The sequence below is a fragment of the Nicotiana tomentosiformis genome, chromosome 6 (assembly GCF_000390325.3).
Source record: "Nicotiana tomentosiformis chromosome 6, ASM39032v3, whole genome shotgun sequence".
Classification (NCBI taxonomy): Eukaryota; Viridiplantae; Streptophyta; class Magnoliopsida; order Solanales; family Solanaceae; genus Nicotiana; species Nicotiana tomentosiformis.
In genome coordinates, this window is record NC_090817.1 from 130682521 (window position 1) to 130754245 (window position 71725).

Below are 71725 nucleotides of genomic sequence, written 5' to 3' on the forward strand. Positions count from 1 at the left end.
TTGATACTTACTAGGTACCGACCGTGGTGTACTCATACTATACTTCTACATATTTTTGTGCAGAGCCAGGTATTGAAGATACCGAACTCGGACAGAGTTAGAGTGGGATCGCAAGGATTCAAGGTAGAGCTGCTTGGTCATCGCAGTTCCTTGGAGTCTTTCCATTTTATTATACTGTTAATTATTATTCAAACAGTATGGAGTATTCGATCCTTGATATCATTTCATGTATTCAGTTAGACTTCGTGACTCAGTATTACCAGTCTTGGGAGGTTTTCATATTTAGTTCCGTTGTTGGTTTTGATTACCTATTTAATTAATATTTAAAAAAATGGCTTGAAATGTAATTGTACCTGGCTTACCTAGTCTTAGAGACGAATTGCCATCAGGACGCCCGTGGTGGAATTTTGGGTTGTGACAAGTTGATATCAAAGCTCTAGATTCATAGGTTCTACGAGTCACGAACGAGTCTAGTAGAGTCTTGCAGATCGGTACGGAGACGTCTATACTTATCTTCGAGAGGCTACAGAACTGTTAGGAAATTTCCACTTCTTTCATTCCTACCGTGCGAAATTTGTTGATTTTGGAATTTGAGCCTTTGTATCTCTATTCTCTCATAAATGGTGAGGACACGTGCTACCGAGTCAGCTGAGCAAACACCCGCGCATATTGCTAGAGCCGTAAGAGGCTGGGGCCGAGGTAGAGGCCGAGAAAGGGCACGTGTCGCAGCTAGAGCACCTGTCAGAGTAACAATTGAGGAGCCGCCAGTAGCTCCGGTTGGGGGACAGGTACCGGAAGTACCTGTTATTACCCCCCGGACTTCAGGAGACTTTAGCACAGTTCCTGAACATGTTTGGTATATTAACTCAAGCAGGGTTGATCTCCGTTGCACCAAATATTTCACAGATTGGGGGAGGAGCTCAAACTCCCACCGCCCGTACTTCAGAGCAGCATGTCTACATTGGTCAGGTTCTGGTGTGGTGCCAGTATAACCTGTTATTCCGGTCATGTCTGAGGTCAGGCCAGAAGCATTAGAAGAAGAACAAAAGGGGCTTGAGAGGTTTAAGAGATATAGTCAACCTACTTTAGTGGCACAGCTGCCGGGGATGCCCAGGGATTTCTAAAAAAGTGCCACCGTATTCTCCATACCATGGGTATTGTAGAAGTGAGCGGAGTTTCCTTTACTACATTTCAGCTATCAGGAGCAGCGTATCAATGGTGGCAAGTTTATGAAAAGGATAGACCAGTCGATGCAACACTACCAACTTGGACTCAATTTTCGAAAATGTTTTTGAAAGATTTTGTTCCCCAAACCCTCCGGGATACGTGGTGCACAGAGTTTGAACGCTTTCATCAGGGCACCATGACGGTGTCAGAATATGGTATCAGGTTCAGTAAGTTAGCCCGTCATGCACCTGTCTTGGTTCTTACAGTTAGATAGCGAGTTCGCATATTCATTGAATGGCTCGATTATGATTTTAAAGTATGTATGGATCGAGAGTTGCAGACTGACACTCCATTTCAGCAAGTAGTAGAGATCGCTAGGATGTTAGAACGTGTTCCAAGAGAGGAGAAGGAGGCTAAGGAGGCCAAAAGGTCTCGGAACTCTGGAGGATTTAGTGGGTTCTACTTTGCAGCTATGACTCATCATGGCGGAGGCTCGGGCAATCGGTCAGCCTAGTCCACAATTCAAAGTATTCGTAGTACTCCAGTTAATACTTTTAGTGCACCACCGGCACAAGATTCTGAAAGTAGGTTATTTCAGCTATTCCGGCACAGACTCAGCACGAGCAGTCGCGACCTCATATAGGTTGTTATAAGTGTGGTGATACTAGGCACATCATGAGAGATTGTCCCGTACTTGGGAGAGGCGAATATCATCAAAACACTCAGGCTACAAGCTTTATTCCAGTTAATATTCCACGTGCATAGCCAGATGGAGGACAGGCGGGTAGAGGGCATCTAAGAGGTGGAGGCCCGACCCGTTGATATAATTGCTATGAATTGACTGAGGTCGATACACCAGATGGTGTAGTTACAAGTATGATTTAATTTATAATAAAAGGAGCACCATTCTTATTTTGATTCGATTCTGATTATCGAGGTGAGAACTCCTTTCATGCTCCTTATATATTGTGGTTTAGTGAATTTGTACTCCACTCCCGTGTTTATCCCTGTTGGGAGATTTTATGGTGTTAGCACGTGTGTATCATTTTTATTTTGTACTTTATTGTGGGCTATGAGTCCAAAGGTGACTTTCTATTACTCTCTACAGTGAGTTTCGATGTGATTTTAGAATAATTGAATTCAATTTTATGAATTATATACCCTACCGGTATGAGGATTCATTATGTGTTGAAAAAAAATTATTTACGAAATTTATTTAAAAGAAGAAAGAAAGGAAATTGAAAATTTCAGTTGGCACAATGTGCAAAATACTTGTGATTCAGAGTTGAGGACGACATCCTCGCATTTTTATATGATGTGAAATATTTAAATTGGGCTACAAGCTGCGGTGGAAGTTATATAAGGACAAGATCCTTGTGATGAAAGTTTATGTGTTTAAATTCTCCCTTTATGAAATTAAAAATTTGTACTATTGTATTGATAGGGAGTCATACCTGTTAAGCTTATTTGATAATTCTTTTATGTGTTTCTGTGCATATTTATCCATAATTGTGAGGGAAATATTGAGTTTTAGCATACGAGGTGAGTGCCCAGTCGGCGTTAAATGTGACTCGTTAAGTCGGGTAATAGTTATGAGGTCTTCATGCCTCACATTTTGTTGTCAGTATTGTGAAAATTTGAAACGAGGTTTTGGTCAATATGAGGTTAATTAATGTTGCTGAAATTGATTATGAATAACTATTATGATCAGTTGATTATGAATAACTATTATGATCATAGATGTGGTTATGTACATACGTATAATGTGTGTGTGGGCACGAAATTGCTGCAGCCAGTTGAGACTAGCACATTGTGTTAAAATGAAAAAATCAGGCATTTGAAATTGATTGGAGAGTAAGGAATTGGCTTTAAAGCTTATAAGTATGGATAAAAGAAATAATTTCAACTGAGATGGTGTTGTCGGATCCATGTTAAATTGCGGAACGTAGAATCACCCACAAGTATCTATGTAAGAATACAATAAGTAATTTAATGTCCTCAGAAAGATTATTGGTACGTTCGAGGACGAACGTATATTTAAGAGGTGGAGAATGTAACGACCCGTCTTGTTATTTTAAGAATTAACGCCTCGTTCAGCGACTTAAGGTCCCGAGCAACTTCGTAATATGTATTATGACTCGCGTGTGCGATCGAGATGGCTATTTGTAAGGTTCAGAATTAAATTGAAAGAGAAATTCTCATTTTTGAAGCTTAAATGGAAAGAGTTGACATGAGAGTTGACTTTTGAGCAAACGACCCCGGAATAGAAGTTTGATGATGTCAATAGCTTTGTATGGTGATTTCGGACTTAGGCGTATGTTCGGATTTGGATTTAGAAGTCCGTAGGACAATTCGACGCATTTTGGCGAAAGTGGAAAATAGAAGATTTTTGGAAAGTTCGACCGAAGGTTGAATTTTTGATAACGAGGTCAGATTTCGTTTTCGGAAATTGGAACAGCTCCATTACGTCATGTATGACTCGTGTGCAAAATTTGAAGTCATTCCGAATTGATTTGATATATTTCGGCGCAAAATATAAAAGTTGAAAGATTTGAAAACTCATAATTTGATTCGATGTGCATTTCGAAATTTCGGCGTTGTTTGACGGGGTTTGAAGCCTCTACTAAGTTCGTATCGTAATTTGGGACATGTTGGTATATTTGGTTAAAGTCCTGAGGGCCTCGGGTGGATTTCGGAAGGTTAACGGAGCTAATTGGACTTCAAGGAAGCTCCTAGAAAATGACAGCAGCTGTTGGAATCGCACCTGCGGAATTATGGGCGCAGGTTCGACCATCATAGAAGCGACTGAAGAGGGGGAGCTGAGAAGGACACAGAAGCGGCAACTGGTGCGCAGAAGCGCAAGCACAGAAGCGCAAAGGCAACCGCAGAAGCGGTCATGCGCGCAGAAGCGGACACTGCCTCGCACCTGCGATTCTCGCCGAAGCGTAAATGCTTCCGCAGATGCGAGGGTCGACTGGGCAGTACACTTTCGCAGAAGCGTGATTTTTCTCGCAAAAGCCAGCACGCAGAAGCGTGGAAGTACTCCGCATGTGCGAAACTAGGCAGAAATATAAGAATTGAACTTGGTCATTTTTGCCATTTCGTTTTGAAATTTTTAGAGCTCGGATTTGGGCGATTCTGGAGGGACTTTTCACAAGCTTGGTTGGGGTAAGTGTTCTATATCTTAAAGTGATTATATTTCATGAATCTATGGTTATATTCATCGTTTAATTCGAGTTTAATGGAGGAAATTGGAGATTTTTGTAAAAACTTTTCAAAAATGGAAATTCAAGATTTGGAGGACGATTTGGTATTGGAATTCGATAAAATTGGTATGGTTGAACTCATATCGGAATGAGTGTTCGTATTTCGTAAAAATTATGTCGAGTTCCGAGACGCGGGCCCCGCATTGACTTTTATTGACTTTTTTAGAATAAATTTTTAAGTCGACGTTTTATTATCCGGAATTATTTTTGATGAATTTTAATAAAGTTATACAATTAATTCGGATAGATTTGAGCGGCCTGGAGGTCAATTCAAGCTAGAAGGCGATTTTGAAATATCGGCATAACTTCAAAAAGGTAAGTATCTTGCCTAACCTTGAGTGGGGGAATTACCCCTTAGGCATTGAGTCTTATGTGGAAATTGTATGTTTGAAAGCCGTGTACGCGAGGTGACAAGTACGCACTCGGGCTTATATGTGCAAATTTTATTGGTTTGAAGTTGTCGGCATTTTTATGTATTAAATTGGATAATTGTTGGCATTTGGTAAAGCCTTGAATTATCACACCTAATTTCTTATTTGTCGAGTTTGTATTTTATATAATAATTTGGTTTTATTCACTTGGATTTTATGTGAATTCCGTGTGTTTGTCGATTTGATATTTTTCTTGGAATTAAATTCATGATGGAATACTTATCTGCAAATATTTATTAAATAAGTTTAAATTGAGGAGTTAATATAATTATCAAGAATTTGGATTAATGAAGGCGTTTCCCTATATTGAGTATTTTTTACCTCTGTTGACTATTTTGAGGTTTTATATACGTTGTGTGGAGCCTTAGGCTATTTGTTGAGAAATTTATTGATTCTGATACATATTTCGAATTTGGTTGTGGTCAGTGGCAAATTGTGATATGAATTATTGTATTGTGTTGTGGTTTAAACACTCTTCTTGATATTATTTATTCTTCCCACCTTACTTGTTAATGATATACATGTGCTTGGTAAGGAAGAGTGTAAAACACGAAGGGTGATGTCGTGCCATTTGAGAGTGTAAAGCACGAAGGGTAATGTCATACCATTTGAATTATATTATCATGTGAGGGAGAGTGTAAAGCACGAAGGGTGATGCCGTGCCATTTGAGAGTGTAAAGCACGAAGGGTGATATCGTGCCATTGAGAGTGTAAAATCACGAAGGATGATGCCGTGCCATTTTATTTATATTATCAGTTGAGGATGAGAGTAAAAGCACGGAGGGTGATGTTGTGCCATTATTTTTATATTATCATATATTCATGGCACGAAGGGTGTTTCGGTGCAGGCGAGGATAAGAGACATACATTATATTGCGATATCTTTTCGTTATGTATGCATTCATGCTTTTATCTTGAGATGATTGTGCACCTATGTTTTCTATGTGACTTGTAGTCGTGGTTGCTTCCTGTGTGCCTCCCACTTTATTTCTTCTATTGTTATTGGCATTTCCCCCACCTAGTTGATACTGTTATATGTAAGAACGATGAGAAAGAGATAAATGCACGAAGGGTGTTGTCATGCCAATTGATTTGATCTACATATATACATTGGGTGAGAATGAGACAAGTGCACGAAGGTATTGCCGTGCTATTTGATGTGATATATTGAATATATTTCTCATACCAGGAAAGTTAAATGAGGTGTCACATGGTGACTTTTACTTGAAAGAATTATATTCGAAAGATATTTATTTGTAAGAGATTTATTTGAAAGAATTATTTTTGAAGATATTTATTTGAAGGAATTATATCTGAAAGAGATTTATTTGAAAGAATTATATTTGAAAGATATTTATTTAAAGGGAGTCTATTCGAAATATATTTATTGAAAAGTATTATATCCTAAAGATTATTATTTGAAAAGCATATAGGCGAAAGATTTATATTTGAAGGACTTGATTAATTGGTTGTACTTGTACTCATTATTTGCTGAGTAATATTAATAGTGTTCTTGTTGCCCTGCTATGTATATCACTTGTTGATTAGTGTTGCCATCATTGTTATTTATTTCATATTATTTTTGTATACTATATTGCACAAGTTATTAGACTAGTGAGTGTCTTGACTGTACCTCGTCACTACTCCACTGAGGTTAGTCTTGATACTTACTAGGTACCGACCGTGGTGTACTCATTACACTTCTACACATTTTTATGCAGAGCCAGGTATTGAAGATACCGGACTCGGACAGAGTTAGAGTGGGATCGCAAGGATTCAAGGTAGAGCTGCTTGGTCATCGCAGTTCCTTGGAGTCTTTCCATTTTATTATACTATTAATTATTATTCAAACAGTATGGAGTATTCGATCCTTGATATCATTTCATGTATTCAGTTAGAGTTCGTGACTCAGTATTACCAGTCTTGGAAGGTTTTCATATTTGTTTCCGTTGTTGGTTTTGATTACCTATTTAATTAATATTTTAAAAAAAATGGCTTGAAATGTAATTGTACTTGGCTTACCTAGTCTTAGAGACTAAGTACCATCATGACGCCTGTGGTGGGATTTTGGGTCGTGACAGTTAAGTGTATGGGGAGGGTTCCTTAAGGGTACTTTTCTTAACGATATTTAAGGGTACGGGTTAAGGGTATTTTTTTGGGTACCTACCAGTACCCCTACCGGTCCTTAAAGGTGCGGTACTTAAGGGTGCGGTATACTTTATGGGTACTTAGGGATAATTTTAAATTAAAAATTAATTTTTTTTAAAATACAAAAAAACTTTAATGGATGATAAATTCAATACTTTTATTTCAATACTTATAAAAATAAAATTACATATGTTTTTTCAATTTACGTAGATTTTCAATAGTTTCTATTGGTTCTTCGCTTGAAATTGATAGCACTTATTCTTCTGCTTCTATGTTGTCTCCAATAGATAGTACTATTTCACTACATGCATCGTTGTCTTCTTGAATTATTTCTGGAAGGCCAAAATTTCTTCTCTTCAAATATTTCAGCAAGTCTTCATCGCAAACATTATTTCTAACAATTGTTCTAGGAAAACCTAGAAAAGCAGGATTATATATTTCTTGTATGTAACTCTTAAATCCGGACTGGTTAGGATTTATTTCAAAACTAGGACCCCCCTTCCTAGCATTATCCTTAGTATATCTATTACACCTTTTTTTTCTTCAGTTTAGTAGCTATTTTTAATAATAAATTATTAAAATTACAACAAATAACAACACAAGTATAACAAAAATAAATGCAAAAATTAATATGAGTTGGAACGAATGTACCAAACGCTGATGACCTGATCGACATTAATTGCAATTACAGATAAAGAGAGATAGAGAATTAAGGAGATATGAGAGTGTTTGAATGAAAATTGAAAGAATGAAATGGGGTATTTATAGTTTTAAAATAGGGTTAAAGTGTATTTGAATAAACTTAGGGGTTAAAAATATAAATTAGGGGTTAGGGGGATGTTGGGGGGCTAGGGAGGCAAAAATAGTCCCTTTCATATTTTAACGGTACAAAAACGACTATATTATAAAAAATAATTCTGTTGGGTACCGGTACGGGTGCGGTACCGGTACGGTACCTTAAGGGTACTTCTGGTACTAGTACTAAAGGTACTAAATCGGGTATCCTACCATTACCCTAACCTCCACCCCTACCCAATCACCGGAGTGGTATGGTCCGGTACCGGTACAATCTAGTACGGGTACAGCCGTACATGTAATACCGTACCATTAAACAGCCCTAAATGAAACTATGAGGGTGTTTGGATTGGCATTTAAGCTGGTCAAATCAGTTTTTAAATTTTTTTTAGCTTTTTTAGAGTTTGGCAAAGTTAAAAAGTGTTTAAAATAAGCCAAAAGCAATAAGTTAGGCGATGAGAGGCGGATTTATAATTCAATATATGAGTCACGTGAACCCATAATCTCTCCGTCAAACTAGATATTTTATGTGCATATTTTTTAGAATTGGTCTAATATTATCTGTTGTCACCCATGCTCCAAAGAGGCTAAATGATGTTCTTGGTTGAATGCTGAGTTATTTACCTAGAGAAGTAGGGATCAAGTCCTCTTAATACTTTATTTTTCTCTTTTCTTTAGTGGTGCACTCATATTATAAAAATTCTAGATCTGTCTTTGTGGGCAACCCTAATTTATTGTTTTTTGACTTAAAACTTTTTTTTTGCTGAAAAATAACTTTTTTTAAGACAATCCAAACGGGCTCTAAGTATGAGTTAAGGGCTCAAGGCTAGCTGTTCGAGGTTTTGGAAGGATAAGATCGCGAGAGGCAGATATAGTTCACGGGCTACAAGTTCAACCCATAATTTTATACGTGGCTTTTATATATATATATATATATATATATATATATATATATATATATATATCATCAAAATCTTAATAAATATTGTAGTACATTCTAAACCCATAATTTTTAATGTGCAATGAGTTCAGTAGTAAAATATAAAAATTGGATCCATCAAATTAAAATGTTGGATGAGCCTCTAAAGATCGCTACAGTTGCAGTGGTAAAGCACTATTCACAGCAACTCACCCCAAAGTAAAAGAGAAAAAAAAGAAAGAAAAATATAGAAAAAAATATAATTAAAAAAAAAGAACATTTAAGGTTGGAAGGTGAAACCGTGAAAGAGGAGCTGATCCTCAACGGTTCGTCTCCCGCGGTTTGCACTCCCCGTCTATCAAATCCCATGTAAACCCGCCAACTACGTATTTCATTGGGCCTATAGATTTACCATACTACCCTTCCCCTTCGTCCACAACCGGCAACACACACGTGGAATAACAAGGGAATCACAGTAAAACCACTGCATTGTCCGTTATCCGACAAGACCCCATAGAATATAGCTGGACTAATATTTTTCTTCCACTTCTTTTATGGCGATTTAGATTCTAAATTATAGTAACTCCTTAATATATGAGCTTCTCCTAAACTCGAGATTACGTTCTTGTCTCCTTCATATATAAAGGTTTCTTTTTTTCTTGTCCTAACAAAGGAGTTAGTTTTCTTTTCTTTCCTTATGATCGGCTTTCCATGTTGATTCTTGCGCGATTGAGATGCATTTGGATCATAATAATTGTATCCTTGTCATTATAATATTGTAACCTCCTAGGCGCGTACTAAAGAAAATTCAAAATGTTGGACTCGTGGAAGAGAAATAAGTTTTACTCCAAATGGTAAGAATGATCTCTGTTTTGATTATTTTCAAATTAAGAAAGTTACTTTTTGTTTGCCTATTAAATGTTCTCATATTCTTTTGGGAATTCTCTGGTACAGCAAGTCTACAATCAGGCAGATGAAAACTCGAATCGAAATGGTAAGGAAGAAGAGAAATGCAATGCAGAAATACTTGAAGAATGATATAGCCGACCTTCTTAAATCTGGATTGGATGTCAATGCCTACGACAGGGTAATTCCCAAATATTCTACATCATTTATTCAATAAAACTCCTATAAGTCTGAATCTGGAAATTGTTTAAAGACTTGTCAATAATATTCCTTTTGCATGATAATGTGGACAAGGCGAGCGATCAAATGGAAAGCTTTACAGATTTTGTTTTAATGCAACAGACTGAAGGCCTTCTAGTTGAGCTGAATCTCTTGAGCTGTTATGATATCTTGGAGCAATATTGTGACCATGTCTTTAGTCACCTTGAAACCATGATTCAACAGAGGTAAATCTTACATTATTTTATTTGGTGTCTCATAAGAATAGAAAACATAAATGGTTAATTATATTGTGTGTACTGAAGAAGGAGAGCATTAGACCAACGGTAAAGTTGTCTCTGTGTGACCTATAGGTCACGGGTTCGAGCCGCGAAAGCAGCCACTAATTCTTGCATCAGGGTAGGCTGTCTATATCACACCCCTTGGCCCTTCCCCAAACCCCGCATGAACGCGGGATGCCTTGTGCACCGGGCTGCCCTTTTATATTGTGTGTAGTGAAGACAAGTTAATATGTTATCCATCTTTTAGGGAATGCCCTGAGAATTGCAGGGAAGCTGTGGCATCTTTGATGTTTGCAGCAGCAAGACTAGCGGACCTGCCTGAATTACGTCAACTCAGAACGATATTTTCTGAGAGATATGGAAATTCCCTTGAATTTTATGTCAGTAAACAGGTAGTACTCATTTCTTCAGCAGCAGATAATATTCATGCATTAACTTTCTCATGTGATTCCTATTTCCTCCTTTTTCTTGACAGTTTGCTGAAAAATTAAAGCCAGTACCACATAAAAAGGATATGAAGGTACAGTTAATGCAAGATATAGCAACAGAATCTGGTATAGAATGGAATTCAAAAGCTTTACAACAGGAGCTATATGAACAAGAGCACATGTCTGAATCAGGTCAAAATAAAGAATCTGAAGCTGCTACATTCAATCATGAGAATGCAAGGCATCATCATACCAAATCAAGAGTGAACACAACAGAAAGCAGCTCCGATTCTTCTCTTAGTTGTGCTCATGTGGCCAAAGTAGAATACAATGGACACGTCGAAGCAGTTGAAGAGGCTAAGACAAAACCAAAATCGGTTAGAAGGAAACATGTGGAGCCACAGTCTGGTGATAAAAATTCAGGACATGAAAACCATAGCATAACAAATGCAAAAGATGAAGTCCCGAGGCAGAGAACTCGAGATGGTCCTTCAGGCAGAACAGCATCCCTTCCAGTTGAATTGGAACAAATAAGTCCAGCTGAGCTAATGAAAGGGCACACTCGAGCAAATTCTTTTCAACCTGATATGTTTGGTCCAAATGGGCTTCATCCTAAGGTACCAAACTACGATGAGGTAGTTGCTCGCCTGGCGGATCTCAGTGGGAAATCAAAAGAATGACTTTGTAGTTAGGACAAGCTGGATTACTGTTCCATTCCTCGGCCAATCTTCTTAAATTTTTGTTTTATCGTATTCTTTGTATACATGTTAAGAGTTGATACAGTGTATATAACTCCCGACAGTTATTAAATCATTTCATTGTAAATAGCTCATTAGATAAAGCATTTATGTTGAGTAGTTGACTCTCTATTCATGAGTCCTAATCTTAGTCCATCACAAGTTTCTAGCAGTGGCGTCGCATACAGAAGATTTTGTTAACATTTTTCTAATCTTTTCACAGAGAAAAAGTTTCATATAAAATTTTTGTCAGACATTTTCAGTGTAGCAGTTGCCCATTAGAACTGTTACCCTGAGATAGTTAAAACATCAGTTTTATGGCTGATGTTTTTCTTACTGGTTCTTTTGTTGGATATCCTGCAGAAATAAGGAATCTATTACTATAATTCTTTAACTCTTTGGAAGTTTTGTTAGTCCCGCCAATATTATTGTATTTGTAAATAATAATTCTGCAAAATATAAGTTAACGTAATGAAACAGTAATTAATTCGAGCCCACTGAATTCACAGTGTTTCCTTAAGGAATTTAATCCCTCCTAGTACCCAAGGTAATGGATTATTTCCTCCCAGGATAGAACGAATCACACACTGGTGTAGCGGTACTTCAAACCCCAGTGTTTCAGCGAACACAAAGTTCGGTAGCAAATCACACTTACAGTTGCTTTATTTGAAGTTAAAAACAATGCAGAACGAAGGAGTAGAAACTCAGAAAATCGTATGGAAATGCTGAGAGGAAGGAGTGCAATGTATAACCAAATCTATTGAGCGATTTGTGTCTTGTGTATTGTGTGTTGTGTGTGTCTTTCTTCAACAGCTGCTGCACATATATATAGCAGCCAGTGTTGAAGAAGAACAATTGTCCACCCTCCATGGTGGAGCAAGCATTAGCTTGTTTGTGGAGCAAGAGCATTAGGCGGCTGCCTTGTGGTCAATACACGGATTGGAAAATATCCGTTACAAATGCGGATAATCTTACATTAATATTTACTATTAACAAATAAAAGCCGAAGCCGAAGCCGAGCGAGCGACGACGATGACGGCGCGAGGCTTGCTTTCTTCTTAACTCTTTAAGAGCTGCAAGAAGAGCAATTATCTATATACCCACCAAAAATCTCTTCCTCTTCCAATATGGGACAATGTCTCATTGTCAAGAGGGGGAAACTTAAAATTTTACTCAAAATTTCATTTTTCCTCCATTTCCCATTCACCCTAATTTTAAGACTATTTCATCTTAAAAACAAAACCTCAACAATCCCCCACATGAATGGGGAATGGCTATATCACGGAAGTATGCATGGAAAAACTGTGTGATTTACAAGCAAGGATTAATCGCATCTGGATAAGTAGGTTTCCCTTTGAACTTTCCGTAGTAAACTTATGTCGGATATACTCGGTCAATCGGTAGATTTGATATCTTTGAACCGTCGATCTTTGGTGTATACCTAGACAACCATAAGTCACACAATCAACCCTTAACCGTCTTTGGTTCTCATTGTTGTGTTCGTTTCAGCCATGAACACCGCCTGGTTTCATAAGTGCGTAGAGAACTGGCCTTACAAAGTTCTCCTTGAAGCGGCTCACACTTCACACTTAAATAGGTGATTCCTAAACGTGTCATCCTGTAGATACACTATTTGATATACCCCGTATCAAATTTAGAAATCATTAAAAAGCCTTAATGCTTTATCCTTGGTACTGAACATTGTCTCATCACGAGAATGGACTAAAATTTTATTTGACAATGTTGAACCGTCATTAATGACTTTGTTTGATCTCTTTGAACCTAGATCTTGGGATCTCCAGTGGAAAAGTGCATCTATTAAAAAGAAACTTAAATTATAATGATTGACAGTTATAACAGATAGGGACTGGTGACGACTGGGATTGTCTTTTCCTCTTTAGCTATTCTAGTGGCTAGTGAGTGATCGATAGGGTCTTGGTTTTGTGCATATTAGGCGTTGGCCAAGTATGGATGAAGAATTGAAGATAAACAAGGCTGTGGAATCAGTGGCTTTTGAAATTTGACATATCGATCTGCTAATCTGGACCTCTTAAAGTCTTTAAGATTCCAACCACTTGTTCACTCTTCGTTTGGCTGTGTTATAGTTTCAAGGTGTAACACAGACCAAATTTTGACGGAGAGGTGCTATTTAACTTGTTCTTTGCCTTTCAATGTCGTTGGCCCGGCGGAAAATTTATGTGGATTGTACTTGCTGAAAATACTGCCAGAGTGTGTCACTCTAATGGGAAAAACACATCGAAAACTTGATAACAAGTTTTTTCGCCAAACTTTCTTCAAGTCAGACAGTTCATACTATAGCATGAATATTGATGAGATAATTGAATCCCTAGGAAATCTTGTTAACATGATAATACTATGACCACGTTATCTTTGAATCAATCTCAAACTAGTAGGAACTACTTTACAAACCTTCTATATTTATTTAGTTTTATTTGAATTTTTACAAAATGAAAAAACAAAGGGACGAACACTCTAGGGGAGTAATAGTAATAAAAGGCAACGATCCAATTCAATATAATTCTACCTCCATGAATATTGTCTGACCTATGGCGGACCTAATGTTACAGAGATAAGGGTCACGACACTCAAAAAGTTCGACAAAAATTCTATGTATACATGTATATGTCTTTAGTAAATAGTAACATCTTATATACAAAAACAGATTTTAATTGAATGCAAAAGGACACTCATGACTTTCAAATCTTGGGTCCGCCTCAATAAGTACAAACAATCTAGTAAATTTTAATTTCAATGATTATTAGATGTTTTTAATGTAAAAAGAAAAGAAACAAAGACAAAGAAGCAATACAACCCTATTGTAAATGACTAGTTTATCCTTGAACATGTCACGTGCCGGTTCACCTATTGAACCATTTTACACCAGACCGGACACTGGACACTGTGGACAGTAGGAACGTATATTAGTCTATTAGACATCATTCTGCTTTATATATAAGTAGCAGTAGTGCACCACTTTGTTTCATGCTACAAAACTGAGTCACAAAAAGTCAAAACACTTTCAGATCACAAGCACACACTATTTTATCTACCACAATGGACGCCGGAGCATGGTGTGATTCAGACGACGGGTACGTCTGCTCGCGGCGGTGTTACTCCGGTTTAGAGTACGACCGTTTTGTATCCTATAAGTTGCCAGTGAGCAGATCAACAAGCAAAACACCAATCTGGAGACTGCTATGGAGGAAGATAAAGAAACAGAAGAAATGTATATTCGATTGCTCAAACACATCAATGCAGTTTTCATATGATCCTCATTCTTATTCACAGAATTTTGATCAAGGTTCATTCTTGTCCGATGCTGATGACCTCTCAAGATCTTTCTCAGCTCGTTTTGCTGTTCCCTCCAGAATCTTCACTCAGAATGAATTAATGCTCTAATGGAGGAAAACAAAGATTCATATTGGTGTCTTTTCTTTTTTAAAATTGCCAGCCAATGTCCGGTCCCGGCTTTGGTTTCTAACTAATTTGGATTCGCGCCGAGAAAGTCCCATTTTTAGGGATAGAGCGTTTTCTGCGGAAGGCGAATTCACACCAAGAACTCTAGCTCAAGATCTCTGGTGTCACTATTACGTTATCGATCATCATATAATTTTAATTGTAATTCTTCTTTCATATGGATTTAATGATAAAATTCAGATATCCGTTGACTGTTGATGCTCTATTTCTTGTTTTTCTTGTGTTAACTTTTTCATTCACAAGCAAAGGTAGATGCTTTACATATGAATCTTTTTCAAGGCTTTTTTTTTTTTTGCTTTTTCTAAATTAGCTATGATATGATTTACAGTTTACATTATCTTGACTTTTCTTTCAACTGACCTTGAAGTTACTAACCAGTGGCAATGAGAATCTTCTTTTTTACTTTTCAATTGCTTAACTCAAGCCTAACGGAAACAAATTATTTGCAATCCACTGCAAATTAACAAAGAATTCTTGCCTAAATCAAGTAATCAACGAGATCAATTAGGTGACTAAATCATTCATCCAAGAGTCAATGCCGTTAAATTCATCCAAGAGTCAATGCCGTTAAAAATCTTGGGGGGCCGGGGGCGTACTATTATTTCAGAACGTGGAGCCCAAATTAATAAATTTGTAGGAATTAGGTGAGGCAGAATGAACTGTGCAATCATCGTTGACAATGAACTGCTAGTACCATAAAAATTTGTATTTAAGACCACTTGCTTTCAACTATATATAAAGATTCGTCCCGATGAAGTGACTGTAAGCAGATGACTAAAAGCGAATATAACCTAGAACTAATAAAGTCAATGAATTTAAAATGAAGAAGATATACTTTAAAATATATGTGTGTATATATATATATATATATATATATATATATATATATATATATATATATATATATACTTATATTAGTTATATAAGTAAAGAATTTCGTTGATTTTCACCCAAAAGATGCGAATATGTATGAACGTAAATGATGTTTTACATTATCTTGTTATCTATTAGAAGTCTCATTTTACGAAAATAGACTCATTTTGTGGCGTGCTCCTGCCTCCTACAACCACTCCATTAGTTGGTTTCTTAAGTTGATATGTCAAATCCAACTATAGTTTGATGTTAAGAAAATTTTCGAAACTGGCACAATTGGAAAAAAAAAAAAAAAAAGAGCTCGGTGCACAAAGTGTTACGTATTCAAGCATGATCCAGGAAAGAGTTGCACTTTAAGAGCGTATTGTAGTCAGTCTATCTTAATGCAAACATCAGTGGCTGCTTTCACGGCTCTCGAACCCAGGTCGAGGAAATTGGCACAGTTGCCAAAGGAAAAATGCCATAGTGATGCCTAAAGGGCTAAGACATGGTACTGACCCAACAACCAGGTTCAGCGAACTTAGGCTATGATTCATGGGGTATTTACTATTTGGGCATGATTATTGCTGTTTGATGTCGAAAACATTGATTTCTTTAATCATTTGTCTATCTACAAGGTATCGAGTTGACAAGGATAAGATTTGACTTACGAGAATTTCGATGTGCGTGCATTTCATAAATGGGATTTTTGGGAATTTAATTTAATGAACACCAATCTTTGCTTAACCAGAAAGGTCATTAAATGAAATGTACCCTTGGTATTGCAAAAGGATGAAGATGAACAAGAGCTAAATTCATACTGCTATTTGCACAAGTACTATATGTGATCAAATTCTACCATATTAAGTTATTTCAGCCCCTTGGTAGAAGAGGAAGTCAACAATACACATCATGCCATAAATTCAAAGGCGAATATGTGATATGGAGTCGGTAGGTACAGAATGGAAATGATCTTATGATATGTATAGTTTACTTCTTTTTGCATGAGTATTCATAGTTCGGTTAAAGAATAATAAGAATAACACAAGTACAGAAATAAATATTAAATTCCTTAAGATTGTTATTCCCGGTCAATATTGCTGTATTTGTAAATATTAATTCTGCAAAATATAAGTTAACGTAATGAAACAATAATAATAAATTCGAGCCCACTGAATTCACAGTGTTTCCTTAAGGAATTTAATCCCCTCCTAGTACCCAAGGTAATGGATTATTTCCTCCCAGGATAGAACGAATAACACACTGGTGTAGCGGTACTTCAAACCCCAGTGTTTCGGCGAACACAAAGTTCGGTAGCAAATCACACTTACAGTTGCTTTGTTTGAAGTTAAAAAACAATGCAGAACGAAGGAGTATATACTCAGAAAAACGTATGGAAGTTCTGAGAGGAAGGAGTGCAATGTATAGCCAATTTGTTGAGCGAATTGTATGTTGAGTTGAGTATCTTTCTTCAACATTTGCTGCTCATATATATAGCAGCCAAGAAGGAGTGCAAGACCAAACGTCCACCCTTCATGGTGGAGCAAGCATTACATGTTTGTGGAGCAAGCACTTCATGGTGGGAAGACCATTATCCGGCTGCCAAATTATCAATACACGGATTGGATTAATATTTACTATTAACAAATAAATTTGGTCCAGACGACGACGGCGCGAGGCTTGCTTTCTTCTTAACTCTTTAAGAGCTACAAGAAGAGCAATTATATATATACCCACCAAAAATGTCTTCCACTTCCAATATGGGACAATGTCTCATTGTTAAGAGGGGGAAACTTAAAATTTTACTCAAATTTTCATTTTTCCTCCATTTCCCATTCACCCTCATTTTAAGAATATTACATCTTAAAATAAAAAATAATAAATTCAATTGAACACATAGAACACGTTCTAAATCTGTCTCTAAAGTTTGCAAGAAAGTTGTCAATTATGCTACATGATTCGTGTCATAGCTTGTAACATCGCAAAATCTACCCCACTAAAAGCAACACAAAGATTAATTCATATTATAGCAGAAAAGTATAAACCAATAAATGGTAGAAAGCATAATTCTTCATCTCTTCACCTCCTTTGTTGGAATTTTAGTATAGCAAGGATTGCAGTTGATGGCTAAGTGAGAAAGAGGCCAAATAATATAACTACACATAGTAATTATTTCCACAGTTGACAGTAGAATTTTGAGTACTAAAAAGGAAACATATAATGTAAATTTAAAATTCCAACTTATTTATTATCCACCAAACACATGTTTGTATTATATCCCGTATATTTTATTTTTAGTCCAATGAACCAAACATCTTCCAATAAAAATAATCTCTCTCTCTCTCTCTCTCTCTCTCTCTCTCTATATATATATATATATATATATATATATATATATATATAAAGTTGGAACAATAGAAGATGAGTTGGCACCTCTCTTTGGCCGAGGATCCTATTTATGTTTTTTGGGCTTTTCTCCCTTCATTCTTTGATTTATTTTTCCTTTATTCTGCAAGGCCATATATTGAAAGGCCATTTAAGACCAGCAAATGCGGTTTCCGTTTGAGCCGCATCTGTTCGTTACAATTAAGTGCTTTATTTTCTCATTAAATGTAGAGTATTTACTTGGTCATTACTCCCTCAAAAGTAAAGTACTTTCGTCTAAATCCATTCAACAATATAGAAAAATTCAGAAAAACTCTATCCATGGATTTATAAAGAGACAAATCAAGAAAAGTTTCGTGTGAAGATAACTTGTGGCCTTCACAATATTGACCAACCAGAGACAAACGTTTATGAAGACAACACTCTTGCAGAGTCGGGTAAAGCGATTAATCATCAATCTTTATTGGCCTTAGCAATTTAGTAGAGACGAAATAGTATATTGATAAGAAGACACTTTTGAGAATGAAAATTGATCTATGTCATGTAGAAGAATATTAGAAGTAGACTTACGAGTAGATGAAATCCAGTTTCTTTGTAAGAGTTCTTTACAATCTATTTTATTTGTTTTTTCTTTTCCTGTTTCGGTTCTTAATATAAGAAGACAAATTACATTTGTTATTCGATCTCATATACCCTTTGTAAGTTTGTGCAATTTCTCAAAGCATTGTTTTTTGTTGATTTCACAAATCTGACATTAGTATATAGTTATATAAGTTTTTAAAAGTTTATTTTCTGAAACTATTATGTACAATATTTGTATTTGTTATATCCTCCAATCAAAATCATGCAGCATCCTTGGCAACATCCCTTCCGAAAGCTCATGAGTAGTTTATGCACATGCTTTAGCCGAAATGAATGTTGGGTTCTTTCTAATAGTTAAACTAAATTTAATGATTCATATTGTTTGTAAACTTCTTGAATTTCAACTTTGTCAATTGAAAAGGCGGATTTGGCAGTGATGTTTTGGTTATCAGTTATATTTATGTGATGCGCCGCTATATATGAAGTCCCTTTCTTTTTCTCTCTTTTGTATGTATAGATGTTGATTATGAATGTGTATATTGGATTGTTTTATTTATTGTCAGTGGAAATAGATTATTAGTATGAACACAATTTTTCTTTTGTTTGTTGATAGAGTTATAACTTATAGGTGTTCCTCGGACCCAAACGAAGTTTGCATTCGGCGGTAAATCAGGAAAACATAAACAATAATGATGGGTTGCGAAAACTCTTTAGCCGAGACAAAAATTTGAAGCTTTTCATCCCAATGGCCTTCATCTCTACTACATAGGGTGTTGGCAAATATAACCAAAAAGATGTTATGATAATCTTCGTTAGTCTTGACAAATCCTGTAATTACTACTAAAAGGAAAAAAAAAAAAAAAAATGGGACAAACTCGTTGTGAGTGTTAAACTTTTCTAACTTTAGTCTTGATTAGTCACACATCCAATTTATGTGAAAAATAATTTGAAGTCGGGTTTAATAAAGATTAATTGCTCATTTTTGGTAAAATAAAGTTGATAAAATGAAATGTCTTTAAAAATCGCGTGAAGCGCGGACAGAGGCAGATCTATGTCTATGTAGAAGGAAGGGGTGGTACGTCACCCGATCGCTCCGGTAGAATTTCATATTAGTATTAGTATTCCACTGATATTTCATATTAAAAAAAAGGTATATAAATTAAAGCATGGCACCCTGAGTAAAAAAGTTATGGTAGGTGCCATGGTCCAGGTGCTTCTTGCCGGCCAGGATTGAATCTCCTCTCATTCATTTTTAACAAAGCCTATTTTGCTTTTCCTTGTTCCCTCTTTTCCAGATTTTTCTTTTCTTCTCTTTCTCTTAATTTCTTATTTTCATTTTTGTATTCTCTATACAATTCCATTTTTATTAGTTATTTAGATTATAAAAGTATATTATTTTTGTTTTCCTTTTCTAAATCTCGAATTTTGAAATTCAAATATGCTTTCAATCATTTTTCTATTGATCTAGCTAATGTTATTTTTTCTTGAAGGACAAAACATTTTTAGTTTGGTTATCACGTGTGTATTTATGCACCAAAAAATCTTATAAAGTGAACCAAATTAATTAAAAAATAGACCGAACCGAACCGAATTAATTCAAAAATGAGCAAACTAGCCAAATGTACACCCTAATTCGACCTCCTTGACTAGAGGTAAGTTTACATTAAAGACAGTGACACTCATAACCATCAAATCCTGGATCCACATCTGAGCGCGGACATATTCTCTAGTTCACCAAATAATCTCGTTATTATTTATCCCTGCACCCATCATTGTAAAATCCCGGATAACTTGTTTTCTACCAAATGACTCCTTAAAGCTTATCAGCTGAGCCAAACGGGCTCTTATTATAAAGTAAAGACTAACTTGTGTTCAAAATGACTAAATTCCTACATGTGAACAAAAGAAATTGATTTTGGGATCTTTACACAAATAGTCGACCATATTAATTATTTACTTTTTCTAGTCATATAAATAGATTATATATTAATTATATATAATTATATACATATAATATATAAAGTATGCATATATTATAAATTACCTGTTATTTTTAGTTTAAGTGACAGGGTGCTATTTGAGTTAATTCTACATTGATTTTTCTGTTTTAAAAATGTTTAGCAATATTAGGAAATCGATGGGCTGCAAAATTTGAAATCTGAAATGTCCACCTCATTAATTTGAAGCCCATAACGCCTAGGAATTTTTCAAGATCCCGAAGATGTTTCTAGAAGCTTGAGCATCTCAACAGTGTAGACGCATCGCATCCCTCACTCGCCCTACTAATAGAAAGAAAGAAAAAACCCTCTCATTTCAGCATCCTCTGTTTTGCTACAAAAATAGAATACAAGGACAAAACAGAGGAACCTACGTGGAATATTCCGGAAGCCGCCGTTACACCACCGGTCAAGCGATCCTTCAAACACCTCAGCCTCGTCGTCTGTAAGGTACGCTTTGATTACTAAATTTTACTCTTCCCTAACACAATATCGCAGATCTGTGATTTGAGTAAAATTTAGATTTGTCTTTGTCGAAGCTTTACGAGGCGTTAGATTTGAACATCCTATAAGTCAGTACTAACATCCAATCTATTACACATTTCTTCATTAGGAAGATTTTACGATGAGCTTTTTATACTTCTATTTGCGGCACTTTTAGTTTTGCATCTTGAGAGGTTGTTTGGTATATAAGACGAAGTATGAGAACTAAGCAGGATATTATCTGTTTTAAATCAATGCCTTATTTAGCTTAAAGAGGGAGATATGTTGGGTATAGTAATATACACTAGCTCAGTCGTGATTGAAAGTTTTTCTCCTGGCTGGGAATTCAGATTGAAAGTCATCATTGGCAATTGAATTTATCTAATGAAATGTTTTTTAGATCTGCTGAAAGTTTTGGATGGCATATCTTGAGATCTTTTATTCATCTTTTCACACCCAAAGTAACTGCTAGTTTCAGCATGTATTATATTAGTAAAACTAGCATCCGCATTGGAGAAAACCCGGAGTGAGAAGCTTTTCTTGATTTCTATGTATTGCAAAGCTCAGTTTTTTTTTATTTTTTATATTGTGAGTAATTTGGTTTACATGAATTAAGTCCCGAGTTTATTTGGTGTCTTCTTGATGCTGTTCAGGTAATTTATACTTCTGTTTGAAATTGAGCGAGGCAGCAAAGATGAGTGTGGTTGGTTTTGACTTTGGGAATGAGAGTGGTGTTGTTGCAGTGGCAAGGCAGAGAGGAATTGATGTTGTACTTAATGATGAATCAAAGAGGGAAACTCCAGCTATTGTCTGCTTTGGTGAAAAGCAACGTTTTCTTGGGACAGCTGGTGCTGCATCAAGCATGATGAATCCAAAGAACACAATATCTCAGATAAAGAGGTTAATAGGACGAAAATTCGTAGATCCTGAGCTGCAAAGAGATCTTAAGGCATTGCCGTTCTCAGTGACCGAAGGGCCTGATGGATATCCTTTAATTCATGCACGTTATTTGGGGGAAATGAGATCTTTTACGCCCACCCAACTTCTTGGAATGGTGTTTTCAGATCTGAAGATTATAGCGGAGAAAAATCTTAATGCAGCAGTAGTTGATTGTTGTATTGGGATCCCTGTATATTTCACTGATCTTCAGAGAAGAGCGGTTATGGATGCAGCTACCATTGCTGGTTTGCACCCTCTCCGTCTAATCCATGAGACGACAGCAACTGCATTGGCTTATGGTATCTACAAGACAGATCTGCCAGAAAATGACCAACTAAATGTCGCTTTTGTTGACATTGGACATGCAAGCATGCAAGTTTGCATTGCAGGCTTCAAGAAAGGCCAGCTGAAGATATTGGCTCATTCATTTGACAGATCACTTGGAGGAAGGGATTTCGATGAAGCCCTCTTCCAACATTTTGCTGCAAAATTCAAAGAAGAATACAAGATTGATGTTTTCCAGAACGCGAGGGCTTGTATTAGACTTCGAGCTGCTTGTGAAAAGTTGAAAAAGGTTCTTAGCGCAAACCCTGAGGCACCTTTGAGTATAGAGTGTTTAATGGATGAGAAGGATGTCAGAGGTTTCATCAAGAGAGAGGAATTTGAACAGATCTGCATTCCAATATTGGAGAGAGTAAAAAAGCCATTGGAGAAAGCTCTTTTAGAAGCTGGACTTACAACGGAGAATATTCATTCTGTTGAGGTTGTTGGCTCGAGCTCGCGAGTGCCTGCGATGATGAAAATTCTGACTGAGTTCTTTGGGAAAGAACCAAGGAGGACCATGAATGCTAGTGAGTGTGTGGCAAAAGGATGTGCGCTGCAATGTGCTATTCTCAGTCCTACCTTTAAAGTTCGAGAATTTCAGGTAAAGTAGCTTATGGCTGTTGCCTCCTATGGTTTGATACATATTTTCATGCTCATCTTGGTTTTGAGCGCTTTGAATTCCATAATGTCATTGGGTTCAACTATAATTATTTATGAATTTTCTTTAATGACCGAGATATCAGTCTGGGGCCAACCCTTAGGACCAACCGCAACCTTCGAAACTCAGGGATAATGGGCCCTCCCCTCAACTCTTCTCTACTTAAAAACCAGGCTTAGTTCGCATGGCGCATGGCTTATATTGTTTATGAACTGCCCTTAAACAAATTATTTATAGACTGTTGCAGTCGATCATCTAAAGATCGAATTTGAGGCATGTTGGTGCGGTTGCAATGCTGGACTTAAGAAAAAACTGATACAATTGACTTGAAACAAATGTGATAATAATGTTTTCTTTTTATCGATTGTGTGCATTGTTGCATTTACTTTAGGTACTATGTCTTTTAACCCTATTAAAGTATCTTATATCAGTAGGAAATATAGATATTTTCTAGTACTATTTATTTTTATTTTGTAAAATATTGGCATGAGATAATTTTAAACGGAGCATGGTTAGTGAGTCATACAGCCGACCCCAACTTGTTTAGGATTAAGGCGTTGTTGGATCGATGGAGTGGAATTCACTGGTGCACTTGCCTTGAAACAAATATGATATGCAGGTAATGAATGGCAAACTAAATAGTTAACATAAATTGCCTTCTTGACTCAAAAAAAGGGAACATAAGATTTCATAGGATGGCTGAGTTTCTAGTTGAAGCCAAGGTGGATTATATATTGAACTTGCTGACCCTGCATTATCTGTTGTTAGAAGATTATATTTGCACATCTAGCTTCAAACTGATTTATTTGGAGTTGATGCATGGGTTTAAGAGTTAAGAATTTTTGCTGGGTCATTGAAGGTCAATGAGAGCTTCCCTTTCCCAATTGCTTTGTCATGGAAGGGCTCTGCTCCAGATGCACAAAATGGAGCAGCAGAGAATCAACAGAGCACAGTTGTTTTTCCTAAGGGAAATCCGATACCAAGTGTGAAAGCTTTGACATTCTACAGATCTGGCACATTTACAACTGATGTACAATATGCTGATGTGAGCGAACTGCAGGCACCAGCAAAGATCAGTGCTTACACGGTAATTTTAGTTATCACTTATGAGATGCTTTATTTGTAAGTGAGTCCTTTGATTGCCCCATTGATTTTCCTTGATGTTTGTTGATTGACAGATTGGACCATTCCAGTCGAATAAGGGTGAGCGGTCCAAATTAAAGGTTAAAGTACGGCTAAACCTTCATGGTATTGTCTCAGTTGAGTCAGTAACTGTAAGTCCTGGAAATCTTTGACTATTTATTTTGTAGAGTAAGGATGTTCATCAGTCTCATGTTTCCAAGATCTCTGATTCAGCTTTTGGAAGAAGAAGAGGTTGAAGTCCCAATTGTAAAAGAGGAACCTATTAAAATGGATACAGATAACGCTTCAGCTGATGCTGCTGCTCCGACTACTGCTGAAACTGATGAAAATATGCAAGATGCTAAAGGAGCTGCAGATGCTTCAGGGGTTGAGAACGGTGTTCCAGAATCTGGAGACAAACCTGTCGAAATGGCGACAGACACGAAGGTTAATTAATTTTTTCATCTTAAACTGTTGTTGGTTGTTTGAGCTAGTTTGTACTTTTCAATTATCATGCTTGATAGTTATTTGACATGCTATGCATTATTAAGATGCCAAATTTGTTTTCACTTGTCAGATATCAATGGTTTAGTGTTTACCTCTATGTTTAATCCTTGAAATGTGCAGGCTGAATATGACCTTTTTCTGATCTGGAATGAGGAATATTCTTTTCCAATATGGTTGAATATTTTGTGCAAGGGTTATCTGTAAATCTCTGAAGTTTTGGTTATTATTTCTTGCAGGCTGAAGCCCCAAAGAAGAAGGTGAAGAAGACAAATGTACCAGTGACTGAATTAGTTTATGGGGCGTTGGCAGCTGCTGATGTACAGAAGGCTGTGGAGAAAGAATTTGAAATGGCTCTGCAGGACCGTGTCATGGAAGAGACAAAGGACAAGAAGAATGCTGTTGAGGCCTATGTTTATGATATGAGGAATAAGGTATGCGTTGGCTTAAAGTGTTTGTATGAGGACATTAGGTTGGATATTGATTATGTATTGGCCTTGTAGTTTTTATATGAGAACATTGGGTTTGATATTGATTATGTTTCTCCTCCACAATGTTATGTTTCTCCTCCACAATGTCTCTAGCTGCACGATAAATATCAAGAGTTTGTAGTGGATTCAGAAAGAGAACAATTTATCGCTAAACTTCAAGGGGTGGAGGACTGGTTGTATGAAGATGGGGAGGATGAGACCAAGGGTGTTTACATTGCGAAGCTTGAGGAACTTAAGAAGGTCTGTGTTTTTTGTCTGTTTACCCAATTTTGTGCTTCCTCTTTTGCCTTTGAAACTGAATTATAAGATGCAATCTCAGCAAGGTGACCCAATTGAGCAAAGATACAAGGAGTACACAGAGAGGGGATCTGTAATAGATCAACTTGCTTATTGCATTAACAGTTATAGAGAGGCGGCAATGTCAAATGATCAAAAGTTTGATCACATTGATTTAGCAGATAAGCAGAAGGTGTGCCTGTCATCAGTGTTGTTTTTAGCTGTTATTTTCTTTTGCATGATCCTCTTCGTCCTGGCCTGAAGTATGGTCTCAAGCAGTCACTTTCCTGTTTATCTTGCACTTTCTAGGTTCTTAATGAGTGCGTTGAAGCTGAGGCTTGGTTGAGAGAGAAAAAGCAGCAGCAGGATTCTCTTCCAAAGCATGCAAACCCTGTTCTTTTGTCGGCGGATGTTAGGAGGAAAGCAGAATCACTTGACAAGTATTATTCTCCTCCAAGTTCCATCTAATACAATCACTTTTGACTTATATGTGGTCTAATTCTGAAGTTTTTATTGATCACTGTCTTTCTCGCTAGCTATGTGTTAATTTTTCTTAGATTTGTATTACTTAGCTGACTTTCTAATACTTCTGCTATTATCTGTCTGTACAGGGTTTGTCGGCCTATAATGATGAAACCTAAGCCAGCTAAGCCGGCAACTCCTGAAACACCTTCACATGCACCTGCTGAAGGAGGTGAGCAACAGCCTCAGGATGCGGAGAGTCCAAATCCACATTCCAACCATAACACCAATGCCGGTGACACTGATGGTGCTGAGGTACCCCAAACTGCTGCTGAGCCAATGGACGCAGACTAATCTGCGGCCAAATAAAGTGCTTCATGAGTTTGGCGGTTGGTTTGGTTTTCAAATACTTTATACAGCCTAAGATGTGGTTTCATGCTATAACTTTTGGCTTTTGAGGCTTATCTTTGAAGGTTCTTAGCGGCAACACTATATTTCCTCGGTGAGATAGGTTCGGCCATCTTTATAGTTGAATGGTTGCAATTATATTATTCACAGGGTGACTTTTTTATAATCCTGTTTCTTCACGGGGTTTTGAGGGAGGTCGATTGCATTCCCTATTTTCTTGTTACTGAATTATATACACCCGAGTCATGTCTGTCTTTTTTAAGCAAGGATTGATGTGTATCCGGAACCAGGAACCTTACATTCTTTTACACTTTATTGTATTGGTATAATGGAGTTTACGTGTCCATTCAAGATGTCCAGTGTGCAATGTTAAACGTGAATGAATGCATAGTTGAGATTAACTTCTTTTCCCCCGAGCTATGTTACTTTGCATACCCGTATGCAAAAATTTCACAACTCACCATGCTTAGTCGAGTAAACCTTACTATAGTGCTTTCTCGAAAGTAAAAAGTAAGGAAGAGAAAATGAACGAAAATCATTTCATTCTATGTACTTTGGTGTAGAAAATACAAAAGGAACAACAATGTACTGTCTACGCTTTACATGATTTTTTGGAACTCCAGTTCGAACTTTCTTTATTTCTATAACTCGCAATACTCATCACCTCGTATCAGGGATACTGATTACTGCATCTAAAGAAACTTTAATCTGGTCTCTGAGACGAACCGTTCTCCAGAACTAGAAGTGTCAGGCCGCAGTCCCACAGCAGCAATGTCGTTATACATACTTCAATGTACATATTTAAGCGAAATATACCGTATCCACTTTATTATTGAAGTGGATATGCCTAAATATAAAACTAGACATCTCTATACCAAATATAATGCCGCTGAAACTGATTGTTATGCTATATTGACATTTATTGACTTGCAAATTAGTATAAGTAACAAGTTATTACCCTTTTAACGTGGTGCTTATGCTTTTCTAAGCCAAGGGTCTATTGGAAACAACCTCTCTATTCTCACAAGGTAGGGGTAAGGTCTACATACACATTACCCTCCCTAGACCCTACGGTGTAGGATAATACTAGGTATGTTGTTGTTGTTGTTGTTGTTTTAACAAGGTCATTACCCTGAGGATATTATGCCCATGGCCGAACATAGTGCATTAGCTATGAGTTCATTCTGGTCTAATAGTTTTGATTCAAATCTTATGTATATTAAAAATCTATTAAATTAGTATAAAAATTGATTTCGACCAGTAAATCAAATGGTTGTGGTAGAATCTCGGTCTTAAACCTATAAAGTTAAAATACTGAATATGCCTGTACAATACAACAATGACAAACAACCCCCGAACAGTCTTAGCAGACATGCATTCTCTTCAATCCTCGTCATCTCGACGACTTATTTTTGCAACATCTATAGCTTCAGAACTGCCTCTTCTGCAGGTCCAATTCTCTGCGGAAGGCTATCCTCATTTACTCCAATATTATTCTCAATCTTCCCATATATCTCACTAAAATTATTTTTGTAAACAGAAGTAAAATGACAAAAAACAAAAGTAAAATAAAAAAACTTAAATGATTCGACCACAGTGGGAGTCGAACCCACGACCTTTTGATCCGAAGTCAAACGCGCTAATCCACTGCGCTATGCGGTCTTTGATGTTACCCGTGCTCTTTACATATAATTTCTACAATTGTTTTGTGATGCCACTGCCTCTATTATTTGTGTCCTTTCTACTTTTTTTAAGTCGTTGGTGTTGTGCTTTTCTATATGAACACATTTACCATTTTAGTATTTGGTGATTTATTTTGTTAATCCAATTCACCTCTTTTATTCTTGCTAAAAATCATAAAAAAAAAAAAAAAAAAAATTGTTTTTGTTGCTATAAATTGGGTGTGTAAACCAATTGCATATGTCCTTTCATGAAAAAGAAAAAAACTAGCACATGTCCTTGATGAGACAAAAGCTGGTAAAAGAAAATAAAGTTAGTTATACAAATATTTTCACAAATTTGTTGTGTTCCATCAAAAAATTCATAACAAATACTACGAGTTAGTTAAAGTATCAAGTTAGTAACATTAGAAACCGAAGTGAGTTTTGTTCACACAGGCTATTAGCTTGAATATAAAGGTCCATATTCCTCTCTAATAATTTATTTAGATTCAGCTCCTATAAATATCACCAGAGAAAAATAAAATTTGTAAGCACTATATACATATATATATATATATATATATATATATATATATATATATATATATATATATATATATATATATATATATGGAGGAATCCGTCCGAGGAGAGGCTCGCCTCTGATTAGCTAGTTGGTGAGGCAATAGCTTACCAAGGCGATGATCAGTAGCTGGTCCGAGAGGATGATCAGCCACACTGGGTCTGGGACACGGCCCAGACTCCTACGAGAGGCAACAGTGGGGAATTTTCCGCAATGGGCGAAAGCCTAACAGAGCAATGCCACGTGGAGGTAGAACTGTAGAAGGCCCACGGGTCGTGAATTTCTTTTCCCGGAGAAGAAGCAATGACGGTATCTGGGGAATAAGCGTCGCTATCTCTATGCCAGCAGCCGCGGTAATACAGAGGAAGCAAGCGTTATCCGGAATGATTGGACATAAAGCGTCTGTAGGTGGCTTTTTAAGTATTTATATACATAATCCCATATTCTAAGGAAAAAATAAATGACTATATCACATATAGCTCAAACAATGTTTTATACATAGGACATAAATAACAAGGATAAAGAAAATTCAAACAACATTACAAAATAACATTCAAACTCGTTATATTAAAATGTGATTGTTGTATTTTGGTCACTCATATGACCTTTGGACTAGAAAAGTGAGGAAAACAGTTAATCACACTCTTATCTTTACACGAAAATAATATTAGTTAATTATGATTAAGTAATATATTAAGCTATTATAGTTCAATGCTAGATATATACAAAAGCTCATTTATTGATTGAATCAGTATAAACAATAAGTATACATAAGTAAGTTCTTTTAAGAAAACAAGAAGTTTTTACATAACTTTTAAAATATAACTGTACCCATTTACAAAATTCTCTCATTAGAACAATAGTACAATTTTGTATGTGTTATACCTTCGAGTATACAATTCACATAATTATATACCCTTGCTATTCATATTCATTTTGTAACTATTTTTCCTCGAACTAGTCTTAGGTTACGCGCGTTGTGCGTATATCTAACTCAATAAATATAACTTCTTGAAAATTATGCAAATATTATATAAAATATTACATTTGTGTTATACATAAAAGCTTTAAAAAGTGTCAGATAAGTGAAGAATAGTTAAATTAATAGTAATTTAATTAATTTGATTCTTAATATTATATTATAACCAATTTTTCTCTCATTTTTTTGATTTCTTTTGTTGCTGATTCTCTTCTTACAGCTTGTTTGGATGGTTGTCACACATCGTTTCATAGTGTATTGTATTGTATTGTATTATATTGTATTGTACTGTATCGTTTGATGAATATAATATTTGGATAGATTGTATCGTTTGTTGTTATTTCATGATATCATGCTCCGCCAATATGAAGAATAAATTTGCAATATTATATAAAAAAATTACGATACAGGGTAAATTTATTATATAAAAAGGTAGGGTAAATGATAAAATAAAATAATTTAATAATAGTGAAGGGTGAGATGAGAGAAAAAGACAAGATAACGACGCAACCACACCAAATCGGTCGTTGCATAAAGTGGCACATTTCGTCGTTACGTAACGACGAATTTAACGATACGATACAATAAAATTTAAGTAACAACCAATAAAATAAATATCGTATTTAAAGTAACAATACGATACAATACAATAGGTAACGACCATCCAAACAAGTTGTTAAAGGCATAATTTATGTACATATTATGTGATATATGAAAATAATTTTATTTATATGATAAATGTGTAAATGAATTAAATTGAATTATTTCATTAATAGTTAATTCAGACATGTAATTATTTATTCACACATAAGAAAATATTTTATTTTTTTGTTGATTCGAATTGTTAATCCTAGCTCATACCAAATTTCAAATATTTAGTAATTATAATTTTATCTAATAATATTCTATTTTTAAATGGTAATAAAATTATCAATATTTTATTTTTGAATTTTAATGTTTGCGGATCTTAATTTTAGAAGATAAAAATATGAACGATATTTTCGTTAAGACTTCTAGCTTTTAATATAATAAAGAAAAGTTGGGTGTTCTTTCGATGTAACCATAGATGTAACTATAAGTTAAGTCGTCGATATATTTTCATCTTTACATTAAGGATATGGATTCCTCGATCATAATTCTTTATAAATTGCCGTGAAAAATATTTGTATGAGCTGAAGATGAAATTATCATCTTTGCCGAAGACATGTCGAGAACCTAATACACAACATATCAAAATAACAATAGTCGTAACTTCCATTTAATATTTAATAATTTGTGGTAGTATTCCAAAAGGAATCAATCTTTGGAATAAGTTTTAATATCATCACAGTTGATACTTGAAAGTCTTTCAATTACTGTAAATTTAACAGATCCTTGTTAAATTAAAATAATATTGTAGAATATTTTTATTACATTTATTAATCGTTGTGGAATTTAATTTGGGTTACGAACTTAAAGAATTTTGTCGTTGATATTTGAAGTCGTAAGATTCAACATGGAATTACTCTAAGGAGGAATAATTTGTGCTTTTATATACAAAGTGTTGGATATATAAAGAAATAATTCAAGAATGTATATGTATAAAAACGTTCCTAAAATTACTAAGTAAAAAAAAAGGTAAAAATACATTCCTAAGATACCTAACCTAAATAAAAAAGAAACATATTAATTGATTCTGAATCCTAAATATTAGGAAAAATTATTAAATAATATATTAATTGATTCGAAGTCCTAAATATAAGAAAAATAATTAAATATTTATTTTATCTAGTGTGAAATCTATTTATCTTGTAAAAAAAATGAACGACATTTCGCTAAGAGCATTCGTGCTTTTAATATAGTACTAGTCTAAGCGTACGCGCGTGTACCCTATCTCAAGAAGTATAAGATGTTAAAAAATTACATAAATATTTTATTATAAATTATTTGAGTAATGAAATAAAGATGAAAGAGGTGCAGTGTCTTCAAAAATCCAAGCAAGAAAGAATATAAATTATCGATTAAGCTTTCAATTTAAAGAAACACTTATAAATTAATTTTATGAAAATAACTACAATTTGTAAACCTAATAGGAGTAATAGATACTATCTAAAAAATATTGTCGAAACACTTACGGAATCAAATTTCAAGAATAGTCATAAGTAATTATCAATCAAACTTTAAAAAAAACACTTGCAAATTGAGTTTTACTAACAGTGAATAGGTTATACGAAAGAAAAATAGAGGGAAAAAATTGTTCTTATGTGGTTAAAAATTTAAAATATAATGACAAAAGGCCTAAGAATCAATTTTTGTGGGATTTTTCTTGTCAGAAACAACTTTGCCTATTTTTTCAGTCTTTTATTTTTTTGATATTGCATCCTTTTTAGGGAACACTAAAACCTACCAAATTAAGCTTTAAATTTTGAAATAACTACATAAGAGTTATTAAAAAAAATAGATACTTCATCGAGGAACATAGGCGAGAATGCTCTCCCATCTAAATTTTCAAATAATATTATATTTATATTACATAGTTCAAACAAGAAAATAAAATTATAAGGTAAAAATTTTAGATCTTATATAGAAATTCTTACAAAGTAGTTAAAATAAGGAAACAATTACTCCTAAATATTATCAAAGCATTAAATGACTAATTTGTCTAGTGTGAAACTTATTTTTATAGGGTAAAAAAGACGAACGATATTTCGTTAAGGGGCTTCATGCTTTTAATATAGCGCCTGACCCTCGTATTAATAAGAATAAACTTTTAAAAATAATATATATAATATACGTGAATGCAAAATTCAAATTAGTCTGTGAATGAATTCAACTACTAATACAAATACGTGAATTCAAAATTCAACTACTAATACAAAATCTTTTTGCTCAATACTCGAACAACACAAAGTTTTGATAATAAAATATGGAATAATAGTTTCTTTAATAGAAGTAGTCACTTATATAATTCAAATAAGGTTTAATTGTGTATATTTCAAATAGACAAAGAAAATATTATTAAAAAAAATAAAGACTCCTAAATCAAAAAGAAGTTGAAAGTGTTTTGTTTTTTACTAAACCTAAGAGGAGTACAACGTATGAATGAACTTGAAATTTGAATAATATGTCAAATTGAGCTGCTTGTGAATAATATGTCAAAATTTTATTAACTAAAAAAGACCCTTCTAAACCTAAAATTTGATACTCCAACGTATGAATGAACTTGAACATGAACAAAACTTTCACAGTGCAAATTCAATGTACTTGAAATTCTAGAACATAAAGGTATTAAAACATAAAAGTTATAAATATTAGGAAATAATTAAATGACTGCTCCTAAATAATAGAGAACTAATTAAATGACTATTCCTAAATAGTAGGAAACTAATTAAATCTTTATTCCTAAATATAGGAAAATAATTAAATAATATTTATAACTATTAGGAAAATAATTGAAAGACTATTTTGTCAAGTATGAACTTTATTTTAAAAGGGTAAAAAAGTCGAATGACATTTCGCTGAGGGTCTTTATATTTTTAATATAATATAGATAGAAGATAGATATATATGAGTTTTACTAATATTTTAAAATAGATATTTTCGGATTTTCCAAAAATGAATATGCTCCGAGGAAAAGGAGAAACAAAGGGGAAAAGAAAAATGAAAAAATGAAAAAAAGTCCATGTAAAAATTTGTCATTGTATTGTAACTTCAATTCAAAGCATCATCTACACATGATTTTCCCTACCTTCGTCCCATTTTCTTCTTCTTCTTCTTCGTCTTCTTCTTACAGAGGTTGTGCTGTGACATTAGCAAAACCTCTACGCACTTTCTCTCTCTTTCGATCTCCCTTTCGTCTGTTTTCTGGCACTTTCCACTTAGCTGAGTAGCTAGTGGATCTTTAGGATAATTCATACACAATTCTCTGATTTATTCCCTTTTCAGCTAAGTTCCGCATTCATCTGTTAAAATGGTAAGTCCATTAATTTCAGTATTTCCTTAATGCTTTCGCATTACGTTACAACTTAGATCTGATCCAAATCTGATTTGATTTAATGGCGGCAACGGATCACTGTATCGAGAACTACATTTGTGTCCCATTAGTCACGTGACTTGGCTAATTCCTCGACTATAATTTGAATGTCAGGTTGACGAATTATTTGAGATCTGGTACTTTGTTGTTTACTAACTTAATTTCACTCCCTTTCTGTGTTTTTTTTTTTTTCCAATCTCGAATTTGCAATGGCACAGCCTCTAAGGTTGGAGATTAAGGTACTATACTTTATTCAAATTCAATAAATTACCGGTTGTTTATATTTTTGCTTACATTTTTGTATTATGGATACATACTGTGATGACTGTGGTAATTTGATCAGAGGAAACTTGCTCAAAGATCAGAAAGGGTAAAGGCCGTGGATCTACATCCTACGGAGCCATGGTAATTGAACTTTTGTTTACCAAACATTCTAATTTATTTATTTTTTATTTTTTCAGTTTTAATGCCTATGCTTGCTAAGTAGTTTCTAATGTTGTATTGTAGATTGACATATTCTTAGGAAAAAGTAAAATTACAAAGTTTATGTTGTTCTTGGGGAGGAGTTTTTTTTTTTTTTTTTGGGGGGGTGGGGGGTTAGTAGGACGTTGATGTCATTACTTAAAGCAATTTGTTTTGATTCGGAGTGCCATGCCGTTTAGTTTACCTTTTCACTATAAGTCTAGTTCTTGTGGCTCATTCATGCTATGTCTGCTCACAGGATACTGGCAAGTTTATATTCGGGGACTCTTTGCATCTGGAACTACCAGACTCAGGTATAGGAGATTACTTCCAAACTTGCGTTGCTTCCTATTTAATTTGAATTCTTGAATCTTGTGAAAGATGTATGATATCATTACTTGTAAAAGTTTGCTTAATTAGAAGGTACTATACATGAAATGGATGAGAGGGAGCAGCTTTTATGGTCTTGGGCCAATCGTCATAAAAGTTCACTTAACCCCAAACTAGAAAGTGCATTAGATGAAATGGATGTGAGGGAGCAGTTTTTATGGTCGTAGCTGATTTTCATATGTCAAGATTAACATATTGGGGGGGGGGGGGGGAGGATTGGGCTTAGAAGCACTCTTTTCCTGGTGTCTGGCCATGCAAAGATGAATAAGTCCTTGAGCCAGAACATTTGATTATTATGATCTTGTTGGTGTTGATTCGTCAAGGAGTGGTTGATGATGCTTGCGAAGCAGATCAATTTATGCTGGTAGCTTCAGGTCTGATCATGTGAAGATGTCAGTATGCAAATATCCAACAATTTGTACCTAAAGACAAGTTGATAGTTGTAGCTCCCAAATTTGTTGGTTATTTTGAAAAATCCAAGATTACTATTGAGCTCATCATTTGATTTGCCCTGTATGTAGGCATGTCTTTCGTTTTCTTATGGCGTACCATTTCCTCTTATTTGCGCTTGTCCTTTGGGATAATATCTAACATAGCCACATTTTAGGAGCTGTTAATTATACCTGTAAAATTGGTAGCCAGAACTGCCCGTAATAGTAATTTTCCACCACTGATATCCTTATATTACAGTAGCTTCAAGTCAATATCAGTAGTATCTCTACATATTAGCATACCATTTAGTCATATGAGACACAGCTCTTCTTCACTATGTGCAAATCTACTTCTTAGTTTAGTATGAAAAAGCAATTGTATTAGCATTACCCTAAGTCCTAATAGAGCAGAAGTTACATTGTAATAGCTTTATTGATAAAATGCTGATGCGTGATTCGTTATTTACTGCAGACAATGGCACAATCTTTCGAAGTCACTGAATTACCAGGTCCGTTAATAGAATCAAAATGGTACTTTTGGTTGGTTAGGGTGTGCATAAGCAACCTTTTACTGTAACAAAGTTTTGCATTTCTTTTTAACACCTCAATTATTCTTTACAGTTAGATCAGCGAAATTTATAGCACGCAAGCAGTGGATTGTTGCTGGTGCCGATGACATGTTTATTCGTGTATACAATTATAATACCATGGATAAGGTCAAAGTATTTGAGGCGCACACAGATTATATTAGGTGTGTGGCTGTTCACCCTACTCTACCATATGTGCTGTCATCATCTGACGACATGCTTATAAAGCTCTGGGACTGGGAGAAGGGATGGTTATGCACTCAAATTTTTGAGGGTCATTCCCATTATGTGATGCAAGTCACATTTAATCCTAAAGACACCAATACTTTTGCTAGTGCATCTCTTGATCGGACTATAAAGGTAACCTTTTTTCTTCTTCCTCTCGTCCCCTTCCTCCTGGGATAAATATAAATACATCATATATGTTATTCACCTATGTGACATTTGGGCTGGAAATTCTTGGCTTCTAGATTTGGAACCTTGGCTCTCCTGATCCTAACTTCACGCTGGATGCCCATTTGAAAGGGGTTAATTGTGTTGACTATTTCACTGGTGGTGATAAACCATATCTAATTACTGGTTCCGATGATCATACTGCTAAGGTTTGCTTCGATAACCTATTTCTATGTTCTGTTGTTGATAGTACCCATATAAAAACTGAATTATATGCTCTGGATCACGGAACAGGTCTGGGACTATCAGACGAAAAGTTGTGTCCAGACTCTTGAAGGTCACACACACAACGTCTCTGCTGTATGTTTTCATCCAGATCTTCCTATTATAATCACGGGGTCAGAAGATGGTACTGTTCGTATATGGCATGCAACTACTTACAGGTAATACTCAGAATTACTTATTCATTGCAGCTTACGTCTAGTTTTTATTTACCATTAGATAAGATGGTTCATGTTTTGACACACTTCTTACTTTCCAATACATTGTTTCCTTAATTTAATAGACACCAATTATGCGGATAAACGCATATGTTAGCATAGTTTGTAAAGGGTTTCTTTTGTTAGTTGCATAAATCAGTCAATGTGAATTCTTTGATTGATTTACAGTGATGACCTATGTAAAGTTATTGATGGGTAAACAGCACATGCTTTACCTTTTTTTTCCCCATCAAGCTGTGCCATCGCTTTGTCGAGAGATACATTTTTTATAGTGGCACAATGTGTTCCCACTGTTGAAATATTGCCTCTTGTAAAAAAAAAAAGGGGGGGATTCAAGGGTACACACTACTCCCTTAGTTCAAATTGTATGTCCATTTCCATTTTAATTTTATATGCAAATGTGTCCCTTTTTCTCAAAAGAATCTCTTTGCAACAGATAACATGACACAAGTTACAGAATTATGTCTATTTTCTCTTTTTAATTCCTAATAAGAAAACATTGTACTTACTCTCATATTTCCTCTTCAAATCTCATCTTAGGTAAAACATAGGAATGTAATTTGGGGTTTTGACATTGTGGGATGAATATATCCTCATTGAACTTTTTGCATCAAGTTGCATGAATATCATCCATACATGCTGCTGGAGATAATTGATACGAGCACTTAGTTTTTGAAGTCCTCTTTTGCATTAGAGATGAACTATTTTTATTGTTTGTTCATATTAATGGGCTAAACATCTAACATGGTTGAGGCTCTATAGTGCTATTGTAGTGGTTCGTTTTGCTTTTCATTTTTCCTTCTGAGATCAAACTAATCAATTAACCCTTGAAAACTGATGATTTTCTAGAATTCTTTTTCAAAAGATGAACTTATCTGTTGGAAAAACTTTTTACCGCTTAAAAAGCAGTGCATCTCGTCTTTTGGTGACTTTCATTTTCGAAAATGGTTATCACTCACTCTTTGTGTGCACCCTTCTGGTTCTAGTTCTAGTTCTGATTCCTTGTATTCTTTTTTAGGTCTTAGGGTTTTAGTTCTTGATCTTTTTGTTCACCTTCATTTTCTGGCAGACTCTACAGAGTGTTGAATTATTTCTGATAAAAACTGATACATTTCTGTAGTTTTACCTAAGATAAACTGATGAAATATATCCTTCACATGTGTAAACACTCCTCTGGTTCTGACTCATTGTATTCTCTTGTAAATCTTGGGCCTTATTTCTTGATTTTTTCTTTTCATTTGTATTTCATGCAGACTTGAGAACACGTTGAATTATGGACTTGAAAGAGTTTGGGCTATTGGCTACATGAAAGGTTCAAGAAGGTGAGTTTCTATAATTGATTTATAGCTATAATTTTGTTCTGTTTTGACGTCAACCAGTTTAGTCTCCACATTTACTTTGCTTTTCAATTATTTATATTCTTTCTACCTAGCATTTTTTTTTGTTTTTTAAAGGTCAATGTTAGGGACTTGTGAGATTAACAAATACAAAATATGTGAAATTTAGGAAAATATATGAGCTAAGAAGTAGATCAGGATTTCATCTTCTGCTTAGTGCTTTCTATTTGCATTCATTCAGATAACTGCAGTTATGATTCATATGCTAAATATACAGGGTTGTAATTGGCTATGATGAGGGAACCATTATGGTAAAACTTGGTCGAGAGGTACCTGTTGTTAGCATGGATAATAGTGGAAAAGTCATATGGGCTAAGCACAATGAGATTCAAACTGTTAACATCAAGAGTGTGGGGGCAGATTACGAGGTATGACATGAAATTGCCTCTATGTTTGCTTGCCTGACTCAAATTACTGCTGAATATTGTTTTATGGTCACCTGACTCAATTGCTACTGAATTTATTTTATGGACTGTTTGTTTGCTTTACTTCAGGTTACTGAGGGAGAACGATTGCCTTTGGCTGTCAAGGAATTGGGAACCTGTGACCTATACCCACAAGTGAGTCAGATTCGCTGCTGAAACCAAGCATTTTAGTGTAATCTTGTATAACCTGTTTTGCAACAGCGAATTGGATCTCGTTCAATAGTTCAATGGTTATTCATGTGATCATCCTGTTTGGGTCTCATATACTGTAATGCTCGTCCTATTAAAAGACTCTTACTCTTTCCGTCAAAAGAGCAATTCATATACTCTTAGTCTGATTGCTTTCAGTGTCTAGATTTTCATGATGGAATGCCATTTTGTATTAGTTATGCTTATCCAGAAAGATATGGTCTCTGTACCTGGTTCTTTGCTTTCCTTATGTCCTTAAAGATGTGTTGTTTCATTAGTTTTGTAATCATCTTCTCATGGTTTAAAGGGGTATGCTAGAATGTACTAGTTGCAATTTCTATCTGCCCTCTTAAGTTTAGAGGATATAGTCACCAGTGGTCACTTCCTGTTGATCTCATTCTATTTCCCCTTGTTCACAGAGTTTAAAGCATAATCCAAACGGAAGGTTTGTCGTTGTTTGTGGAGACGGAGAGTACATCATATATACTGCTCTGGCCTGGAGAAATAGGTCATTTGGCCAAGCCCTGGAAATTGTTTGGTCTTCTGATGGAGAATATGCTGTGAGAGAAAGTACTTCAAGGATTAAGATTTTCAGCAAAAATTTCCAGGTTCATGATTGTCCTCCTAACGCCTCCCGCCCAAATTAAATTTCTTTTGTGCATCACATTGCCTATTACTGATCTAATGATACATTACTTTAAATAATGTACTCCAATTAGATGCTAACCCCTCTCTCCCTCAATCTCCTTCTCTTTCTCCTATTCCAAACCCTGTTTTTAGTGAACCCCTTGCTTCTTTGAGGGCCTGACAAGTAAATTTAAGTTCATGTGCATGCGATAAGTTGTAGCTCTGTAAAATGCATTTAGCTTCTCTTTGTCCTGAAACTGAAGGGTGCATTGGGACTTGGGTTATAGTTTCTTTTATTCACCATCTGGCCTAAAAGTGATTATGTTGATGTCTCCAGGAGAAGAAGAGCATCCGGCCCACTTTCTCTGCTGAGCACATCTATGGGGGTACTTTATTGGCAATGTGCTCAAATGATTTCATTTGTTTCTACGATTGGACTGAGTGCAGGTTGATACGAAGAATTGATGTTAATGTCAAAGTAAGATATATAAGCTTGACTTCTATATGTACTAGGGTGATCCTTTTACTCTTTTAACGGTTGTTACAATGTCATTTGCATTTTCTGCTTCAACTACTTCAGAACCTCTATTGGGCTGACAGTGGTGATCTGGTGGCTATTGCAAGTGATTCTTCATTTTACATACTTAAATACAATGTGAGAGCTCCTTTCAGCAATTTTTGAATTATTTTCTTTTCTTTTCTTTGTGAACTATTTTTCTGATCGTACCTTTGATATTAAACCTGCAGCGCGATATTGTTTCTGCACATTTAGATAGTGGAAGATCTGTAGATGACCAAGGTGTTGAAGAAGCTTTTGAACTTCTTTATGAGATAAATGAACGGGTCAGGACTGGAATTTGGGTTGGAGATTGTTTCATTTACAATAATTCTTCTTCGAGGCTGAACTACTGTGTAGGCGGTGAGGTAAGAAAGTTCATTCACGCAGTTTTGCTCACCTATTTGTTTGCCGAATGTCTCTTCTCATACAGATGAGTAACAGTGTGTTCTATAATCTGTAGGTTACCACAATGTTTCACTTAGACCGACCTATGTACTTGCTGGGATATCTTGCTAATCAAAGTAGGGTTTTCCTGGTTGACAAAGAGTTCAAGTGAGTATGCTTGTGGCAACTTTTCTATATGGTTCTGGAACTTATTTCAGTTATGATTCTTTGACACATGAGCCCATTGGCTTTCCATTACAGTGTTGTGGGATATACTTTACTGCTCAGCTTGATCGAGTACAAGACACTTGTGATGCGTGATGACTGGGACAGAGCAAATGAGGTCTTGCCATCAATTCCGAAGGAGCATCATAATAGGTACATCTTTACTCTTCTTGAAATAAGCTTGCTTTTCTGGGAACATGACGAATAAACAGCGCTTGATTGCAATTTTTCCTCTCATCTTTCAGCATTGTTGCAGAATGTGATGAACTCGGGGTTCAAAAATACAAACTTCATTTTTGTGTAGTTTATGATGTAAATTATTTCCTTAATAGACAAATTATTTAGTACTGGAAACCAAATGGTGCGCGATGGATATTGAGGATTCATATAGCCGAGTGCATCTAGTTTCTGATAGAGGCGCAATTGTAGTATTGATATAAAATTGTTTATTATCCTTGGGTTGTGACACACTGCTAGGGTTGTATTCTGGCTGCTAAGCTATGTGATTGAATGCCATTCATATCTCTTATTAAGCCCATGATCTGAGAGCACTGGCGTATGCATTAATATGCTGTAGGCGGCAGTCTGTTTGCTGCACAACTTGGGGGTGGGGGATTTACTTCTTTGTCATATATGATGGGATTCATCAAGGTTCCTAAGTTGTGATCAAATGTTCCCTATAGTGTTGCTCGTTTCTTGGAATCACGAGGAATGATTTCGGAAGCATTGGAAGTTGCAACTGACCCTGACTACAGATTTGAACTTGCCATACAGTTGGGTAAATTAGAGATTGCGAAGGTAAGGGCTCCTAACTCGTGAAAGTGTGTGGTTTGGCCTCTTCTCTCTTCCTTTGTACTTACTTATGTGAAAAAAACCATATGTTGTTTAAGTATGGGCTTGTGCCCCTTCTTGTTTGCAGGAAATTGCTGTAATAGCGCAGAGTGAATCCAAATGGAAGCAGTTGGGTGATCTAGCAATGTCTGCTGGAATGGTAACTGATACTTACAGCCACTTGAGCCCCCCTTTTTTGGGAAAACAAATTCTGAGAAAGGAGAATAAAAACCACTTGAATTTCCAAAAACAAGTAAATGTACGAGGTTTTACAAATGGCCAGTGTTTAAGCTCCTTAATTTTTATAGGAACTTCCAAGTCAGTTTTCTGAAAGTTTCTTTTGCTGAAAACTCCTGACCTATACCCATTTTTCTGCTGGGAAAAATCTTCAGTTAAAGTACATCTGTGAAAGTTTTGCCAATATTTCTCTTTCTAATTGAGTGGTAAAGGGTGTTTGTGGTTTGATTTGTGCTGCCTCCTAGTCATTCTTCTTCTGTAAAATGCATGTGTTCTTTTTACTTGGATTCTGTTCTCTTTACATGGATTCTTTGCCTACGTTGCAATTTTTATATCTTGCAGCTGGAGATGGCAGAGGAATGTTTGAAGCATGCAAATGACTTGAGTGGTTTACTGCTGCTTTATTCTTCATTAGGAGATGCTGAAGGAATAACTAAACTAGCATCTTTTGCCAAAGAGCATGGGAAAAACAATGTTGCATTTCTTTGCCTGTTCCTCTTGGGTAAAGTGGATGAGTGCGTTCAGCTGTTGGTTGACAGGTATTTAATTTTCATTTAAGATCCTTTTATATTGGTTAGCGATCACCCCCAAGGTACCCTATTGAAAATTTGCAGCCGTTGGCAAGTAAAGTGTACCAAGAGTTCAACTATCATCCCATGTGGAGCTAGATCATTTATGATTAAGTCCTAGGTTTATTACAATTATTGCTGATTCAAACAACCACTTAAGGTGGTTATGGATTAAACTAATTATTTCTAATTTAAACAATTAAATTTTGCAACTGGAACTGACACATTTTGTTAAAAGTTAATAGGTAAAGCTTTCCTACTTGATTGCCTTGGGTTTCAATTATTAACTTGGAGACATTACTTACTCATGTAAATGTTCCAGTCATATGCAAGTCTACCCTAATTTAAGCTATCAAGCTATATCCCTATGCTAGTAGACTAATTTTGATATATTGGTCTCAAGCTTATTGAATTAGCTATGTGGGGTGAAAGGATATCCTGATTCTCAATCACAAGTTAACTTAATTAAATCAATTAATTAGCTAATCCCACACTATTCAGTCTGCCTTATTGTCGAATTACATTTCCAACCAATTCATACTAATATGGGATTCTATTTGTTGGCCAGACTAGTAGGAGCGGTACAAACCAAGATAAATAAAATCTACCTTAGAATGACCAAGAATCAATTTGTATTTAGCATCGTAAGAGTCATCATAACCTTGGATAGTGATTTAGTTACAACCCATGAAAAGCATCAACGCAAAGTCAAAGATAGGGCGGATACAAGCCATCGAAATGACTGTAAAGAATAAATTTGGAAAAACTCTAAACTTGCGGCGTGGTTATACCAAAACTTAGTGTTGCTTTTAAGAAAGCTCTCCGAAATGTGTTCTCCAGCCAATCATAGGTTAGAAACCCAGAAGACGACTATTTATAGGTTTGGATCCAAAAACACAAAAGACCATGCGGCCCTGGAAGAGATTTGCCACAAAATCTCAAAGGTCTGCTGTTGCTGGGTAGTGACTGCGGTCGAGCTATCGAGCTTTCAAAATTTCATCCAAAACTGTGTAGACCAGGGTCACAGTCTGCCCAAAATCTTCTCGACCCCATCGAGATTTCAATGTTGTTTCTCCCTGCTTTCTTAATCTCCTTGGACCACAATCATGGTGCATATTGCCTGCGGTCGTGGGTCTTGTGAGTTCTTCTTCTCCCTCTTTTTCTTCTTTTGAAGGGGTTTTTACTTTGTTTCCCTTTCATTGCACTGCTATACATCAATGACATCATTAAGTGATTAGCAAGTAATATGATCCAAGAATCACTCATGAACAAGCTTAAATGGCGGGAAGTTGATATAATTAAGTATATGAAGTAGCCACATCAGTTTGTTGTCAAAACTGGAATGATATTCTGTATTGCAATTTCTTTGTAGCAATCGGATACCTGAGGCTGCATTTATGGCAAGATCTTATCTTCCAAGTAAGGTGTCTGAAATAGTTGCTATTTGGAAGAAGGACCTGAATAAGGTCAGTGATATTCTGTTTCGAGCGTGCATTTAGATTTACATGTATTGTTAAATAATTAAAAATCCGCCAGAGCTGCCAATTCTCTAGCTCAGAGCTTCTCTTTGTTTTCTGACGTTACCTCAGTTTTAAATCTCTCCTCTTTTTCTTTTTTAAAAATAAGGAAATTGCTTCAGTTTTGTGTTGGGGGGATCATTCTTTTTGACAATTAAGTTAATGGTGCAAAGAAACTTTGGAGCTCTTTGAGCTGATACTCTTTGTCTGCTATAGACATCAAAATAAATATTGTTGGATAATAACGTTGTGTTTTATTTTCCATGTTCTGCTTGCATTTATATGTAATTTCTGTGAAATAGCCACAAGAAATATTTTTTATGACTTTCCTGAGAGGCCAATGGTGGCACGAGAACACCCTGTGTTAGATACATACATCCTTTTTAACTTTAAGATGTGAAATTGAGTGCAAGTTAAAAAAACAGCAGGCTAAGGTTCTTAGTCATTTATGCTAATAGCATATTTGGGCTTCCTTCAGGATAGCAGTCTGCTGAATTATCTGCGACTATATAGCTGGAGTCCTTGTCATATTTTGAACATAGTTTTCTGCATGATTTCCGCTTGGTAGGTTAACCAGAAAGCAGCAGAAGCTTTGGCTGATCCTGAAGAATATCCCAACCTGTTTGAGCACTGGCAAATTGCACATGCTGTTGAAGCTAGAGTCGCCGAGGAGAGGTGTAAATAGATAGCTCTTCCCCCTTTGCGTGGTCTTTTGTAGCTCGCATGCTGGTGGCTCTTTGAAAATGTTAATGCTTTGGTCAGACCTGCTAATGTTTATGAGTGCTTGAGCCTCTTTTTGAACACATTTTACATCTCTTTTTCTATTTGTGCTCCTTTCCTCTTATTGTTTAGAGTATAAGCACAACAGGGTTGTGTTCTAAATAAAAAGAATGGATGGGCATTTTTAACACTAGAGTGGACTGGTTCCCAGTTATGAGCCTAACTGAAAATGAAATTGTTAAATTGCACACAATTTCATTTTGAAAATTTTGCACCAACATGGTTATTTTTCTAATTTTTCTGTAGGGGTGTGTACCCACCAGCAGCAGATTATGGAAATTTTGCTGATAGACCAGCTACCAACCTTGTAGAAGCTTTCAGCAACATGAGAATGGATGAAGAACCCCTTGAAAATGGAGATATGGAGCATGAGGTATAAGATGGACATGTTTCTATTTGTCTCTTACGAGGATTCATTTACTATATGCGATCTTTTTGATAGAAGAAAGAAGTAAAAAGCACAGTTTGCATTTACAGCATTTTTTTATAGGAAGCTGAGAATTAACTAGTGTGTCATACTACTTTGTATTTCAAACATCTAAAGATATTCCTACACTCGAGGGTAGTTGATAGCTTTCATACAAGCAGCTTATACGACTAATCGTTGTTGGTAAATGCTAAGTGTAAAATGATTTTCTGCCTTGTTTAAACTCTCCAGGTTGTGGAACAGAATGGTGATGAGGTGCAAGAACATGAGCAAGATGACAATCAACAAGAGAGCCAAGAAGATGCTGTTGTGGTTGATGCTGACTCTACTGATGGTGCAGTACTCGTCAATGGAAACGAGGTTGACGAAGAGTGGGGTACGAATACTGAAGGAAAACCGTCAGCCTAAAAGCAATTGGTTGGGCCGGTGTAAAAATCCTAATTTTGTTGCTGGTGATTAATTGAATTTCTATTAGCTGCTGCATTCGGCTCCCATACCTTCCAAATTCTTCTCTTTTTTCTTTTATGCCTCCTTGTTTTAGTTAATCTTAACTGCTTGAAGCAATTTAAACAATCACCCTCACTCCCCAATAAAGCATGTTTTCTTTGTTTTCGTTAATCTTGACTGCTTGAAGCAATTTAAACAATCGCCCTTCCTTCGAGAAAGCATATTGCCAATACTAAAAAAATACTAAACAATTTTAGAGTCTTCTCTTCTTCATGTCAGGAAGTTTAAGAATGTCTTTCAAGCTTTTAAGGTGCTGCAAGCAGTAGTAGTCCATTTTCATTATTTAAGTTGAAATGTTGCTATAAGTAAAAATTCCAGCACTGGCTAATATTTTTCAGCTTTAGCATTTGGCATTCATTTGTTTCTTGGCATAAGTTTGACAGTTCACTTCTTCAACCTGTTTTCCTTCTCAGATTGTCCCTATTTGTGCCTTTTGTTTTGAACTAACTTTAAATTTATGTCACTTTTCTCTCATTCTTTTGCTTTTCTTCTTTTTGCAGTGCTTACACCACGTCACTAGGTTCAGTGAAGAGAGTTGGTTCCAGCTGTATGTAATCCATTCCTACTGTGAGAATTGAATTTTCTGCATCAAGTGTAATTTCATGCAAGTCATGTCTGATAAAAAGTTCTTATCTATGTGTCTTCTTGATTGGGGTGCTTCAAGTCACATCTAGTTTTCCATTTCTATTGTGTTAAATACACATCATTTCATCTACTTGACTGGTGCCTATGTAGATTCGGTACGTCTAAATCTTGTTGTTCTACCTTCTTGAGCTATACGCAAGAAAAATTGGAGAAACCATGTCTTTTTTTCTAGAATTTGGACAGTCTTGTGATTCATGTGTGCGTAACCAGAAATTGTGCTACTTATATTCTGGGAAGTGTGGTGTGTGCCATCTGGAAAGATAGAATAATTGTGTTCTGCAGTTTTTCACTTGCATGATAAAAGTCAATTATTTGATTACACTTATACTATATTTCACCTGATTCTGGATGTGATAAAGCAGATGATGACCTTATGGGCAAGTTCCAGTCACAATGAGCAATGAGTGTTTGACTTCTTGTCTGTGTTTAGCTGGTTAAGATAGAATTCTTTTTTTCTTTTGACTACATGATATGCATTGCTGTGGTCCAGTGCCAATTACAACTTGTAGAAGTTCTGCCAAAAAAGCATGCATTCCGTGGCCGCTTGACCGAAATTTTAACTTTTCATTCCAGGTTCTCAACGTATTGCCCAATTGGCACGATGAAGGGACTGGATGTCTGTTTTGAGTGGTGTGATTTTGTAGCAACAGGTTTTGGTGGCATTTTGTAGAAAACATTTGTACCAGCTCGGTTATTAGCATAGTTTTATACTCTTCTATTCTTTACGAGGCATACAATTCTTTAACTCGTCAAAATTCGTTCATGCCACTGTGAATGTAGAGGAAACACTTATATCATAATTCATATATATGGAAGTGGAAATACTGCGGAAGTGTTCTAAGTTCATATCTTGGACCGTATTTCTCTATGATTGTCCAACATACCCTTGTTCCGTTCGTCAAAGATTCTGCCAACATTAAGGGAAGACTTTTTTGTCTCAGTGATGAACTATTATGGTTTGTGGATCTTACGTGTTTGGTCTGAATGCTAATAAATACTGTACTAAAGAAGAATTATATGAGAGGCTATCAGGCTGATATGCTTCGAACCTGAAGACATGTATAAATAGGTGATACACGAGTATTAGGCAACTTTTTATACTATTTGCCTATTCATTTATGACATGTTTCCCGGTAAAGGAGGTGGTTTATTGGAGAGAGATTTAAATTGGGCTACATTGATACCTCTATTCGTGGCATAATTCTATGCCAAAACTTAGGTTGGAGGATTAAAAGGAGGTAAAAATAGCACGGATTAGTCAGTTTTCGGACTGGTAATTCAAAAATAGCTACCGTTTGTAAAGTCATTAAAAAATAACCACTATTTTGTTACAACACAGACCGATCCAACATAATATACTGGAGATTGGTGCACCTGTGTATGAACTTCCAGCATACTATGCTGGACCGGTATATTATACTGGAACTCCAGTATATTGTGTTGGAATATTTTCCGGATTTTGAATAGTGTTTTCGTTCAGATTTATCTTTACATGAAAAGTAGCTAAATTTTGATTACTTTTGAAACTGTGACTATTTTTCAATTACCACTTGTAAATGTGACTATTTTTTAATTTCTCCCTATAAGGAGACGTCTACGTACGCTTTCAAAGCTGTTCACACATATATAGGGGGTAATGATTCGATATAACTCTCCCAAAAAAAAATTGAATAGAAAAAAATGATCATGCATAAATCTTTTTACACTTTTTCTTTCAAAGAGAGGGCGCCTATGTGAAAGGTGTGAATTGTAATCATTATACTGTAATTTCATTCTATTTTATTGACCAAATTTAAAATTTGAAGTATCTTTTAATTACTATTTTGAAAGTAGTAATTTATAAAAAATTAAATAAATAGGTAAAATGAATAATATAAAAAACATTTCATATCCAAGTTGAATGCACGGTGCAATAAAGTAAAATATGCAGTCTTTAATTAGTCGATAGGGTACTGTATATATGAATATCAACCGAAAATCTCAAATTAAAATTTAAATCACAACACGTACGGTCAATCCTTTCTATAACAACCTCGTTTGTTCTGATATTTTTTGACTTTTATAGTGAATAGTTGTTATACACCTATAACAGCATTTAGCGTTTAAATATTTTTTGGCCGTATAGATAAAAATTATTCAAATTATCAATTATTTTTCCTTTTCTAATATTACAAATAAAAAATATAAAAAATATTCAAATTTAAAATCTCAAAAAATATGCATATTTCACTAGTTAAATATTGAAGAAGCTAGTATATTATTAATAAATTCATAACTAAATGATAAAGATTTAAACTCTAGCACACATTTAAAGCTACTTAGAAAAATAAATTCTTTCAAGATTAATAGAAGACCTTTGTAATTGTAGCTTGTTTCTTAGATTTCATTCTCTTACTAGCGATATAACACATGAATTGATGAAGATTTGCCCAAAATTTTCAGCAAAAAGATGTCCAATAACTTTCACTTAAAGACAATCTAAGAGCTTAACAGTTAAATCATCTATTTAAATATTTTTTGGCATTTGTCCAATGGAAAAGATATCAGGTGCAAATCTTCAAATCTTATGTATTATGCAAAATAAAAATTTTGTGCAATGGAAAAGATTGTGTGCATATTTTTAGAATTATTATTAGTAACCTTAAAGATTCTATATGGTTGTTATATATATTACTATTATTATTATAGAAGAGGCTAAGAGGGGAGCTTAGGGTCGTCCAGGTGAATTGACAAAAATACCCTTTGAATTTCACGCTTAATTTTGGACGGTATTGACGGGGGTATTTTGGGAAATTAGGGTATCTTATGGTTTCAGTGCTCTAAGAATGTTGTACCATTTTGTTTTATGAATGTACGATCTACAACAGGACAAGAAAGCCATTACTACATTTGAACTTGTGCTTCTGTTCCGCAAAATTTTTCTACATGTGGGTCCCATTTACCTTTCACATTTGAGACCTCTCTGGTAGTCTGGTTTCCTTTGCATTAGTTTGAATTCTCCTATAAACTCTTGGGCCCCATTACAGCTTTAATACTATATACCCGCTGCATGGTGTCATTTTAAAGTGATCAAATTATTAATTTGTAAAAAAATTAACAAATTATTTTACAAATCTTTTACAATGATGTTCAATAATTTCAATTCTAAAGAGTCTTTATATGGTGATAGTAGCAAATGCTTGGTAAATAAAATTTTAGAAAAGAAATTAGAATATTAGATACATTTACCAGCCTATTATAAATATTATGTAAGATTATTTTTGTGCAAGCTTTCATAAATCAAAATGATCACTTAGTGAGAATAAGAAAAAACTTAAACTTTCTTGAACCGAAATATATTTCTTTCGGAGGGAAGTTGAGAAGGAATGTACAATTAGGAGTACAACATCAACGATATATCAGTGTAATCCCACAAAGTGAAATCTGAAAAAGGTAGGATGTATGCAGATTTTACCTCTATTTTTGTGGGGTAAAGGTTATTTCAAGACAATTTTAAAAATCAAACTAGAGTGAAAAATTAAATCGAAACGATTTAAAGTTAAATTTCAAATATGAAATTTTAAAAACTTTTAAGTACCATTGGAAAAACTTACATGCACTATATTGGCCTATCAGCCTGTCCTTTTTTATATCAAATTGTCTAATCAACTTATCTTTACGACAACACACTATAAATATCATAAGATTTTTTCCATTAGTAGAATCACTTACCAAAAAAAATATTGAACATCTAACGTTTCACTTGCTAAATTACCTCAAATAAAAATTAAAAAAAAAATTGACAGGTACTAAGGCTCAGTTGGACTTCAAAAACTTATAGGAATATATATTTTTAAAATACAATAGAAGTCCAAAGTAAGAAAATAATTATTTCTTTTGATTTCAAATACTCTTGCAAGCTTTAACTTTTGGAATTGGGCCCGGGCGGGCTAAAGTAACTAATCTATATTATTATAAAAACATAAACCTCAAAAGTTAAAAGTTGAATTACTAAAATGCCCTTCTAAATAGCTTAAACATTCTACTAATAAATATAAATGTATAAAAACTTCTCCTATTTTTCCCTTCTCTTATATATCATAAGAACCAACACGTCTTTAGAGGAAAAAAATGAACCGCAGCCTTTTTGAAACGTTTATTGTTGGTTTTCCTACACTAATTTCCGATTACTGCTAAAAGATCTTGTGTAAGAAGCAAAAGTTACTATATCCAAACTTTTTCCTCTTCACTTGCGCATCTCTAGATGAAGGTATCGAGTATTTTTTTTTTTTTTCTAGACATTTTTTTGACCCCATTGAACACAAAATTGTGGAAGTCAATATGATCAGGTTCGGAGTTGCTGTTATACTTCAACACGTACACCACAGGTATATTTTCTGTTGTCCTCACTTTCTCATAATACATTTAAGTTGCATTATACTTGAATTAAAAACTTTACAAGAATGGTTTGAACCTAATATTCATCCTAATTTATGAGACAAATCTATGTCAAGCTAAGTTGCCCATTCTTAAGAGATTTGTTTAGCAAATTATTTATCTCAACAAAAATAAAGAGATCTGGTTAACAACAGTCGTTTTATCTTTTGATATCTTTCAAATATTTATACTCCCGATAAAGTGCATTCGCTCACAATTTGTTCAATCAATTTCTCCAAAAGGTGATCTTTTCATCGACCACCTTCCACCGTTGTGACAATTGAGCATTCTTCTTTTCTATGAACTTTGTAAAGAATAATTTACTTTTCTAAAAATTACTGACACTAATATAATAATGCGACTTGAATATTTAGACGTACCAATAGAATATTGCATGTTCTTTAACACACCAACAAAGAATAAAACCAAAATAAATAAAAAAATCAAACTACAAAAGAAAATAACTGTCACGACCCAATTTCACCGATAGATCGTGATGGCGCCCAACACTACATCTAGGCAAGCCAACATAATAAATTAAGTATACATTGACAAAGTTTAAAGCCAAGAAAATAATAAAACACCAAATTCTATCAATGTGTGTGCCAAGACCTGGTGTCACAAGTGTATGAGCATCTAGTAGATTATACAAAGCCTCAAATACTGTCTGAAATAAAAATAGACAGAATGAAAAATACAAGGAGAGACACTAGTAGCTGCAGAACGGCTCAGAAAGGCAGCTCACCACTATGTCCATGGATAACGTGGGTGTAAGACGATAGGTCCTACACTAGTACTTGCCTCAGGTCCTGCACAAAAAATGCAGCAAGTATAGTATGAGTACGTAAACATCGTGTACCCAGTAAGTATCAAGCCTAATCTCGAAGTGGCAGAGACGAGATGACCGACTTTGACACTCACTATGGGTCAATAATAATAATTGAAATACAACTAGAATATTTAAATCAGCATGATTCACAGAATTTATAATAATTTATTTAACCAGCGGGAATAATCAAATTCCTTCAAATGTAAAAATTCTCAATATATTAATTAAATTTCTTCAATTCAAATAATTTTTAATTTATCAATTAAATCTCATTTACAGGAATAACAATTAACTCCTCAACAAACAGGCATAATAGTACATTAAATTTTAAGGATTCTCAAATTTATCAATTAGCTACGCAAGCTTGAAATAACTATTAAAGTATCGTGTAATTATTATTATTAAGCACGATTTCTGTCGAGGACGTACGACCCGATCCAGAGTGTCGTGTACACTGCCGAGGGACGTGTGGCACGATTCATATATGCATCTATCCTGCCAAGGCGTTCGGTCAGCTCCACAAGAAAGGAGGACATTTTCTTATGTACCTCCGGAAGGAGAGTATATTTATTATAAGATAAATTCGGGAGGAAGAATATTTTTTTTAATAATTAATTAATTTAAACAGAAAATCAAGCATATGAGATTTACCTTTAGTAGAATATTGCATGTTCTTTAACACACCAACAAAGAATAAAACCAAAATAAAAATAAAATCAAATAATTTTAATTTATTAATTAAATCTCATTTACAGGAATAACAATTAATTCCTCAACAAGCAGGCATAATAATTCATTAAATTCGAAGGATTCTCAAATTTATCAATTAGTACGCAAGCTTGAAATAACTATTAAAGTATCGTGTAATTATTATTATTAAGCACGATTTCTGTCGAGGACATACGGCCCGATCCAGAGTGTCGTGTACACTGCCGAGAGACGTGCGACACGATCCATAGATGCATCTATCCTGCTGAGGCGCTCGGTCAGCTCCACAAGAAAGGAGGACATTTTCTTATGTACCTCCGGAAGGAGAGTATATTTATTATAAAATAAATTCGGGAGGAAGAATAATTTTTTTTAACAATTAATTAATTTAAACAGAAAATCAAGCATATGAGATTTTCATCCTTTAATATCTTTATCTAACAATTCACAATATATTCATATATATCAATTAATATTAATTAAATAAAGAATACAATTTACACAAGTAGTTCATGCTTTGAGTCCTAAACTACCCGGACTTTAGTATTAATAGTAGCTACGTACGGACTCTCGTCACCTCGTGCATACGTAGCCCCCGCAATTAGCAATAATTATTCAATTTAATCCCTATGGGGTAATTTTCTCCTCACAAGATTAGACAAGAGACTTACCTCGTCTCAAAGTCCACTTTTCGATTATCGCGTAGCATAAAATTCTTGATTCGATGCCGAAAAATCCGAAACTATCCAAAAGTTATATAAAATAATTAATATGTGTTCAATAATTCGAAATTTGTCTATTAAATAAATTATCATACCAAAAATGGTAAAAAATTTAAAATTCACCCCGGGCCCACGTGCCCCGATTCTGAAAATTTTTCTGATGAAAACGTTATCCATAATCTCAAGAACTCAAATATATAATTTCTACCCAATTCCATAACTATTTTCGTGGTTAAAATCTCATTTTTATAAAAATCTAGGTTTTTCACCTAAATCCTTGATTTCTAAGATTTACTAGTTATAATCTACCTATAATTTATATATTTAACTCAAAGGGTGTAGAATTAACTTACCTCCAAGTTGATAGTTAAAAACTCCTCACAAAGAGCTCTGAAATCGCCCAACAATGGATGAAAAATAGAAGGAAATGGATTGATTTTTTCGTCTGTTTTAAGGTTCTGCCCGGACAAGTTTTTCGCACATGCGGAAAGAGTACCGCACATGCGGCTTTCGCACCTGCGGAAATTCCTCGCAGGTGTGCATTTTCCTTCTTTTCCTGGTTCCGCACCTGCGGAAGAAGTGCTCGCTTCTGCGCAAGCGCATGTGCGCCCATCCCTTCGCACCTGCTCATTTTTCCGCTTCTGCGCACAAGGTCATCGCACTTGCGTGTTCGCAGGTATGCCAAATACTTCGCATCTACGATGGCTGGGCAGGCTTCTCTCGTTCGCACCTGTGATTGGTGGCTCGCACCTGCGGCTGTCCAAGTGCATGTGCGATTATGACAGTAGCTCGGAGCTTCAGTCCTTGCTCAATTTCCCAAAATTGGTCTGAGCCTCGTCCGGTTAACACTCGGTTACCAACATGTTTGAAATCATAAAACGAACTCGCTCGAACTCTCGGAATGTGTAAAACAACATCAAATCTAAGAATCATACCCTAAACCAAATTGATTCAAACTTAACAATTTCAAGTTGTTCAATTTACTTCCAATGCGCCGAAATATACTTAAACTACTCGGAATGACACGAAATTTTGCGTGCAAGTCTTAAATCACTATACGGAACTATTCCCAAACTCGAAATTCCAAACGGACTTCAATTACTTAAAATCCTACTCCAAACCAAATTTAAAGAATTTTAAACCTTTAAATAGTTGATTTTTACTATTAAGCGTCAAAACACTCCCAGGTTATCTAAACCCCGATTCGGATATACGCCCAAGTCCAAAATCATCATACGAACCTATTGGAACCGTCAACTCCCGATTCCGGGGTTATTTTCTCAAAATGTTGACCGAAGTCAAACTTGGCCTTTTAAGGCTAACTTAAGGAACCAAGTGTTCTGATTTCAACCCAAACGCTTCCAAATCCCGAACCAACCATCCCCGCAAGTCAATAATCATTTAAAAGTACATACAAAAAATTTTATTTTAGGGAACGGGGTTCTAAAAGTTAAAATGACCGGTTAGGTCATTACAATAACCTTAGAACGAATAAAACTTCCAAAATTGTATGACATGACGGCCATTTTAATGCCATTCATAATAGGTTCCCATGTTATTTCAAGCCTTAGGAGTAGTACGGCAAGTAGATAGTAAACAATACTAGAGAAAACTATCAATTGTTTGTTAATAGTGTAATGTTATTTCTAGAAAAAAAAATTATACTACTAACTATCTTTGTCATCTGCACACCCAAAATTCTCAATTGTCCAAGGCTCATTTGCAGGAGACTCAAAACTCTCACGTAAAGGCTTTCATCATATCATGGTATTTTCGATTAGCTAACTGCACTGTTGTTTAATTTGCTCTAGACCAGTATTATTTTTTCCTTTTTTTTGGTGCTGCAACTTTAAGATATATTTTTACCGTTGCTTAAGAACTAAACTTTTTAAAAGTATGTTTCCTTAAAATGTTGTGTCCTTTTAATTTTTAAAGGGGTCTAAACAATAATTTTAGGTCAATTGTTTGCAATTGTGATTGAATATTTAAAGGCCAGTTTACACTTACTAGAAGCCAATCTCTACGTCCAGATCAAGTACATGAAAAGACTTGGATGCTAATGTGCTAGCTAGATATATTTTTCATCCATTATACTCATTTATTTTTCTCCTTTACATTAACTTCATGTGTATAGTATGTTAGGATCGGGTAGTGCGAAATTTAGCCAAACAACGTTATAATGATAATAACAAAGACAATGCAAGTTGATAATAACGGCAATTAAAGAAGATAAAGAAGACACAAATTTAACGTGGTTCGGTCAAGGTGACCTACGTCCACAAGCGGAGAGAAGCAATTTCACTATACCAATAAGAGTACAAAAGAGAGTACAAAATTAGAGTAAATACTCTAATTACCAAATACCCCAAGAGAATAACCTCACAAGATCACTCCAAAGAAAGAGTTCACACAAGTGTTTCCCAACACTCACTCTCTTACAAAATACTCTGTAATGAAATAAAGGAGGAGAAAGAAAGACAAGAGTGAAAAGCTCTTGAATTTGTGTGTTTGCAAATGAGGAGAAGCTCCTCTATTTATAACAAGAAATTCTTGGCCTAATAGTGGATATTCTGTCATGGCAAATGCCATGATCCACAAAATTTGTTATAATGGATATTATGTCATGGCAAACGTCATGAAAATTTGGCCATATTATAAATCTCCACCTTTGCCTAATTTCTGCTTAAATATAGTAAATTTGCTCCACCTTCTTCGCAAAAACCCCAATGGACAAAATCATTCTTCATAAATGCCAATCAAGTTCAGGCAAAGCTTGAACTTGGACACCGGAAGAGGTTTTGTGAACATGTCAGCATGATTGTCTCTAGTGTTGATCATCTGAACATAAGCTTTTCCTTCAGCAATGGTTTCTCGGATGAAATGGTACTTTTTATCAATGTGCTTCGTCCTCTCATGATATATTTGATCTTTAGTCAAGTGAATGGCACTTTGACTATCACAGAAAATGGTAATATCACCTTGGTGTAAACTGAGTTCCGCAAATAGATCCTTCAACCATAAAGCTTCTTTGATCGCCTCGGTTACTGCCATATATTCTGCTTCGATAGTAGATAAAGCTACTACATATTGTAATGTAGTTTTCCAACTAATAGCGTAACCACCGATGCAAAATACATAGCCTGTCAGTGATCTTCTTTTGCCAAGATCACCTGCATAATCTGAGTCTACAAAACCAACCAAAGTGTTAGTATTTCTCCCAAACTCCAAACATGTGTTTGAAGTACCTCGCAAGTATCTGAGAATCCATTTCACAGCATGCCAATGTGCTTTACCAGGGCAAGCCATATACCGGCTTACCACGCTCACTGCTTGTAAAATGTCTGGACGTGTACAAACTATTGCATACATAATACTGCCGACTGTACTGGAATAAGAAACTTGTTCCATGTACCTCTCTTCTTCCTCTGACTGCGGGGACTGAGCAACTGATAACTTAAAATGAGCAGCAAGAGGGATACTAACTGGTTTAACATCTTTCATGCCAAACCTCTCCAAGACTTTCTCCAAGTACTTCTTCTGGGTCAGAAATAGCCCGTTGGCTTTTCGATCTCTTTTGATCTCCATGACAAGAATTTTCTTAGCTGCTCCCAAATCTTTCATCTCAAATTCACTTTTTAGCTGACTTTTCAAATTGTGAATTTCTGTTAAATCCTTAGCAACAATGAGCATGTCATCAACATATAATAATAGGTACACAAATGAACTATCATTTAACTTCCGAAAGTAAACACAACTATCATACATGCTACTCGAATAACCATGATCCAACATAAAGGAATCAAACCTTTTATACCATTGTCTTGGAGACTGCTTTAATCCGTACAAGGATTTCTTCAACAAGCAAATATGATCTTCTTTTCCTTCAATTTTAAATCCTTCGGGTTGATACATGTATATTTGTTCCTCAAGTTCGCCATGTAAAAAAGCTATCTTAACATCAAGTTGTTCTAATTTCAAGTCATACATGGCAACGAAGGCAAGCAAGACACGAATAGAGCTATGTTTAACAATATGTGAGAAAATATTATTAAAATCAACTCCTTGTACCTGACTATAGCCTTTTGCAACTAATCGTACCTTATACCTCGCATCTTTAACCCCTGGAATGCCATCCTTTTTCTTGAAGACCTATTTGCAACCAACAATTCTTTTCCCTGATGGCGGCTTCACAAGAGACCAAGTACCATTCTTGTGGAGAGACTCAATTTCTTCATTCATTGCAATCAGCCACTTGGCTGAGTCAGCACCAGAAACTGCTTCTGAATATTTTGATGGTTCTCAAATTTTTTCAGTTTCCTGTGCAACTGAAAAAGCAAATACAACATAATCTCTAAATCTTAATGGTTGTTTACCTTTTCTTCTTAGTCTATGTTTGGCTATAGAATACTCCTCTTCTTCTGGTTCAACTTCAGGAGTCTCAACTTCAGGAATTTTAGCTTCTGTCTCAACTTCAGGAGTTTCAACTGTATTTTGCTCCAAAGTTGATGAGCTTGGCTTAGAAGGAATGCCAATCTCAATCTCCACCTGATTCTGTGTACTCTTTCCTTTATCTGTATTACAAGAACTAGAAGACTCTTTTCTAGAATGTAATATAGAGGATTTATCAAAGGTTACATCTCTGCTAATTATAAATTTTGGTATCGTGGGATCAGGATACCATAGTCGGTATCCTTTCACCCCAGATGCATACCCAAGAAAAATACACTTTTTAGCCCTTGGCTCTAATTTTCCATCATTTACATGCATGTATGCAGGGCAACCAAATATCTTTAAATCAGAATAATTAGCAGGAGTACCTGACCACATTTCCTCTAGAGTCTTAAAGTTCAAAGGTGCAGAAGGAGCTCAGTTGACAATATAACAAGCTGTAGAGATAGCTTCTGCCCAAAAGGCGTTTGTCAACCCATCATTTGAAATCATGCAACGAGCCCTTTCCAAAAGAGTTCTATTCATCCTTTCTGTCACACCATTTTGCTGAGGTGTCATTCTTACAGTACGATGTCGAGCAATTCCTTCATTCTTGCAAAATTCGTTGAATTCATCATTACAAAATTCCAAGTCATTATCTGTTCTAAGCCGCTTAACTTGTTTTCATGTTTGCTTCTCAATCAAAACTTTCCATTGTTTGAAATTTAAGAAAAATCACTTTTATTTTTCAGGAAATAAACTCAAACTTTTCTTGAATAATCATCAATGAAAGTTAACATATACTTGTCATCACCTTTTGATGGGGTACGTGAAGGACCCCAAAGATCTGAATGAATGTAATCCAAAGTACCTTTTGTTCTATGAATCGCTGGAGATTTGAAGCTGACTCTTTTCTGCTTCCCGAACACACAATGTTCACAGAACTCTATATTTCTGGTACTTTGGCCACATAAGAGACCTCTTTTGCTGAAGATGAAAAGACTTTTTTCACTCATATGCCCCAATCGCATATGCTACAGTTTGGTGATATCAGAATCTAATTTATCTGATATTGAAACAGCAGCAGCACCTGTAACAGTAGATCCCAAAAGAGTATACAACGTACCAGATCTGCGTGTTTTCATGATCACAAAAGCACCATGAGAAATTTTTAGAACTCCACCTTCACCTGTGTACTTGCACCCAAGAGATTCTAGAGTGCCCAAAGAGATGAGATTTTTCTTCAAGTCAGGAACATGTCTAACATCGGTGAGAGTTCTTACCACACCATCGTGCATTTTGATTCGGACTGTACCTTTTCCAATAACTTTGCAGGCAGCATTGTTGCCCATCAAGACAACTCCACCTCCAATAGATTCATATGTGGTAAATAAATCCCGACTGGACACATATGATAAGAACAATCCGAATCTAAAATTCACTCATTGTTAGATTTGAAACTATTATTAGTTGCTAAAAAATAGTTCCCTTAGTCTCATCAGCAGCTACAATTGCTTCGGCAGTGTCAGTATTTTTGTGCTCATTTTTCTTTTCTGTATGCTTTTCTTTGTTTTTCAATTTAAAACATTCAGAAATAATGTGACCTTTCTTATGACAATATTTGCACATGACATTTCTGTATCTGGATTTTGACTTTGATTTAGGTTTCTCACTACTTGAATCTTTCTTATTGAATCTACCTCTTATGATTAAGCCTTTCCCTTGGTTCCCACTAGTTTTCCAAGTAATAACTCTATCTATTTGTTCTTTTGATTTCAAAATAGATTTGATATCTTTATAAGAGATATTATTCTTTCCATAAAGTATAGTATCTTTTATATGTTTAAACGATTGGGGTAAGGAAACAAGCAATAACATAGCTTGATCCTCATCTTTGATTGCATCATCTATGTTACTTAAATCCAAAAGAAGAGAATCAAAAGTATCAAAACGTGTAAGTATAGAGGTACCTTCAGCCATACGAAAAGTGTAGAGTTTTTGCTTTAGGTAAAGCATGTTTTCTACTATTCTTTTCATATATAAGGTTTTAAGTTTTTCTCATATGCCTTTGACTAAGCTTTCTGTTGCAACTTCACGCAAAAACCTCATTTGAAAGATTTAAAATATTACCTACTTTTGCCTTTTTGTCTATGACGGCAAACTCCTCGTCCGTCATTTTATCCGGCATCTTCTCTTTTCCTTGCAGTGCCAAATCTAAGCCATCCTGAATTAGGATAGCTTCCATCTTTAATTGCCACATTTCGAAGTTTGCACTTCGGTCAAATTTCTCAACATAAGACTTTGTTAGTGTCATTTTGGCTATTTAAACTAACCCGGTTAGATCTGGCTCTGATACCAATTTGTTAGGATCGGAAAACCGGATAGTGCAGAATTTAGCCAAACAGCGTTATAATGATAATAACAAAGACAATGCAAGTTGATAATAACGGCAATTAAAGAAGATAAAGAAAATATAAATTTAACGTGGTTTGGTCAAGGTGACCTACGTCCACAAGCGGAGAGAAGCAATTTCACTATACCAACAAGAGTACAAAAGAGAGTACAAAGTTAGAGTAAATACTCTAATTACCAAATACCCCAAGAGAATAACCTCACAAAATCACTCCAAAGAAAGGATTCACACAAGTGTTTCCCAACACTTACTCTCTTACAAAATACTCTATAATGAAATAAAGGAGGAGAAAGAAAGACAAGAGTGAAAAGCTCTTGAATTGGTGTGTTTGCAAATGAGGAGAAGCTCCTCTATTTATAGCAAGAAATCCTTGGTCTAATAGTGGATATTATGTCATGGCAAATGTCATGATCCACAAAATTTGTTATAATGGATATTATGTCATGGCAAATATCATGAAAATTTGGCCACATTACAATGCATTTGAGAAATTATAGTATCCAATTTATTAAGGATAGTGCTTGAAACTGAAAAGGGCTACATTCTTATTGGTCATTAAGAAAAGAAATTAAAAGTAATTAGATTTCCGCATGCTAATGAGATACTTATTCAAGTCATATGGCAGATCACACTAACGATTTTACTAAATATTCATAATCCATTTCTTAGGAAACTTTTGTTTAACCTCGGTATATTATCTTTTATGTATTGTCAGGATGATTTAAATGACTAAAGATTGGGTTTTGATTTTAAGAATTTGGCATGTTGAAGTATTGAGGCAAAGTTAGTCAAGAGACTAAATTATGAAATTTATCTCTAAGGACGATTTAATATACTTTGGAACCTCAAGCCTAATCACAAAAGGTATCTTATTTTGGTTTTTAATTTGGAAAGCGTTAAAGGTGTAGATATAAATTAATATTGTCTATAGAACAACTTTAGATATATAAGTTTCACATCCATCTTTTTGAATTTAAATTTATTCTTCAAGTGATATTTTAAGGTTTTACTTGTAAGAGTTCTACTGCTATGCTCCAAATTTACTCATCCACTATACTGAAGTTGCCACAAGTCGACCATTCAATTACCCCATAATTTTTATGCTTGACCTTATTGAGATTATCGCTACATTATTACAATTTTGATATATGCTAGGTTTTCCACCCTATCTGCTCACTCTGGCTAATTAATTAATTTAAACATGCTCCCAAGAAAGAAATCTATAATACCACATTTATATTTTTTACAGTCGCTACTCACCATATATTCGTTAGAAGCTTTAGAGGACTCATATGAGAAATTAGTATTAGTATTTTCAATGGGCATAAATCAATGAAATATAGTTATCAATGAATGTCTGTTTTTCATTTTAGCTTTATATATATATATATATATATATATATATATATTGTGACGTATATTCATTTGTGTTCCTGACTTAAGTAATATCATTTGCTACTAAGTTGCATAATACACTAATTTGCAAGAATACGTCAAAAGAATTTTGTGTTTTTCAAAATTGTATCATACGTAAATTTTGTTATGTATTTTAACATGTTACTCGAATTACTCGGTCATAATATTGGTAATACTTTTGCTTCTTACGAAGTCTAACTTCAATGTACTAACTAAAATAATAGTAATAGCTAATACCAGCTTTTAATTCGTTTTTGAAATTATTAACTATTTCAAATAAGAATGTTCACCTCAACAGAAAGCACATGACATGTGTTATATTATAAATATCATACTGTTATTGCTTTGTGCACCTAAACATCTCAGGTTCAATCGATCAAAATGGCCAATAATCGAAGTAGAATTAGTGAAATCATACGTACCTTATAGTAGGACACAAAAATACTCATCTGACTGGATGATAAAGCGTTAGCAAGACGAAGAGCGTAATAAGACCATAGAAAAATCCAAAATACGAAGGAGATTTAGGCCTATAATATTGGACGACGAAAAGGTAATACCATTTTTAATTTATATTATATTCTTTAATTATTTATATTGCCTTTATTAATGACATCACATGTATCTAATAAAACTTTACAATTCATATTTATAGTTCAAACAACATCAAATCATCTTGATCTTGACAAATACGTGACAATATGATGATTCATATCGATAATTTAGAGAAACTTGTCCTTACTCTTTCATGTATAATTATTTACTCAAAAGTAGAGTTATTGTACAAGTAAAATAACATGATCGATATACAAGTGCAATGAACGTGCCGAGAAACTAGTTATATTAAAAGCACGAAGTCTCTTAGCGAAATGTCGTTCCCCTTTTTTTACCCTTTAAAAACATATTTCACATGGGACACAATTGTAATTTAAGTTACTTTCCTAATATTTATGAATTTTAAATCAACTAAATTTCGGGTATTTATAAATTTTTCCTTATTTAAAAAAGTAACTAACACCAAAAATGAAAAAACTAAAGTTAGGAATATGCGCCTAGAGTTCTTTTAGGTTATTCTAACGGGGCATTCTATTCCTTCAAGTTCCACTACTCTAAATGTGCCTATTCCTAGAAATCTTTATTCTTTGACATAGAATTATATAATATTCAAAGAGTGACGCAACAATTGGAAATCAAAATAGAAAACAAAATTTCATATATTTAGAAATTAGAACTCCATGACGTTTAGAAGTTTTTATCCAAATATAACCATAAATATAACCATTAATTTGTTAAGTAAAAGAATTAATTGAAAGAGAATGAATACATAGAAAACTACAGAAATAAAGTCAGTAGTCCTTTTCTTTTTTTATTTGAGCTATTCATATTTTTAGAAAAATAACCTAAATTACAATTTTGTCAATGTGAACTTTATTTTTAAAGGGTATAAAAAAACGAACACATTTCGCTAAGAGTTTTCATACTTTTAATATAGTCTATAACTCTATAGATTATACAGACATTGTTTGCAAATATGATTGTCACCATTGTCAATGGAACATCGAGGCCGATTAACTATTTTCTAGAGGTAATTCTTCTTTAATCTTTGAGTTGTAATAATCAAGTAGATTGGAGCTTTGTATAGTCCATGAACATAATATTTCTAAATTATATTCAATTGGACAAAAGAAGCTACTTTATATTTATCGTGCCTTTCCATGCAATGATTTAATCCATATTAATTCTGATGCAAAGAACAAATAACTACTTGTCGCATGAATAAGTCAATAATATGCCATGTTCAGTTTCCCTTAAGGAATAATTATTTTTCTCTAAGTCTTTTTGTAGATTTGAGTGTGAGAATATTTACAATTATCAATGCTTCAACATGTAATTACTCCTTCAACATATAATCTAAGTTTCTTCTTCTTTTCTCTAATGAACTTTTATCTAAATGAACAACAATAATGATATACTTTAGACACTATATTGTATTGGTAAGATTTTAAATTATAGGGATTTTTTTGCTATATTTACAAGTTAAATACCAGTTTTTTATTGTTCCGACTTTTTATGTTAGAGGTTGTGATGACCCAAAATATCATCTTTAAATTTAATAAGTAATTCTGTATTCTAAGATCTTGAAAAGTACTATTTATCATTTCTCGACTTGTGTGCACAGTCCGTACAATTTTCCGAAAATTTTTTATGTGAAAAATAGATTAAAATATGAAATAGAGCTTTAAAAACTCAACTGAGTTGACTTTAGTCAATACTTTGAGTAAACAAACCCGGATCAGTATTTTAATAATTTCGGTAGGTCCGTATCGTGATTTGGGACTTGGGCGTATGCCCGAAATTGAATTCCGAGGTCCCTAACTCGAGATATGAATTTTTGATGAAAAATTAAAAGCTTGAAAGCTTAATGATTTTTAAAAAACTACTGATGTTGGATTTATTGACCTCGGGTTCGTATTTTGGTTGCGGAGCCCGTGTAGGTCCACTATAATATTTATGACTTGTCTGCCGAATTTGGTGAGAATCGAAGTTGATTTGACGTGAGTCGGACGTCCGGTTATAAAAATATATGTTTTAAAGTTTTCTTGAAAATTTCCTTTGATTTGGTGCCCAATTCGTAGTTCTTGGTGTTATTTTGGCAATTTGATCGCGCAAGCAAGTTCGTATGATATTTTAGGACTTGGGTGCATGTTTGGTTTGGAGCCTTGAGGGCTCGGGCTGGTTTCGGGTGGTTAACGGATCATTTTTGGACTTGAGAAAAACTGCAGAAGTCTGCTTATGGTATTCTTTTTCGCGTTAGCGAGAGGGGGCTCGCGTTCGCGAAGAAGAAACTAGAGGCAGATGAAAATTACTCTTCGCGTTCGCGAAGAGGGGGGCCGCATTCGCGAAGAGGGGGGCCGCGTTCGCGAAGGCTTGAGGTGCGAAGCTTCGCGTTCGCGATCGAAGCCTCGCGTTCGCGAAGGGAAAGAGTCTGGCGAGGAAAATTAGCCATCGCGTTCGCGAAGGCCAAGCCAGGCAAGCATCGCCTTCGCCATGTAGCCCTCGCGTTCGCGAAGAGTAAAATTGGACGGCACAAATTTGTGCTTCGCGAACGCGAGGCACTGACCGCGTTCGCGAAGGATAAAAATCCCACAAACAGAACTTAAGTTCTAGAAATGGGGTTTCGACCCATTTTCAACTCTTTTTCATTTTTGAGCTCGGGTAAGGCGATTTTCACGAAAAAATATTGGGGTAAGTGTTCCTTATCCTATATTGATTATATTTCATGATTTCATACTCATTTATATCATGAATCTGTGAATTTATGGAAGAAAAATCAGATTTTTATAAAATCTTCCAAAAACGAAAATTTAAGATTTGAAGGTTCATTTGACATCGGAATTGGATAATTTTTGTATGATTGGAATCGTCTCGGAATGGGTGTTCGAATTTCATAAGTTTTTTCGGGATTTGAGATGTGGGTCCCACTGTCGAATATTTTAATGAATTTCAGATTTTTATCCGGAAAAATTATAAATTCATATGGAATTAATTCCTATGAATCGTATTGAGTATATCAAATTGTTTGTGAATAGATTTGAAGCTTTTGGAGACAAATTTAAAAGGAAAAGTTGTGGTCGAGTAATTGATTGGAATTTGCAAAGCAAGGTAAGTGTCGTGGTTAACCTTGACTTGAGAGAATAGAACCTTTAAATTATTTATTATGTGAATTGCATATGAACGACATATAGGCGAGATGACGAGTGTCTATACGTCTCAAATTAATTGTTTGACTGCTTACTTGAAAGATCATAAATTATTTTAAATCATGAATTAATTATTATAATAATCATTTCTCTCCTATTCTTTGTCAAATATTAATTCTTGAATTCCTGCATTAATTGTTACATGCTATTTGAATTAGGTACCTTAATTGTTATTTGACATTTAGCATATTAAATATTAAACTGCATATTTTCTCTCTGATTTCCATAATAATTTTCTATTTGCCTTTGTTTGTTTCATAATTAAATCATAAATTATTGTATGCTTGTTGTCTTATAATTTTATATTAATTGTTGCACTTATTGGGGAAATTTCTTCTATAAGAATTGGTAAATGAATATGTTGGAGGAGCGGCTTGCACGCCGCAACAGAATTGATTATAATGAATATATTGGAGGATCGGGTTGCACGCCGCAAACAGACTTATTAAAAGTCCATATTGGAGGATCGGGTTGCACGCCGCAACACACTTATTAAAAGTCTATATTGGAAGATCGGGTTGTACGCCGCAACATGCTTATTTAAAAGTCGACATACATATATATATTGGGGGATCGGGTTGCACGCCGCAACAGACTTGATTAAAATGAATATATTGGAGGAGTAGGTTGCACGTCGCAACAGAATTGAATGTGAATATATTGTGAGAGCGGGTTGCACGCTGCAACAGAATTGATGGAAATGACAATTGGTTATGACTGCTGAGTTGGCTTCAATTATTATAAATGAATTACGTGATTTATTTCTATTATTGTTGTTGTTACTAATATTGCGTACAGGTAATGTAAGTGACCCGCCTTAGCCTTGTCACTATTTCGTCGAGATTAAGCTCATCACTTACCAGTACATGGGGTTGGTTGTACTGATACTACACTCTGCACTTCTTGTGCAGATTTTAGAGTTGGTCCCAGCGGCGTACCATAGACTTGCTCGGGTTTCAGCTACTCAGAGGAGACTTGAGGTATAACTGCACGGCGTTCGCAGTTCTGAAGTCCCCGTCTATTTTATTTTAGATGTGTGTTTATTTTCAAACAACTTTATTTTATTCAGACCTTTATTTGTATTTATTCCAGAAGCTCGTGCACTTGTGACACCAATTTTGGGATGGTATTTAGACACCGTTATTTTTATGGATTATTCACTATATTTCAGACATTACTTCCGCAATTGTTCTCTGTTATTAATAAATTTAAAAATTATTTTAAAAAAATAAATAATATTATTCTAACGTTGGCTTGCCTAGCAAGTGAAATGTTAGGCGCCATCACGGTCCGAATGTGGGAATTTCGGGTCGTGACAGAGGCTAAATAAAAAGATGAGTTCGAGTCACTCTAATATAGTAATTATGATAATATTCTTGTTGTTCACTTTAATATTTAAGAAAGAATTCAGACTATGCAACACGCACGAGACACATATACTAAAACTAGTAGATGTGTAATTTTACAAAGAATGTTCTACTATAAACATGATTGTTGTTGTTACAAGTAAAAAGCTGTTATAAAGAGGTAAAATATAACTTAAAAAATAAGTTCTGAGAAAAATTTAATTTTTATAGTGAATGACTGTTATATATGTTTGTTGTTATAGAGAGTTGTGACTATAGTATAAGTGATCTGCTTTAATTTATATGAAGAAATTAGCTGACACCTATTGCGTAAAATGTATTAGTTGAGATGCAAGTAAATAAATTAACTGTACCGATAATTTAACCCAAAAAAGAGAGAAAAATAAAACAACCAGCAAGAAAATGTCAGCGGACAGATGAGTTAAAAGGAAGAAAAAACGAAAACAAATAAAAAGGGAAAACAAAAAAGAAAGAAGAAACAAAGCGAACAGCTCTGTTCATTTGTTCCGTCTAGGGTTTTTATATACTCCCAGTTCATTACAGAAGAAAGTTGAGGTTTCTCCAAAGTTACTTCGAGAAATTTGATGCTGCCAGGTAACGTCGATCTTTCTTCTGCTTTTGTAAATGATTTTTCTGCAATTAAGTCGACTTTTAGCTAATATTCTATCAAACTTATTAAAGCAATTAACTAACTCTTAGTAACAAATCCAGAATTTAACAGTAGCGTACCCACTTATGTATGAGCTTAATTTAATACTTTTCAGGGATTCTTGTAACGGGTACTATTTTTTGTGAAAGAAGGTTTTCTGGTAATGTACTGTTTGGTGGATGAAATAATATTGGAAAAGAACTGAAATTGAATTATTTTATAGGTATATTGAAATGATAACTTATTTAATAAGTGACAATATATGATTTTAGCTTATCACGATTGTAAAGAATTATAAAATGCAGATCATATTTGATGCAATTTGTTTTCTTTGTTTCCTTGTTCGAGCAGCTGTTTTTAGTAACCTAGAGGCTTTTATATGCTGTTAATTCTTAGTATGTTTGATTTTCAGCTGATTAAAACATGCATTTCTTAGAATGTCTTATTGTTGATTTTTTTGACTTGGCTGTTTTGTTTACTCTGATGAATAGCTCGTTGCATCTATATATACCAATGAGCATTAAGTTTTTTTCTGGATAGGTCTTCAGAACTTATTTATCCTCCTGATTAGTAGCGGAGCCATAATTTTCACCAAGGGGTATCAAAATATAAAAATTAGATATACCGAAAAGTTATGGGGAGTCAACATATACTAAATATACATAAAACAGAAAATTTTATCTAGCAATACAATGTAATTTTTCGGCGAAGGGGTTGTCAATTGACACCCCTTGGTTGAATGTGGCTCCGCCACAGCTCCTGATAGATTACTTTCTTCGAGGAATTTTATTACCTTGATTCCTTGAAATTGCAACATTTGTTTTTTTTTTTGGCATAAGTAAAGACGTTACTGAGGTGCTAATCTCCGTTTGTAATTTTGAGCATCTGACCTTGAAATTGCAACATATGCGATGTATGACTAATAAATAAGGGAGAAGGAGGTAGTCTAGGGCAAGCTTTTCCAAATTTCCGGGAAAAATACCCTTCGAACCATGTCATTGAAAAGAAAGTAAGAAGGTCAAAGCTTCATTACTGAATAGGTTGCTGTTTCTTTTTAATTCCCCTCTCTTATTCTATTCCCTGCTACCTTATCTGTTTGCTTGTTCCCCGGTTTTATGTTTACTCTTTACTAAGGTTTAATAAATAAGATTTATTAAACCTTAGTAAAGAGTAAACATAAACCCGGGGAACAAGCAAACAGATAAGGCAGCATATTAGATAATCTCTACTGGAAATTGTTGCTCCCTGATTGTTACTATTTGATGCTACTCTTTCTCCCCTTTTACTGGAAATTGTTGCTCCCTGATTGTTACTATCTGATGCTACTTTTTCTCCTCTTTTTCCTTATCGTCTTTTGTCTCCCTCTTCTCTCTTTCTCCCCCCTCTTTCTTCTTCTTCCCTTTTCTTCCTTTCCATCTTTTCTTGAGCCGAGGGTCTATCGGAAATAGCCTCTCTACCTCTCCAGGCAGGGGTAAGGTCTGCGTACACACTACCCTTTTCAGACCCCACCTGTGTGATTATACTTGGTATGTTGTTGTTGTAAATATTAGATAATTCAATAACATCAGTGTGTCACCCACTTTATGCAATTGGCTCCATATATGATTACTGCCTTTATGTCTGAACTACTTTCACTTAATCAGCGAGTGTTCTGAGTCCTTAGCATATTGCTTCAACCCCCATTTTTTTGGTTTTCTTTATGACGTTTCACATTTGAGCAAATACACTGTGCCTTCCCCTCTCTCTCTCTCTCTCTCTCTCTCTCTCTCTCTCTCTCTCTCTCTCACACACACACACACACACACACACACACTCTCTCTCTCTCTCTCTCTCTCTTTCACTCGCTCTCTCTCTGTTGTTTCCTTCAATGAGTTTGTTGAGAATGTTAGTTGTTGCCTTATTGGGATAGTTTGTGGCCATGGTATAAGTTTCCTTGTAGTTATTTCAAAGTACACTGTCATCTGACCCACCTTCCTGAAGATTGATTAGGTTTTCCTTTGCGCTTTCCAGATTATCTAGATTTCTGACCTTCCCTCAGTGGTATAGGTTGCTTTATGCCGCAGCGCAGATTGATTTTTTTTTCCAAGGTTACTGAAACTTCTAAGTATTTCCTGCAGAAATTTGAATCTTTTGGGAACTCTTCAAGTGTCTTTTCTTAATTTGGGATGGGGGATGCAGAGTCTCTTCAACCATCAAAGAAAAGGGCTGCTGTAAAGGAATTATCGCGAGATAATCCTGGTCTTGATGATGATAATGAGTCATCTGAGCAGGAGAGTGGAACTTTCAAGAGAGCAAGTGATGAGGTGATGGCAAGTAGGAGAATTGTCAAAGTCCGTAAAACGCCATCGACTACAACTACTCATTCTTCTAACCCTTTTGCGGGGATTCGATTTGTTCCACCTACTGATGCCAGTACAACTCCTGCTGTGACCATAACTAAAGTTGTGAGTGGGACAATAACTTCCAAGAAACCAGAAGAATCAAATGATCAAAGTGAGGCAACTAAAGAGGAAGAACCTTATGTGAATAGGGAAGCTGATCATGAGAAGGAAACTGATGGAAAGGCTAAGCTACCAGAAAACGGATCTGATGAGTCCAAAGCTGATGAAAATGTTGATAAGGAGAAAGTTGATAATCCCGATGAGCCTAACATACCTGAATCTACTGAAAAGAAGGCAGCGGAAAGTGAGAAAATCGAAGATACCAAGGCAGCCACAGTAGTGGAGAAGACTGCAAATGATGTAGAAGTGGAAGGCAATAAGACCGAGAATGAAGAGGAAAAACATGTGGGCAATGGAAAAAATGAAAAGGGTGCTGAAACTGCATTTTTTAGCTCGTTCCAACAGCTCTCTAGTAGCCAAAATGCTTTCACAGGACTTGCAGGAACTGGGTTCTCCAATACTGCGTTCTCGTTTGGAGCTAGTTCGAAAGAGGGATCTCCACTAGGATTTGGTTCTGAATCTGGTGCTGGTTCTGGTTCTATCTTTGGAGTAAAAAATGACCAGTCATCTTTTGGTCTTAGTCTTCCCACTAATGGAAATGTTTCTCTGTTTGGTAACTCAGGTTCATCCAGCGTTAACAAGGGCGAGGGAATTGGAATTCCTTCCATGCAAGAGTTTTCTGTTGAAACTGGGGAGGAGAATGAAAAGGCTATCTTTACAGCTGACTCTGCTGCGCTGTTTGAATTTCTTAATGGAGGGTGGAAGGAGCGTGGAAAGGGAGAGCTGAAGGTCAATATATCTTCAACTGAGACTAGAAAAGCTAGACTTGTTATGAGAACCAGAGGAAATTACAGGTTGATTTTGAATGCTAACCTTTATCCTGAAATGAAGCTCACAAGTATGGACAAAAAGGGTGTCACTTTTGCTTGTATGAATAGTGCTGGTGACGGGAAAGATGGACTTTCAACAATTGCTTTGAAGTTTAAGGATACCTCTATTGTTGAGGAGTTTCGAGCTGTTGTGATGGAACATAAAGATAAGATGACAGGCTCTTTGAAGACACCACAAAATTCTCCTTAAACTTCAGATGACTAATAATTATGGCAAAGATGCATATAGAGATTCTATTTTCATCACGAAACTGGAACCCAACCCTACAGTTTTCCCTTTTATCCCTTTGCAGAAAGGTAGAGAGAATATTTTGTCTAGAGATGGATAACTTGTAATCCGATATAGCAAATAGAGTCTTCTCCGTTATGATGTTGTTTATCTCTTGTATTTCTTCTCCTTTTTTGCTTTGTTCGGATATAACCTGTGGTTTAGCTGTCTTTTGCATTGCTTTATTGGCATGAGTCGTAGACGCGCCGCACTAGCCTTCGATCTCATTCTATCATTTTCTGATGTATTTAGTTTCTTTTTTCCTTTTATTGGGCAAAGTTGTAAGTTTGTAACTCATCGACCTCGTAGAAAATATGCCTCCGGTGCTCCTTTGATCCTTCCTTTTTTGGTTTTCCATGTGGTCTCTTGCCCCTGCTTTGGAGCCTCGATTAATCCGGATTCGTTGGATGAGGTCCACTAAATGTGGAAATGCTCTTTACCAGGAGTTGTTTCAATTTCAGGCTTCGATCGGAGAAACCTGATAAAGGATGAAAGATCATATCAATACCACCACAACCTTGATGGTTCAAGTTTCGCACCCAAGGGTGTAGCCTAGGTGTTAATGAAGTGGTTGAGAATATGAGATCCTTTATTTTTCAGCGAAGACAAAACACTAGGTGATTTTTTTCCATTCTGTCTAAGCTTTAATGGATTGAGTTAATTGGTACTTGTTGCTTGTGGAATTAGTTGGGTGTGCGCAAGTTGGCCCGGACACCACGATTATATAAAAAAAAAAAAAAGTTGCAAGTTGCTGAACTCCCATCTCAATCACACTTGAGTATTTAGATGACAAACCAGTAATCTTCCCACAGAAAACAGTGTCTTTATTCTGTAGAGGTTATTGTACTATAAAATGTTCTTGACTTGTATTTGTTGTACTAAATTTGCTTAATTTGGTCTTCAGTGCCTAGCATTATTTTTGGATGAGGAGTGGATCTGTCTAATAGATTTCTCCTTTACTAATTAGTTAAAACTGAATGTAGTCCAAATCCTTTTCTTCAGAGAAAGGTTGGTTCCGTTCACGTGCTATCGTTTGCTCTTTGGCCTTTGGCATTTCCTTGTTCACGGGTCATGCCAAGACAACGAAAAATACTTGAAATTAATAGGACGAGATACATTGCCTGCCGCATTTCAGCAAATTAACCAATTATAAACTGAGCTTCACGCAATTCAATAAATACAGACTATCATATGCGGTTTGTAAATTGACAGAAACTGATCATAATGCGTTTGATTTTCAGTAATTTTTTTTAAAAAAGTAACATTTGCCATTAACAGAACTGAGCCTGTGACACTACAGAAATGTGCTTATTGATCATTGGGTTGTCATTTAAAGAATTCCGTGATTAACTATTAGATGGTCAAAACTCAAAAGAATCACCAAATCTGAAGTTTACATAAATATCAGGGAAAGCTAGGAAGCCTCAAATTCAGAAACACGTTGTTGTGAATTACTTTCCCACACTGGAAAACAAGATAATAAAAGAAACAAAAAAGAAAATGGGAACTGCAAAAAGGCCAAAAAAAAAAAAAAAGCTAAGTAAAAACGAAGAGGATAATAAAGTCCCATAAAAATATAAAATACTCGAGACAGTAGTAGTGCCACTTCTAAGGTGAGGAGTAGTTCTTGGTGCACATTCTTGAGCAGGATCCAACACAGTCATCCATTTTTCCGCCATCTAAGAAGAAAGAATAACAAGAAAAATGAATTAGAAAAACAAACATACCAAGAGATAGATACAAGCGAAGAAAAAAAAAAAGACAGCTCGTGCACTAAGCTACCACTATGCGCGGGGTCCAGGAAAGGGTCGGACCACAAAGG

General features: G+C 35.1%; 4 protein-coding genes, 1 long non-coding RNA gene and 1 other non-coding gene across 16 annotated transcripts in view; 4 read left to right on the forward strand and 2 right to left on the reverse strand.

Annotated features, from left to right (window-relative positions):
- The first annotated feature begins 9345 nt into the window (after positions 1-9345).
- On the forward strand, positions 9346-11401 carry LOC104085428 (vacuolar protein sorting-associated protein IST1-like). The gene is made up of 5 exons (XM_009589446.4): positions 9346-9580; positions 9681-9813; positions 9975-10078; positions 10380-10524; positions 10608-11401. Exons 1-5 carry the CDS (start codon positions 9540-9542, stop codon positions 11238-11240), a joined length of 1056 nt encoding a protein of 351 aa, XP_009587741.1. The 5' UTR covers positions 9346-9539; the 3' UTR covers positions 11241-11401.
- A 9477-nt stretch (positions 11402-20878) lies between these two features.
- Positions 20879-26679, forward strand: LOC104085429 (heat shock 70 kDa protein 15-like). The gene is made up of 10 exons (XM_009589447.4): positions 20879-21061; positions 21748-22958; positions 23875-24102; positions 24194-24289; positions 24372-24584; positions 24881-25075; positions 25226-25372; positions 25452-25601; positions 25718-25848; positions 26020-26679. Exons 2-10 carry the CDS (start codon positions 21789-21791, stop codon positions 26222-26224), a joined length of 2535 nt encoding a protein of 844 aa, XP_009587742.1. The 5' UTR covers positions 20879-21061; positions 21748-21788; the 3' UTR covers positions 26225-26679.
- Positions 26680-27866: 1187 nt separating this feature from the next.
- Positions 27867-27940, reverse strand: TRNAR-UCG (transfer RNA arginine (anticodon UCG)). The gene has a single exon. It is a non-coding gene; the product is annotated as a tRNA-Arg (tRNA).
- A 5286-nt stretch (positions 27941-33226) lies between these two features.
- Positions 33227-46441, forward strand: LOC104085430 (coatomer subunit beta'-1-like). Of its 10 annotated transcripts, none has more exons than XR_001967140.3 (26): positions 33227-33453; positions 33732-33752; positions 33857-33918; positions 34235-34289; positions 35269-35305; positions 35418-35743; positions 35854-35985; positions 36071-36219; positions 37530-37598; positions 37891-38041; positions 38168-38233; positions 38707-38895; positions 39252-39392; positions 39495-39569; positions 39662-39838; positions 39934-40025; positions 40119-40235; positions 40766-40880; positions 41002-41172; positions 41493-41689; positions 43092-43185; positions 43805-43911; positions 44263-44389; positions 44675-44895; positions 45451-45497; positions 46169-46441. XR_001967140.3 is itself a non-coding variant. In XM_018767082.3 (26 exons), the coding sequence occupies exons 1-25, from the start codon at positions 33451-33453 to the stop codon at positions 45468-45470; spliced, it is 2838 nt and encodes a 945-aa protein (XP_018622598.1). In that variant the 5' UTR covers positions 33227-33450; the 3' UTR covers positions 45471-45497; positions 46169-46441. The 10 variants fall into 10 exon arrangements, 2 of the variants coding, with proteins under 2 accessions (XP_018622598.1, XP_018622597.1); XR_001967142.3 differs by having other exon boundaries at positions 44675-44871; positions 45451-45517; XR_001967141.3 differs by having other exon boundaries at positions 44675-44871.
- A 19648-nt stretch (positions 46442-66089) lies between these two features.
- Positions 66090-70244, forward strand: LOC104091626 (nuclear pore complex protein NUP50B-like). Of its 2 annotated transcripts, XM_033654919.2 has the most exons (3): positions 66090-66249; positions 68422-69268; positions 69368-70244. In XM_033654919.2, exons 2-3 carry the CDS (start codon positions 68470-68472, stop codon positions 69823-69825), a joined length of 1257 nt encoding a protein of 418 aa, XP_033510810.1. In that variant the 5' UTR covers positions 66090-66249; positions 68422-68469; the 3' UTR covers positions 69826-70244. The 2 variants fall into 2 exon arrangements, with proteins under 2 accessions (XP_033510810.1, XP_009595297.1); XM_009597002.4 differs by having other exon boundaries at positions 68422-70244.
- A 1036-nt stretch (positions 70245-71280) lies between these two features.
- Positions 71281-71725, reverse strand: part of LOC104091627 (uncharacterized) — a 1002-nt gene continuing 557 nt past the window's right edge. Inside the window, exon 2 of the long non-coding RNA XR_685197.4 lies at positions 71281-71582. This is a non-coding gene — a long non-coding RNA (uncharacterized lncRNA). The remainder of the gene's footprint in view (positions 71583-71725) is intronic.

Excerpts from the sequence above, each read along its gene's own strand:
- LOC104085428 (XM_009589446.4), top strand. The coding sequence starts at position 9,540 with ATGTTGGACTCGTGGAAGAGAAATAAGTTTTACTCCAAATG. Across the intron at positions 9,814-9,974 it reads ATGTCAATGCCTACGACAGG|ACTGAAGGCCTTCTAGTTGA; the intron begins GTAATTCCCAAA and ends TTAATGCAACAG. Across the intron at positions 10,079-10,379 it reads GAAACCATGATTCAACAGAG|GGAATGCCCTGAGAATTGCA; the intron begins GTAAATCTTACA and ends TCCATCTTTTAG.
- LOC104085429 (XM_009589447.4), top strand. The coding sequence starts at position 21,789 with ATGAGTGTGGTTGGTTTTGACTTTGGGAATGAGAGTGGTGTTGTTGCA. Across the intron at positions 24,585-24,880 it reads AAATGGCGACAGACACGAAG|GCTGAAGCCCCAAAGAAGAA; the intron begins GTTAATTAATTT and ends TATTTCTTGCAG. Across the intron at positions 25,076-25,225 it reads TTTATGATATGAGGAATAAG|CTGCACGATAAATATCAAGA; the intron begins GTATGCGTTGGC and ends CAATGTCTCTAG.
- LOC104085430 (XM_018767082.3), top strand. Across the intron at positions 39,570-39,661 it reads TTTACATACTTAAATACAAT|CGCGATATTGTTTCTGCACA; the intron begins GTGAGAGCTCCT and ends TTAAACCTGCAG. Across the intron at positions 43,186-43,804 it reads GGAAGAAGGACCTGAATAAG|GTTAACCAGAAAGCAGCAGA; the intron begins GTCAGTGATATT and ends TCCGCTTGGTAG.
- LOC104091626 (XM_009597002.4), top strand. The coding sequence starts at position 68,470 with ATGGGGGATGCAGAGTCTCTTCAACCATCAAAGAAAAGGGCTGCTGTA.